This window comes from Miniopterus schreibersii, assembly GCF_964146895.1.
Source record: "Miniopterus schreibersii genome assembly, chromosome: 9".
Classification (NCBI taxonomy): domain Eukaryota; kingdom Metazoa; phylum Chordata; class Mammalia; order Chiroptera; family Miniopteridae; genus Miniopterus; species Miniopterus schreibersii.
The window spans coordinates 60174308-60246396 of NC_138118.1; the positions used below are offsets into that span (position 1 = coordinate 60174308).

The 72089-nt window shown below is 40.0% G+C and overlaps 1 protein-coding gene across 2 annotated transcripts; it reads left to right on the plus strand.

The window, feature by feature from the left end:
- The first annotated feature begins 21649 nt into the window (after positions 1-21649).
- Positions 21650-57387, plus strand: COL1A2 (collagen type I alpha 2 chain). 2 transcript variants are annotated; one of them, XM_081147792.1, is made up of 50 exons: positions 21650-21820; positions 25549-25584; positions 26726-26818; positions 28120-28173; positions 31052-31096; positions 31212-31265; positions 31357-31410; positions 31727-31780; positions 32187-32240; positions 32743-32796; positions 34545-34589; positions 34891-34944; positions 35045-35089; positions 35441-35494; positions 35987-36085; positions 36212-36256; positions 36403-36501; positions 36934-36987; positions 37144-37251; positions 37629-37682; positions 37782-37880; positions 38804-38857; positions 39309-39407; positions 39805-39858; positions 40310-40363; positions 40516-40569; positions 40814-40867; positions 41862-41906; positions 43202-43300; positions 44522-44629; positions 45272-45325; positions 46271-46324; positions 46974-47027; positions 47121-47174; positions 47268-47375; positions 47750-47803; positions 48687-48740; positions 49712-49873; positions 50601-50708; positions 51377-51484; positions 51869-51922; positions 52010-52117; positions 52260-52313; positions 52688-52795; positions 53544-53597; positions 53713-53820; positions 54143-54401; positions 54818-55002; positions 55605-55847; positions 56589-57387. In XM_081147792.1, exons 1-50 carry the CDS (start codon positions 21734-21736, stop codon positions 56733-56735), a joined length of 4092 nt encoding a protein of 1363 aa, XP_081003918.1. In that variant the 5' UTR covers positions 21650-21733; the 3' UTR covers positions 56736-57387. The 2 variants fall into 2 exon arrangements, with proteins under 2 accessions (XP_081003918.1, XP_081003917.1); XM_081147791.1 differs by lacking the exon at positions 21650-21820 and adding an exon at positions 24853-24911.
- Positions 57388-72089: the final 14702 nt, after the last annotated feature.

Below are 72089 nucleotides of genomic sequence, written 5' to 3' on the forward strand. Positions count from 1 at the left end.
GAGGTGCATATGGGAAGCAACCAATTGATGTTCGGATGTCTCTCTTTCTCTCTCTCTCTCTCTCCCCTTCCCTCTCTCTCTAAAATCAATAAACATATCCTCAAATGAGGATTTTTAAAAACGATTAAAAGCTGTTTGAATCTATTTTCTGAAACAATTTGCAGAAAATAGATGACTTTTGACTGCAAACAACTTTTAGGTAAGTTGTTGTTGGTTTTTTTGTATCATTATTACAAGAGTTCTAACAAACAACAAGTTAAGAGAAATGTATAAAGTCGAGCAAATGTTATACTGCAAAAATGTGGGAGAAATACACTTTGATGGAAACAAGCTGAAACCTCCAATAGTTCACAATACAACTGTCTTGCGTGACAAAATGACTTTGGAAAGTGAAGCATGCAAATGTTGTGTGGTGTATAGTGCTCAGAACACATCTGGCACCCTCAGCAGGATGCACTAGTCATAAAGGGCACAGAGCACTGGAAGAAGAAATGATCTGGTGGTCCCAGTTCTACCCTGACCTCGGACAATTGCCTCACCTCTCAAAAACGTGTGATACTCCAAAGCACAGGAGTTGAAATCAGAAGCCTGATCCGATCTGCGATGTGGACAAACCTCTTTCCAACACGGGCCCTTCTGTCAAAATGATGAGGTAAGACCAGAAGTTCTCAAAAAGACCACCATTAGGAAGGATGAAGTACTGCCATTTGCAGAAACATGGATGGAGCTTGAGGATATTGTGCTAAGTGAAATAAGTCAGATGTCAAAGGACAGCAACCATATGGTTTCATTCATGTGTGGGATATAAAACAGAAAGCAGCAAACGAACAAACGAAACAAACAAACGCATAGACCCACACAACAGAAGGGTAGTTATCAGAGGAGGGAGGGGTGGAGGAAAGATGAAGAGGGTCAAGGGGGTCAAACTTATGCTGATAGAGGGAGGCTAGACCTTGGGTGGTGAGCACACAATGCGATACACAGACGATGTCTTATAGAATTGTACACCTGAAACTTATGTAATGTTATTAACCAATGTCACCCCAATAAACTTAAGTTTTTTAAAAAAAGAGCCTCCATTGTTAGCATTCTTCATTTCTAGCACTAGAGTTAATACCAGAGGTGTTTCCCAAGTGGAAAATTTTTTAAAAAGTTCTGAATGGCACTTTGTCTCACTCACCACTCTCCACACCACTCCTTTAGAGGTCATTAAACTAGACCACCCAAGGACGAAGGAGTGGATAGTAACCTCCCACATTTGAATGTTGAATCCCAAGCCCCAGTATGTCAGGATGTGACCTTATTTGAAGGTAAGGTTTTTAAAGAGGCAATCAGTTAAAATGAAGTCATTAGGGTGGGTTTTAATCCAAGATGACTGATGTCTTTTTATAAAAGGGGGAGATTCAGACAAAGATATGCATACAGAGGAAAGATAATATGAAGACACATGGAGAAGATAGCCCTCTACAAGCCAAGGAAGGAGGTGTGGAATAGATCCTGCCCACGCAAGGAATCAGTCCAGTCAACACCTTGAACTCAGACATCCAGCCTTCAGAACTGTGAGACAACACACTTCTGTTATGTAAGTTGTGCAGTTTCTGATGCTTGTTACAGAAGCCCTAGCAAACTAATACACCCCATGAGCTAGTTCCAAGAAAATATAACTATCCCAAATGACACAAAACAGTAGGCTTGGATCCTAGAGTTCTTGCCTCTTCTAAACACACACCCAAGATTGGTGTTTCCCTTTCATGATATCTTCTTCTTCCGTATCCCCCCACTTCTCAAAACTGCTTATTTTAACCGGTTATAAATACACTGATCTGATATCATGGATTTATCATCTGATTTGCCCAGGCATCTGATTTGCTGGCCAAGAAGGGTCTCCTTTGTAAAACTAGTTGGTTAAATTTGATAGTGAGGACCTCTTTTTGCTTCTATATAAACGTATGTGGTGGGTAACGGGATCCAATGAGACACTTTGGCAAAGGAGTGAAATTAATAAAATGATGCTTTAGGAAGATAATTAGTGACAATGTGAAGGAAGTATTTCTAAGGAGGGAGAAGTAGAGGCTGAGAAACAATTGCCATTGCTATACAGGCAAATGACCAAATAGTCAACAGAATTAGACTAGGTCAGTTGTTCTCAAATTTGAGTGTGTGGCTGACAGAACCTCCTGGAAGGCTTGTTAAAACACACATTGCTGGGCCCCACCCCTAGAGACTCTGTGCTGTTTCAGGTCTGGGAAAGTGGACCAGAATTTCTCTTCCTAGCAGGTTTCCTAAGTGATGCTGATCCTAGTGATTTAGTGACCACACTTTGGGAATCACTGGGCTAGACTGTCACAGCTACAATGCTCTAGATATTTGAGCCACAAGTCCTACCTTCTAAACATTTTTTTCAAGTTTGGCTTTTAGCAAAAACAGGGTTTAATTTTGCTTTTGAATTTGTTTGGTCCTGAAATATTCAAGCTGTTAAATGCACAAGATTGCCAACTCACTGATAATTGATCATGAAAATTCTGTCTTATTTGGGGCCATATTAACCAGGAATTAGAAGTCTCAGAAATAAAACTGAGGAAAAGGATCATGAATTGGTGTCCTCAAATCTGGCTCCAGTGTCCTTTAACTTGAAAACCTAAGTTACTACCACTCCTGTTCCTCCAACTTCCCCACCCCAGTTAAGAATCACTGACTTATAATTTGCAAAGCCTTTCTACTTGATTGTCAGGAATAATTGGCTAATTCAAAAATAATTGTTCTGTTCATTGTTCTGTGTATGTAGGCTGGGGAAATATTACCCCCAATGTACAGATGGAAGAGTCTCGAAGAGAATCTTACCCTTGTCTCATTTCTGCTCTTGCCAAGATTTTAATAATTTGCCAGAAAAGATTAATGTTCCAGCTTCAGAAGTTTCCCTTAGTATATATGATAGGAACAATATTAGGCTGATCATTAAATTCATACAACCAATTTAAAGCAAATTGCCACATAATTAGAGTTTGTTAAAACCAGCCATTCAGCCCAGCTTCTCTATTGGTAAATTATGGATTCTGCTTGAATATTCATCCTATATGATTGATCAAATTTCTCTTTCTTTTATCTGTGTTCTTAGAATTAACTTTATATAAAGTGGCTTCCAGCTACAGAGTCAGCAAATGAGGGGAAAATACGCTTCATTTTTCTGGTTTCCTTCAAGAGCAAGGAGAGAAAATCCCAAGCACTGTACTTTCTATTGAATTGAGAAGAGTGATGTGTAATAAGGAAAGAATTTTGTTCAACAATAGCAGCAGTGCCACATAGCTGACCAGCTGGAGCCCAGCCCAGCTGCGCCCCACAGCCCTCCCTTCCAGAGAGAAGCCAGCGTGGCTGAACAGGGGAGCCCTGACGGAGCGTATCCACACAGCCTCCATCCCAGGAACCAGCCATCTCCTTCTCTAGCAGAATTTATGTATTTATAAAACTTTTGCTCTTTCTCTCTCCTCCCACCCAAATCCTATCTTTTAAATCAATTTTGTGGCTGTCACATGAACAAATTAGTGTGCCAGGTCCACCCAGACTATCTCTGGATTTACATGAAAAATAAGTTGCTTTTATTTCTTTGGGGACTTAATTTTACTCCAAAGATGAGGGTTATGCATTGGAACTTTATCTTCATGAGAAAGAGAGCAAGAGAGAGATGGAGACCAAAAGACCAAGAGACGGGGACAGACAGAGAAAGAGAAACAATAAGAGAGAGAGAGAGGCCATTCAAAGACCAACATTTTGACCTTTCCTTCGTGATTGCTATTTAAAGCACTTACTCTGACTCGGAGAAAATGTAATATATAGTTCCTTAATGTGTTTAAGTTAAGGACCTCATGAATCATGTGGATTTCTCCACAGCCTAAGTGGTTATTATGCTGACCCAAGGGTGTGCCGTTTTGTGGATGCTTCATCTTTGTGTCCCTGTTTACTCGCAGCGAGCAAGCTCAGTTCTGTAATACACTGATGAAAGGGACAATGGGAGTTGTTATCTACTGGAAGTTGCACACAGCCAAAAGCTCCAACTGGTGTTCACATAATTGAAGATGCCGAGCTTTCAGGCTTGATTGTGATTTGGGTTTGGAGCTTCCAATTCTAGCTCTGTAAGATCAAGACTGCGCCTCACCCTGAAATACTTCTTTCAGGAACAACATTCTGTGAATCTTGGACACTGCCTACCTGTTGTTGCATTTAAAACCTCCTTTGTAACTATACCAATCTCATTTTTACACACCCCCCCCAACTTGATAAACTAAATCTGCTTCCCTTGTTTACCACAGGATTTCAACTTTGCAAAGATTTTACTAAGTGGGGAGGCAGTGGGGGATGGTGCTGGCCGCAAGTTAGTCCAACTCTGAGCTGAGCCAGAGGGAAGCTGCTGTGCTTTCTTACCAGCTGTTCTACATCAACAAGAGTCGGGCTTCTGTAACCCTTTCCTGGAACGCTAGTGCAGAACAAAGCCAGAGACTCAGCGTTAATAAAGATTTTGCTATGAAAACATAACATAACACTTCTTTCCCACTGAGGTGCAGGTCAGGAAGCATCAATCTGAACTATACAAAGAAACAGGTGGGGTTGGACCTGCTCTTGGTCGGGTCTCAGAAGTCTATCCAGTCCTGCTGCCCTTAAGGGTTAAGTATAGGGCGCCTCCCAGGAAATGACAAATGGTTCCACAGCCCAAGTTGGGCTCATTCCCCTGCCCCCAATATCCAGACTTCCAGACTTCAAATAGTTAGAAAGAGTGTTTGGTTTGAAATAATTCCTGAGGCTTAGTTTGCCTCACAAACCACATTCTTTCTACCCTCCTCCCCCAGCTCAGTTTTTTAAAAAAAAAGAAACAGAAAAAATGAGGAAAAGGAAAATAGCCTGGAGCTCTAATGATAGACTGTTTAAAATTGTCCACGTTGCTTGCTAAGGCAAAAAAAAAAAAAAAATTATATCTAAAATATATGATTTCTTCTATAGCTGCTAAAATGTTTGTCTTCAATTAGAGATATTTGCCTTCTATATTTATACTTTATTACATCTTAAATTCTTACTGTAGTTTCTATTTTGCAATTTTTCATTGTAACAACTTAATCCCATTTTAGCCCTACCCACATGAAGACATCAACTATTTTGTGAAACCCAAGGTCCCCGGATGTTCCAAAACCCTTAAGTCAGTGTCCACAAGGAATTTTTTTATCCTGCAGATGCTTGGGGCCCACTGTTAAAAATTCTCATTCAATAAGTCTGGTTTGGGGCCTTAGAAAGTGTAATTAGTTATCCAGTGATTTTAACTCCAGGCTTGGCTTGGAAAACACTCCTACATAGTGTGTACACCCACCCACCCACACACACACACACAGATGCATACACTACTCCCACTTAATGACTACATCAGAGAAGAACAGTCATCATTAAGAGTTCTATTTGTAATTCTATTGCAGATGATATCCTATTTTTTCTCTACTGCTAAACTTCTTAAAAAAGTGGCCAGTCTGCCCTGAATACTCCTGCTTCCTAACCCTATCACCCACTTATGCTGGGCCCGATCTAGCTTACTTCCGAATAGTTCTTAGCTCAGTGGTCAATGACCTCTAAATCACAAAATTTCACCATCTTCATTAGTCCCCTGCTTCTTAAACGTATTTCCAGCCTTAATACTTGACCATCTTCACCTATTTGGAGCTCCTTCTTCCTTTAAATTAAGGAGCTCTGCACTACCTCAGGTCTTTTCCTAGTTCTTTCTTTGCTCTTTCTCTGGATCTTCATATTCTTTCTGATGCAATTCCCCTACATCTTCTCTTGGCTCTTTTGCTTTTCATCTCCACAAATTCTCCTCTGGCAAGCTTATCCAACTTACAACTCCAACTAGCATCCCCTCACCAGGAGATTCCCAGATCTATCTCTCTAATCCTGACCTCTCTCCCCATCTCCATTCCTCTCCTCTTACTGTTTTCAAGATTCCATCTGCCTTTCCCACTATATTTCCAAAGTAACATGTTCAAACAAAAATGAATCTTTCTTCCCAGACCCAATGCTCATCTGGTGTTTTATGATTCTGTAAATACTAGCTCAATGTTGATACTTCCACCCAAGTCAGTCTCCTCTTTGCTAGTCCTATTGTCAGACTATAAAATGCTATTGTCTTTTAAACATAGGAAAGAATTTTTGAGAACAAGAGTAGCCAGAGAAAGATGCAAAATGTTCAAGGTGAGACTTGAACAACCCTTGAAGGACAGGAAGGATTAGGTAAGTCAAAGGAAAGATGGAATGGAATCTGGTGAGATCAATATGTGTAATGGTCCAGATGCAGGAATAAGCATGGCATGTGCACTTACAATAAAAATGTGTTTAACTAAAATTGTGTGTTTATTAGTCTCCAAAAGTAACTCCCTGATCAGCAACACTTCTAGGTAACCATACTCTTGGGTAATCCCATCCTCCTGAATCTCAGTTGCCACTGGAGCCCTCTTTATGATTATAGAATGTCATGGAAGCAACACTGCATGACTTCCATGGCCAAGACACCAGAAGCCTTGCGGCTTCTGCTTCATTCTCTTAGAACACTCCGCAGGAGCCAAATAAGAAATCCGACTGCTGTGCTAGAGATGCCACATGGAGGCATTTCTGTCAAAAATCCCAGCTGAGCCCAGCCTTTTAGTCATCTCTGCTAAAGCAAGAGATACATGAATAAAGCCGTCTTGGGCCAGTTGGACAAGAGCAGCTGCCAGCTGAACCCTGAGTGACCTCAGTTGATACAAAGTAGAACAGAATAATCACCCAGTTAAGCCTTACTTGAATTCCTGATCCATAAATCAAAAATGTGTTGCTTCAAGCCACTAAGTAAGTTTTGGGCTAGTTTGTTAGGCAGCAATAGATAACCAAAGCACAAAGGCAAATTTGGTTGAGTAATAGAAAGTAAAATTAAATTGTGTGATGGTTCCAAATCATGTAGAGATTTGAAAATGTCAAGCACGGAGGCTCTTCTTAGTGAGATAGGATAATAGGAAGCTAATGAGAGTTTTTGAACAGTAGAACAATAATCATAGCATTGAATGAAAGACAGTTTGGAAGAAATACACAAAATGCATAGACCAATGCCAAGCTTTTGGCAATTTGATATAGATGATCTAGGCTCAAAACTTGACTTTGTTGATATTGAGAAAGATATTAACTTGAGCTTGCTACTAACTCAAAGGATTGTTTTGATGGCTAAATGGGTCATATATATGACAGTACTTTGAAAACTAATTCTAAATACCATATAAGATATGGTATTTAGACTAGAGGCACCAAAAAACAGCTAGAAAGCTGGAACAGCAGCCTGGGTGTGGTGTGATGCATTCCTTATTTAGGATAATTGATTTGGTCCCTCCCTACCCTATTTCCAACCACATTCTGCTACACAATTTGTACTCTAGCCCTATTAACTATGGAGGGTAGCCGCAACACGCCATACCTTTTCTAAGCTTTAACATTCTTGTTCTTGCTGTGCCCCTTACCTGTAAGTCTTTCTCTTCTTATCTAGCATGCCATTCCAATTCATCTTTCAAGATTCAGCTAGGGTTTTGCTTGTCTTGTAACCTTTTGTTGATTTTCATAGTTTGAATTAATTGCTTGCTTACTGGGGCCTCCACTATACACTGTACTCCATAATGATTCCACATGCTATTAAGTAGCATCTGTTGGTTTACATATTTCTCTCTCCAGTGGTGCTACATTCTCAGCAACTTTTATTACCTGGCACACAGAGGGTCTTAATAAAATAAATGTTTAATAAATAAATAACTTTATTCCACCATGCTGCTATGCTTTTGCATATTCTTGTGTATTTCCTACAGTCACAACCTAGCAAACCCTCAACCCTCAAGACTCATCTTCTTCTCTTGGGGACACACCTTAATATTCTCAGGCAAAGTTGGATACCTCTTTTCTATTTTCCCACAGAAAGACCTTTATCACATTGTTTTGTTCTCTCTCACACATCCCCACTAAATTATGAGCAACTTGAAGGCAATTATAATCTTAAGCATTTTTCTCTCCTCAATGCCCATGATTCAACACGTGCCTGCTGAATAAGTGGATAAATGATTCACTTGAGAAGGAGATAGGTTAAAGTAATATTTCTTCCAATATTGAGAAATGGAGCTATCCTAACTGTTCAATGATTTCAGTTGTTCATTACCATATTTGAAAGGAATTATAAATATACAAGAAACAATATTCCATTTTTAAAAAGAGGTATATAAAATAAGGCTGTAAATATATTAATTTTATATTTTACATTAGGAAAATACCTTCAGTTAATTACAGAACCATTCTGCCAATTCTTAAAATATGTTCACTACAGTATATATTTTAGCTTGTTCTTTATTTTTAAAAACAATTTTTGAGTAGTGCAGATTTCTTAATGCTCTTTGGAAAATCCATCTAAAACATTAAATGCCATACAACTTTAAGTTGTGTCATGAGTTTCCACTATTCTTTCTCAAACAATTATTTTTCTATTTGTAACTCTTTGAATTACCACTATCATCTCCTGACTGTAGTTTGTACAAATATTTTGGAGCTGAAGTCTATAGAAGGAAAATATTAAAGTTCCAAGAATCAGTGAATTGTACTATTTCAGATCTTTGCCATTGACTGGTCACAAGACATTGATGGGACCACTTTGTGTCTCTGGAATGACTCCATTATGCCTCATGTGAAGTGTAGCAATCAAGACTGTAAAAATAAATCAAGTGGTCTCTTAAATCTCTTCTTGTTCCCTGCTCCTGCTATGGGCTTTCATAGCTGCTGTGGCTTTATCCAGACAATTGCTTTGGCTTGAAGAACATTTTGTATTATTTGGGACCATTATAGATGGCTCACATTGACTTGCCATATTCTTTACTATTCCTTCTCACAAGACTGTGAGCTTCTTTAAAATATATATGTGTGTGTGTGTGTGTGTGTATGTATGTTTTTATTGACTTCAAAGAGAGGAAGGGAGATAGAAACCTCAATGATGAGAGAGTCACTGATCGGCTGCCTCGTGAATGCCCCCCACTGGAGTTGAGCCTGAAACACCAGACCTGTGCCCTGATGGGAACTGAACCGTGATTCCGGGTCAACACTCAGCTACTGAGTCTCTCTGGCTGGGCTGAGCTTCTTAAAAAAAATAATAAATTATTGAGTCAAATTCTCCCAATACAAAATTAAAGTATAATATTCAGTGTCAGTTAGTACATCTACAGTGTTGTGCAGCCATTAACTACAATAGAGTTCAGAACATTTTCATCGTCATCAAAGGAGACTCCACACACATTAAGAAGCTGTTCTCTGTTGCCCCTTCCCCCCAGTCCTTTGGCCACCGCTAATAAGTTTCCTGCCTCTATGAATTGATCTGTTTTAAGTATTTTAAATAAATGGAGTCATACATCAAGAGATCTTTTGTGTCTGGCTTCTTTCACTTAACATAATACTGTTGAAAGATGTATCAGTATCTAATGTCTTTCTATAGCTGAATAAAACTTCATCATATGGATATGCCAAATTTTGTTTACTCGTTCGCTCTTTGATGGATATTTGTATTATTTCCACCTTTTGGCTATTGTGAATAGTGCTGCTTTGAACATGTCAACTTCTTAAGGACTAAAGTTATATATCTTGATATCCTCAGTGCTTGAGTAATTGGCTATTGGTTAATCAAAAGTCTGTTGAATATCATGATGTAAGTTAATGTTTTAATGAACATACAAAGACAAGCTCACACACACACACACACACACTCAGGCTGGGACAATTGAGACACACCAGTTCATCTCACATGAACATCTTTGGGATGTGGGAGGAAACCGGAGCACCTGGAGAGAACACCCATAGAGATATGGGGAGAACAGCAAACTCCATACAGACAGCTGCAATGGCCAGGAATCAATATTTTTTCTCATTAACGATATAATAAAACGATATCAGATGAAAAGGCTTATTCAAGGACCTGCTGCATTTCCCCTTCTCTTTCATGTCTCCCTATTGACAGAGGTGAACAAGACAGGCAAGGCCCCAGCCCTCATGGGACATACCTTATTGAGCAGTGACAATATTGACATCTGAGGTTGATAATTATGTGTTACGGAATCTGTCCTGCGTATATAGGATATTTAGCAGCATCCCTGACCTCTATCCAGAAGCACACCATGCACCCTCCAGTTGTGACAGCAAAAACTCTCCCCAGATATTTCCAAATGTCTCCTAGGGGCAAAATCACTCTGGGTTGAGAACCACTACTTTAGAGGGAATTATAACAGAGATTATATTTCAATTAGAAATTATGATAAATGTTCACATGCTGTACCATCTCCCGAGAAAGCGTTTTCCTTTCCTTTCTGGCTGGTGGTGAATTCCTCCGAGATTCAGTGTCAATGGTCCCTTCTCCCACTCAACCTTGCAAGGGAAAGCAGGCACCCCCTGCTCTTTGATTTTTCTTGTGGACTCCCTTAGACTTTCTTACTACATTGTTGACTGAATAAACACAAAATATCTTTGTTTTATTTTATTTTGAGATCAAATATCTTTATTTTGCCTCTTTACTTGTCCATCAACCTGAAACCTGTTGTTCGTTTTTAATACTAACCTCGGAAACCCTGGGGAATTATCTCTATAACCTTAAAAGCATTATAATACTGTATTACCTTTTTAATTTTAGTTGGTATACAGTCTTATATTGGTTACGTTAGTTTCAGGTATACAATACAGTGATCTGACATTTTTATACCTTACAATATGATGATCTCACAAATTCTAGTAATCATCTGCCACCATGTGAACTTATCACAATATTATTGATTATATTCCCCTTTCCCTTTTTCACCCATCCTCCCACCCCCTCCCTTCTGGGTTGCACTTACGTGGAATCAAAACACACACACACAACAAAAACAGAATCATAGAAACAGAAATCAAAATACTTTAATTTTAGCCCCGGCCAGTGTTTCTCAATGGTTAGAGTGCTGGCCCAAGGTCCGGGTTCAATTTCCAGTCAAGGGCACGTACTTGGGTTGCAGGTTCAATCCCCAGCCCTGGTCCGGGCATGTGCAGGAGGCATCCTGTGTCTCTCTCACATCAATGTTCCTCTCCCTCTCCTCTCTCCTTTCCCCTCTCTCTAAAAATCAATGAAAAAAATAGCCTCCAGTGAGGGTTAACAAAACAACAACAAAAAATGCCTTTATTTTAATGAGTGAATGTACCATTTTTTCCTGTTAGGTAAAGTAACCCCTCCCCATTAGTGAATTGCTCCTACTTCAAATTTTAGTGAATGAGAGATTCCAGTATATACAGATTTAGTTTTGAAACATTTTTCCACCACAAGAATCTTAATTTCAGTATAGAGGAATTATGAGGCACTCCTATTGGGAATAATTAGGAAAAAGAATGGGTGTTAGGAATAAAAAAGTAAAGTAAAGCAGATGGCATGGCAATAAGAGGGGTTTGCCCTGAGGCTTTAGGAAATAAGGAAATTTGAGGAGACATAAACCAGGACCTTAAAATGGCACTCCCGCAGCTGCTAGGAAGGAGGGAAGTGATATTTGTGTGGAGGGGCCTGATGGCATGTGCTCTGGGGAGTATGTCTGAGGCTGAGGGTGCAGGAGTCAACAATTCCAAACTGTGAAATCAGAAAGGCATTGTGAATTTGTATGGAGAACCTGATGGGGGAAAGGGGGGATCCTTTCATATGTATATTACCTTCAGCAAAGCAAAGCAAATTTATGGGCATTTCATTGAAATGGCAGGGGAGAAAGACCCTGAGAAATTTCTATTGAGCAAAAGATGGCAAATGGAAAGCAATTGGACCATAACCATTATTAGTAATTTAAGACATGAAAAATGTCACTGATGCTCTCCTTATTTAGAATGCTGTCTTGAGGGCCCTACTTTATAGATTATACAGAGATTTATAAGGGTTTGCATTTACCCCCTCCATAACCTTATTTCCCCCCTCAAACTGAAATATCTCCTTAGCCTCAAAATTGGGAAGGAGCTCCTATATTTGTTATGTCTTCTGAGATTGGAGTCTATATATTATCCCTCCATCTGTCTCCCCATTTGCACCTGGCACATAATTGGAGAATCATCACCATTCACTGAGCATACAATCCAAAACAAGATGTGGTAGAGGAACTGGCAGAACCCGTCCTCTGCTCTCAGATGCAGATTCTGAGAGAAACATGGAGACTGGCAGCAGGCGCCAGAGAAATGGACTCAGCTGCAGGCAATAATAGCAGGAAATCGGAAGCAGGGAAGGCATGTAGATAAACCAGTATGTGCTGGGCCAGCCGCGACCACCATCGGTGAGGCCCTGCAAGAAGGAATGCAGGTGTTGCAACAGGTGCTGGAATATAGAGCCCCAGGGAAGCGCTATTGCAGATGGAAGCAGGCAGGTCTGCAACAGTAACGGACATGAACATGGAGACATGGTACTGAAGTTTAGGGGCAGGACTCAGGTCTCCAGGTTGTCGGGAAAGGGAGGTAAAGGGAAGGTGGCCGAGATCATGTTTCAGGCCTAGTTTCCAACATCGTATCTTGCGTAGACAGGAGTAGATCTGCTGAGTGAATGGATGAACAAATGATGAGTGAGTAAAATGAAGAAAGTCAATCATAGAGGAAACAGGCACATTATCAAAAGAGGAACTTAGGTGCAAGAAGACGGAAGGTATACTATAAGAATGGGCATAAAATTTAGATTGATTTTCAGATAGATGAAGCCCAGAAAAAGAACAGTGCCACAGAGTGAAATCCAATAAACGGCAACTAGAAAATGCTACCACTGGAGCTTTTTTTTTTTTTTTTTTTTTATAATATATTTTTATTGATTTCAGAGAGAAGGAGAGAGAGGTAGAAACATCAATGATGAAAGAGTCATTGATCGGCTGCCTCCTACATCCCCCTCCCTGGGGATCAAGCCTGCAACTTGGACATGCCAACTGGGCATCGAATCACGATCTCTGGGATCATAGGTCGATGCTCAACTGCTGATCCACGCCATCTGGGCTAGAGCCTCTTCAATTCATCATATATAAGGGCAGGACCTGTTTCCAGAGTCTGCTCGGGACTGGATCTGCAGGGGTGCCCAAGAAGCCACAGCTGTAAAATCAGGACCCCTTCAGAAAACCCAGCAGGGGCTGGCTCCCAGGCAGAAACAATGACTTGTCTGATGATTTTCAGCCCATCATCTTGCACATCCTGAAATAGGAAGATCTATTCTCTTACTTAGCCTCTTGGGTGCTTCAGAAGGAAAGTCCATTTTTTAAAGCTCCGGAATGTCATTTTTATTCCAGTATCAAAACGTGACGTGGGAACTACAGGGAATAGAAGCATATGTCTGTGATGTGAACATATAAATAAAATGTTTCAAAACGTCCTCTGAGCCTTGGAGGTGGGGGCATTTTCTAGAATGGGTAATGAATGGATTTGCAGTTAACCACGAATCTTTCCTGTCTCACCTGAATTGCCCAGTTACCTAAGGAATTCCATACCAGGTCCACAGAGTGGTGAAGTCCAAAGCACTGTAACAGGGAGAATTCACCGGTCCATAGAGGAGCTGAGGCTACGGCCCAGGCTTCAGCAGCACTGAGTTCCAACCACTGGGCCAGTCACACTTAGCTTCCTTGAAGAGTTCATGCATGTCCTTCAGAACACGTTTCCGCTGTAAATGTGTTACCCTCATAACCTTAGAGTTAGAACCAACAAAAAGGGATTAAAACTGTCTTCCTTTGCTATTAGAAATACTGTAAGTAAAGAGCAAGTAGTAGTCTTTCCAAATGTTCACCTACCTGTCCCCTTGAACCAAGGGGAATCAAGAAGAGCAGTAAGTCAACGTATATATTAGAGAAAGAGCAGAAATGGATTCCAAGGGGGCTTTTTGGACTGAAGAAGAATAAAGGAGGGAGTTAATATTTTCTTAACTGGCCTCTCCCACTTTTTCATCTTGTCCCACTCACGTCTATTCTCCATGAGGTTAAATCGAAATCTACCTCGAGTTTAACCATTTCTCAATACTCCATCACCTGGAGGACTGTTAAAACACAGATTGCTGCCAACCCACAGAGTTTCCGAGTTAGTAGGTCTGAGATGGGGCATGTGATCTGTTATTTTTAACAAGTTCTAAGGTGATACTAGCATTACTGGTCCTGGGACCACACCTTGAGAACCACTGATCTGGAGGAAACCTTTAACTTTTCTGAGCCTCCGTGATCTCCTCTGGAAATAATAACTAATCTTCAGTCTGTTATAAAGGTTAAATATTGCAAAGTATTCCAGACAAACGCTAGATGTTATTTTAATTTAAAGGAAAGAGCAAGAGACTGGGAATCAGGAGATCCCCTGGTTACAGGTCTACCATAGGCTAGTTCATCACCTCTCTAGGCATGTTTGCTCATTTATGAAATATATTAATTCGTGCAATTAGAACTTATTGAATGCCTGCTGTGTACCTGACTTGGCCAGACTTCAGAAATATGACAGGAAAACAAATTCTGATTCCACACGTTTATAATTATAATTTGGATGACATCTAAATAGTCTTCCAACTCTAAAATTTTGTGACTTTATAATTAATGAAATTAGCTTTTTCCTATTCTTCAATCACTTTGCTCTTTACAAATATGACTTAATTAAATAAAAGGTTTATGAGATATCAAGGAATAATTATGCTACTATTGGGTGAGTTGGCTAAAATACATTGACATATTATTCAAGTAAATTTCATGTGTTAATTGCCACTCTTATTAATAAAAAGAAAATTTTATATCTGTGGGTTAAGCTCTGGCCAGCATGGCTAAGGGGTTAAAGCATCGGCCTGCAGACCAAAGGGTTGCAGGTTCGATTCCAGGTCAAGGGCATGTACCTGAGTTGCAGGTTTGTTCCCTGGCCCCAGTTGGGGTGCGTGCTAGAGGCAACCAGTTGATGTGTCTCTCTCACATCTCTCTCTCCCCACCTTCCTTCCCTTCCTTCCACTCTCTCTTAAAAAAAAAAAAAAAAAAATCAATAGAAAAAATATCCTCCTGTGAGGACTTAAAAAAAAAAAATCTGTGGGTTAAGTGGTAAACCATCAATGAAAAAATAACCAGAATTTACATTTAAGTTCTACAGTCTCCAGTTATGTCATGCCAAATCAATCTTCATTTATTGAGTAAATACTTGTTAAGTATCTCTTATTCAGCAGGCACTATGCCCAGATCTAGAGTTGGAAGTGTGAATAAAATAGGCATTGTCTCTGCTATTAAAGACCTCACATTCAAGTGAAGTCAGTCAATGAACAATTAACTCCTTTAATTAACTCATCAATTATCATTGCGATAGGTAATAGATAGTAGGAGTACAAAGCACATTGAAAATGTACAATAGGTGAACTTGACCCATTCTAGGATACTTAGGAAGCTTTAGACAAGTCACTCCATCTCTCAAAGCCTCAGGATTTTGCTTGTAAAATTGGAAATAGTAAAACACACCCCACTAAAGTCTAGATGATTGCTGGAGGTTTGAGGTAATTTATGTAAAATTCCTGGCACAGTGCCTAGCATACTATATAATAGGTAGTTATGATGTCACATTAACTAACTGAAAGATTGCTCATGCAAGTAGAGGATGCCAAAGGTCAAAATCAAACTTTAAATTCTAAGGAGTTCATCAGTAATACCATTAACTTAATTTGCTAGTTTTTTAAAAAGATGAAATACAAATTATATAAATTCTAAATATGGTATCCCATACAATTAAGTCTTTATAATTCTTTTTCTATAGCAATGTAGGAACCAAAGAGAACGTATCTTGATTCAATTTAATTGGAGAACCAATCAATTACCAACACACGGAATCTTTTTTTGCAACTGAAGTAAAGTCTCCTGATTTCTTCCAGCCACTTGGAAAGAATTGAAAAATACGATCCTGGAAACCAACCAAACTTCTAATAAGCCAGAGTGGACTTTTGGAATGCATTCTAGTGCTCTACAACTTAAGGATGGATTTGGAACCAGCTGAAGAAATGCAATCAGCATCTTCTCAAAGAAAACGGTGGACTTAATTTAAAGCTGAAATTTGTGTGCCTTAATAGAGCCCTCTGAAATATGGACTATTGACTATGGGATAGTCAATAATAAGGTTCCACAAAAACAATTATATTCATACAATCAGTGTGAGTACAAGAATGTTATTTCACATTTCTGAACTTGAAAAATGGGACACTCAATCCCAGATTAATTCCCCAGATTGAACTGGGATTCATAAACTATGAGATAATTTGACTCTGTCTACACATTTTAAAGGGCCTCCAAAAAATTGATCATTCCTTACCAAGTTAAAAAAAAAAAAAAGTTGTAAGCACTTAAGTGCTCCTTACTTTAACACTTAAAGGCAAGTGAGGAGGGAGTGTATTGAAGGGAACCTCAAGAAGGAGAACATTTCACTGGAAGTCTTTTAAAATGCGGTAAGATTGAACATCTGCTCCAGATGGTCTCATCCTAACATGCAAAATTCTCTTCCATATTAATCCTAACATCATCCTTAAATTACACCCCAGCTTTCTCTAGACTTCTACCGTACATTCATGTGCCCAATAACAATGTTTTGGTCCACGACTGACCATATGCACAACAGTGGTCCCATACGATTATAATGGAAACTAGATTTGGGGTGGTGAACACACAACAGAGTATACAGATATCGAATTATATGGTTGAACACTTGACATTTATGTATTAGTAATCAATGGTACCTGAATAAATTTAATTTAAAAAGAATATTATAACTGGGCTAAAAATTCCTATCACCTAGTGATGTAGCAGTTGCACCGCTGTAGTGCAATGCGTTGTTTAATGTGTTTGTGGCGATGCTGGTGTAAGCAAACCTACCGAGCTGCAAGTTGTATAAAAGTATAGCACATGCAATTGAGTAGTAGCTACACCATCCAGGTGTGCAAGTGCACTCTATGATGTTCACATAACTACAAAGTCGCCTAATGCATTTCTCAGGTGTGCTTATGACCCCACTCTTCCACAGTCTCTCAGCTGGAATCCATGCCACTGAAACCCTCCTCACCCTGGTCACCAGTGACCTCCAAGTAGCTAATTTATGTAATCTTTTTAGCCTTTACTTGACCTCTCAGGAACACAAACTTTTCAGCACCCAAAAAATGATGCTCTCCTCCCCAAAACAACCTTTTCCTTGCCCTCTGTGATGGGGACACTATGGTTTACTTCCACCCCCTTGGGGCTGCTTTTTCTTAGTAGCCTTTATGGATTTTCCTCTTCTATTCATGGCTGACTTGATGGAGCTTTTCAGGGTTTTATCCTGAGTTTTATTTTTGTCTGTTTCCATACACACGTACAACCTTGAGGACTTCTTCCACTCCAGCGACTTCAGTTCTCTGAGGACGTCTTATCCATAAATCTAGGCCAAGTACAAGCTTTGGGCCTCAAGCTTACATATTCATCATCTACGAGACCCATCCACTTAATGGTCTACAATCACCCAAACCCAAGCATACCCAGATTTGACTACTTTTTCCTCCGTCCCTCACCCCAAACCTTCTCCTCCTCAAATGTTTCCTGACACAATGTTTCCTGGGACAATAATACCTGCGGGGGGGCCCGTTACTATGGCCAGAAACCTGGGGATGCTCCTCTAGTCTTCTTTCCCCCTCAGTAGCCACAACCAAACTTCAGAGTCTTTTTCTTCTATTTCTAAATATTTCTAAAGCCCACCCGCTTCCCTCCAACTCCCCTAGCCCTGCCCTAGTTCACACCACCATGCCATCAAAGTTTTCCTTCAGTTACTGCTTCGGTCTCCTAAGTGGTTTCTGTCTCTGCCGTGTTCCCCTTCTAAAAGCTCTCTCTCATTACATAATTTCTGTGCTTCAAATCGTCCAAACACTCCCCAAAACATAGTTAAGAAAACATGGGCACCAGAATACAGCTTAAAAGGTGCTGTTTGATCTGGTCCCTGCTAAATCCACCAATCTCATCTCTAATTCCCTCCTCTGTTCTCCCCTTCCCCCCACAATCTCACATGCTGAAAGACTTCCACTCCTCAGAACTGCCAAATCTTCTCATGCCTCTGTGCCTGGATCCATCCCCATCTCTTCTAAGTGCTGTTCACATGTAAGGCCTGAGCTTGTCGCATCCTCCAGGAAGCCCTCCTTGATTTCACCCACCTACATCTAGATTAGTTGGTCATCTTGAATCCTCCCATAAACACATAAGCTTCCTGCACTCCCCATCACAGTACTCCCCACACTCTATCTTCCAACAGACTAGAAGTCCCCTGAGGGCAATGACCATGTCATTCCGTTTCAGTCATTCACCTGCCAATCACTACAGTATTGGCACAACACTAAATATTATTCATATATATATATTCATTTAAATAATCAGCAAGATCTGAATAACCCAATTGGTATGATGTAAGGCAGGAATTTCCCTGTTTTTTTGGAAGAAATATCACACAGAGAGGTCAGCCCTCAAAATTTTTCAGCTATCATCTTAATTGTCAGCTAATACCTACTCAGTGATTGTCGGACAACCGACTCAGCTAGAGCTAGAACTAAAATGAGATAGTGTAGTATTAATGCTTTCCACAGAGTGGATCCTTAATCAGTGTTTGAAAGGAGACATCAGTCAGATGCTTACTTTGATCAAACAGAGGAGTAAAGGTGTGAGACAATACAGCCTTTTCCGGCTGCTCTGCATTCCTTTAGCAGTTGGGCCCCCAGCCATTGTCTTGCCCTGCTTTAAAGTGTGCCCCAGTTTGTCTTCTGTACTTCATAGGGAGCTGAGAGATCATCTTTTTTGCAACAGAGAATGATTTAGGAATAGGAACCCAGGTGTTAACTGTCTAGCAACAAAACGTAGGTCTTTGATCTCTGCCGCCCTTCTTCCATGCCCCACTCTCAAAGGCTACCCCCCTCCATCACCTCCCCTTACTTCTGGCTCCTTCCACTCGGTCTCCAACCTCCCCAGCCCCCCAACACCGCACCCCTGCCCTCAGTCACCTGGCTTTCCCTACACTCACACCATCCCAGCCACCACTCGGACACTCACTTTAGGCTTTGGGTCAGCTCTCTTCCCAGCCCCACCCCTATCCACACGAAAAGCCTCAGGCTGTTGGAGGTGCAAGATATTAAAGAGATCTTAATGTAAGCATTAAAGAATTCCTCCTATAGCACAAACACTTGATTATCCTTCCCATGGAGTGACGAAGAAGGGAAAGAGCAGGTTAAAATAACGTGTAAAAACCGCTGAGACTGGAATCTGTCTCCCACTTTAAAAAGAAAACTTCCCAGTCGGTTTTCCCCATTTCCATTGTTCCAGCTGGAGCCAGCGCCTCCCGCCCCGCGCCAGGGCCGCCTGCATCCAACCCGCCACATCAGCAGGGACGGAGCCGCAGCAGTTGGTATTTGCATCAGTTCCCAGGAATGCTTTTCAAGTTATCCGTTTACTGTGCGGAGACCTCACGTTTTCCCTTTCGGTTTATAAATATGTGCTTGAACTCACAGTTCTCTAATTCTCAAAATCTAGCTGAGCATTTTTATGCTAAAGGGGAAATCATAACTCCCCTTCCGAAAACTGTTCTAACAGTTTGTAGATGCCTCCCTCAAATGGACCCGACGCCCTCTCAAACCCCTTCACTCCGAATTATTTCAAAAAGTCTTCCGAAGTTGCCTCTCAAGTCAGTGCCCTTTCTTAGAATAAAAGAAGAGTTCATTCTAGTTTTTGGTTGTTCTGTTTTATTTCCATTAACCTTTGTTGCTTGCTTGTTTTTAAGGTTAGAGGAAGCAAACAGTTTAAGGCTATTCAGTCCCTTGGCTTATAGTAGCTGCTGATGAATTAGACTGAAATTCTTCCTTCAAGCACAGCACCAAAAAAAGTTGGGAGACGCAAGAGATGAGGGAAGAAAGGAAAAAGTTGAGTAAGGATAACTGACCTAAAGATGCCCCTTTTGTGTTGACTTCTGCGAGAGGATGGCACTTTAAGTAATCTGGGGTTGCCTCATTGGGGGTGCTGGACAAGCAGAGGGACAGCCCCAGACCCACCGCCTTTCCTCTGGGCCTGTGATAACACGTCAAGAGGGCTGGGAAAGGGGCCGTCAGCTGAAGTTGACTGCACTCAGTATTTCACAGTTCTCAGGGGTCAGGCCTCCCACTCCCAGTGAGTGTCTCAAGGTCAAGGCCCCAGCTCCTCTTCTCCCTGGTGGGGAGCAGAGAGTGGGATGGGGCCACATAGGGAGATGGAGTTTAAGTCTTGGGGAGAGGGTTGACATCTACGTTGAAGGGGCACTGCTTGGGGTGTTACCCTTATCCCAAGTATCCCAAACTGCAATTAGAAGCCCATTAGAAGATGGGCTAGGCGGTTTCCCCACGCTGTGGAAGGAGCTGGGGAGAAGGCAGAAAGGTGCTTGGGGTTAGTGAATGGGCAGCGAGGTCAAGAGGGATTGGGGGACTCACTGGAGGGTTATCTGAGTCCAGGCTCAGGATGGAGCTCGTAAATGCGGACAGGGAGTCTATGACGAAGAGGGGAGGCTGGAAACCTGAAGGGGAGGGGTGGGTTCTCCTCCGCAACCTCAGAAAGGAGACCGAGTAAGAGAGGTGTCCAGGTCCATCTGTTGCAGTCATTTTCCAGGCCAGATAATCCCCAAGGTCCAGTTTAAAATTAGCCTCAGCAGAGGGAATCGAGGTGGAAGGGCTTCCCCAGGGCTGGCTCTAGTCTAGTGTGCGCAAAGCATGTGCACAAAGCGCACCTAGACTGCTCCCCACCCCGCAACATAGGCGTCCTCGGACCCCAGCCCAACCCTCCACAGACAGAACCCCTCATCACCCTCTCCTGGAGTGAGGAGACAGGAGAGACAGAGAGAGAGAGAGACAGAGAGACAGAGAGACAGAGAGAGAGAGACTGCTGAAAAAGTGGGCGCGCACACTCTCCAAAGCCGGAGAAAAGTTGGAGAAAAGCTGGGCGGGGGCTGGGGAGGGGCGGGGGACGGGCTGGAGGGGGCGGGGGAGGACGGCCCTGGGCCGCGCCACGTAGTCGGGTCCCGGCTCCCTCCTCCCCTGCCCCCCACAGCTCGCCGGGCCCCCTCCGCTCCGCGGGTGGCCCGCAGGGCACAAGGTGAGGCCCGGCTGGACAGCTCCTGCTTTGATCGCCCGACTCCAGTCCCCTCTCCGGCCGCCCTGCTGCCCCGAGATCTGCAAAGTCTGCCCACGTCGGTGTCCGCAGAGCGCTCCGACGCGTCCAAAAGTGTTTCCAAACTTGGAAAGGGCGGGGAGGGCGGGGGGAGGAGAGGGGGAGGGCGGAGGCATGCAGACAGCGAGTCAGAGTTTCCCCTTGAAAGCCTCAAAAGTGTCCACGTCCTCAAAAGAATGGAACCAATTTAAGAAGCCAGCCCCGTGGCCACGTCCCTCCCCCCTCGCTCCCTCCTCTGCGCCCCCGCAGTCTCCTCCCAGCCGCGCCGCCCGGGCCCCCAGCCCCAGCCTTCCCATTGGTGGAAGCGCTTTTGGAGGCACCCTCGGGCTAGGGAAACTTTGGCCGTATAAATAGGGCAGATCCGGGCTTTATTATTTTAGCACCCAGGCTGCAGGAGGTTTGGGCTCAGTCGGAGGTGCCGGCCACGACTGCATGCCTGCGCCCGCCAGGTGATACCTCCGCCGGTGACCCAGGGGCTCTGCGACACAAGGAGTCTGCATGTCTAAGCGGTAGACATGCTCAGCTTTGTGGACACGCGGACTTTGTTGCTGCTTGCAGTAATTTCGTGCCTAGCAACATGCCAATGTAAGTGCCTTCGGCTTGTTTGGGGCAGGGGGGAGAGAGAGTTTCGACGGTTGGGCAGAAAGGAAAGAGCCGAAGCTGAGCTGGAGGCGCAGCTTGGAGGGAAGGCGCCCTGGCGTGTGAGAAACGTGTAACTTATCTTAGCAATGAAAACAGAAAAGGCCCCGCTCGCCAAAAGCCAGGGAGCTTTTCTCTGAACCCAGAGTGAGACTGTTCGCTGGATCTAGGGCCTGCGGTTGGTGAAGCTCTAAGGGAACAGGTCTCTTCCCTCCCACGGGCTGTTAACAATGATGTGATGAAGGCAGCCAAGGCCCGCACAGGCCCCATCACTGCGCTGGTGCCCGCCTTCTAAAACCTGAGGCCTGCTTTAGAAAACCCTCTGATTTACTGATATAAAACTCACCCCCTAAGGGCTTTTCTGGGTGTTTTAAGACTTGTCTGGATGGTGGTGGTGATGATGATGATGATGATGATGATGATGATGATGATGATGCGCCCTCTGGAGGGAGGACCGTGAAAGTGCAGGGGACCAGGCCTTAAGCTAATGGGAGACTCTCAGGCTCATACAGAGAGGTTATCTGCCTTTCCCAATAGCTAGTCGGTGTATTCTGGGGAGGAAAATAGATGCCACTTGGAATGGACACATTCTGAAAAGTAATATTAGCTTCTCAAGTCATCATCTGGTCATGGAAATGGTAACTTTATTTAGCCAAAATCTGCTGTGCCTTTTGTTGAGCCTCAGAGTTACCTCTTCAACCTATTTCCAACCACATGCAGACATTCTGAACACAGCAAGTTGGGAAACATCGACACTGATCTGAGATTCAAGAGACTAGGGTTTTTTTTCCCATGGATTTGCCACAAATTTACTATGTGACCTTGGGCAAATCAAACTGAGCCTTTTCTAAAATGCAGAGTAGAGATTAGATCACCCAAAGGCCACTTTCCGGCTGTAGGTTTTAGTTCAGACCTCCTGGTCAAGAGAGAGTGAAGAAAAGCAGTCCGCTTTTGTCTCGAAAATGGCTGCCTAATTACCAGACAAAGATAGTGACTTGATGGAGTTTGAGGGGTGCCTGGCCACACCCAACACTCTGAAAAGTTTGCTCCACCCACAGGCCACAACGTCTACAATTGCATCATTACCGATGCATTTCCTCTGTGTGTTTTCTCCCTTCATGCACTTTTAGTTTGCATACTATGGATACTAAGGAGTAATTGCGTTAACAAATTCACATTACCAAGTTCTTTCTTTTTTAATGAGATCTGAGAGTGGGAGGAAAGAGCTGGCTCCTAGAGAAAAGATGAAAACAGACCTAGGGAAGTTTGAAGGTACAAAAGGCAGCTCACCTTCTGATCCACAGCCAGCCTCGGTCTGGGGTGAATGTTACCAAATACACATTCTTTAAAATGGCTCAGTCTGAGTAATGAGAAGTCAAATTTCCAAAATCATGAGGAGTTCCGTTAATCAAGTCCAGGCATAATTATTCTTCCTGCTGATGGACCAAATGAAGTAAACATATCATTTTCCTAATTTAAAAGTAATTTTTATAAATTGCCCTTAAATGTCAATGCTGGATGGGGTCCACCCTCCTGAACTGTGACTATTGCAACAGATGTTTTCACTCCAAATGACACACTTCTTGGCCACCTAGTTAAAGCAATTTTTAGGGGAGATTCATCTTATTGCCAGCTTGGCCACACTTATATCCTGTGTTAACCTATAATTTTTCTACCATAGGAGAGGAATTCAGTCTTAAGGACTTACAGCAATTATGGCTAAGGAGGGCATATTACTTTAGTGTATTTGCCCTGTTATTTTTCAAGATTTTTAATCCACAGTTTTTTCCATTTCTAAGGGGAAAATGTAATACATATTGGTCAAATTAACTTACCTATTATTTAGGTGAACCAATTTAAAGCAAAATTTCAGATTCTGAGTGAATCCATTTTCATAGTGACTAATATGCCAGTTAGACTTTTTGAAAAAGAACATTAAGATTGGTACAAACTCAGCAAAGTACTAAGTGGCTTTAATGTTTTATAAAAACCAAAGTCCACTTTAGGTAACATACCTTCCTAAATTTTCCCTTTTTTATATTTTTACATGCCAAAAATTATCTAAACCATAAATTATTTCATCAACCTACTGGTCTTGCTACCTGTGAAATTTACCAGCTTAATTACTAAGCATTAGAAATATCTTTCAGACACACTAATATTTCACAGATGTATAAAATAGTAAATAATTAACTAATTCAAAATAGTTACATGTTAATATTGCATGCAAATCACCTTGCTGATCCCTGCCATACTTTTGATCTGCACAATTTCCAAGTCATTAGAATATCCTTAATAAAATATACAATTGGTTCTTCAATTAGGTAAGTTAATTTTATAGACTAATACATCTATTTGGTAATCATTGCTATTGGTCAATGAAATAATACTAATAATTCTTTCCTATTTTCCCCTTTCTTCTACAGCTTTAACAGAGGTAAGTAAAATTATTTTGAGAATTTGTTTTTTAATAGTTTGCTTCAGCCACAGTAATTTCCTCTTTGGAGAAGGAAGGGGAGGCCGCATTGGTATTGACCAAACTGGATTCCCAAAAAAATCATCAAGAGTTATGTAGTCAAACCTTTCTGGCTGCCTTAGAAAGTACCCACCCCAATTTCTAAAGTGGGTGGGGCTACTGAATAAGACCAATCTCTTAAGAACCCATAAGAAACAGAGAGTAAATAATCCAGTGGAAGTTTGGGTTTTAGCATCAGCTACTACAAGGCAGAAGATCTCACAGCTAGAGAATCTCTTCATTCCCCTGGAATAATTTGCAGGAATATTATGAACAAATTCATAAGAATTCAATTAGCTCGTGAATTGAATTTGAGGCATAATTACAGATAAGTATATATTTCAGTTCTGTACATATTTTATTTTATTTATTTATAAAATTTAAAGTTGTACTTTGAAATTTCAAAATAATAGTAATGCACAATATATATGTTCCATAACTATATTTGTATACCACAAGAAAATGAGACTCGTTTTAAAAGACATGTATACAATTTTTCTCATAATAATCTTCTTCTTTTCTAGGAAACTGCAAGAAAGGTAAGAGTCTACTACTTCTCTGTCATACCTGAAATGATCAGTGATAACTTTTAATTCTACTAAATTTATAGTAGACTATAGAAGAAAATACTTTGTCAAGATTTGCCCACATAAGTAAGCATTAGCTAAACCATAAGATTAAGTAACTTTGATGTTTAAGATAAAGTTTTATCTTCCAGAATCATCTCTAATTCCACTTATATTATACAAAGTGGTGATCTACATACTAAAGAAAAAAAAATCTCATTTTTATTCTGGAGGTGAAATGACTAGTATGTTAATTATAGGTAATAAATGAAAGTTTATTTTAAAGGGCTTTGACTATATAAATATGCTGTTAATGATGTAACAAAATGATAATTTTATCCATAGGCATCATCTTTCTAAAAATAGTAGTTACAATGTTAGCCTAATGACTGGAGACTATAGTCTCCAATCTCCCTATTTAAAATATTACCTGTAATTATAATAAAAACACTATATTCTTATCTATTGTACTGTGCTATTTGTATAGCTATTATATAATAACACTGTAGTTAGATCAGTCTCAGCGACTAATTTTTATCACAATGGCTTTTCTTGTTCACTGGACATTGCTTAGGCATTTAGACTTGTGCTGTTTGTATCTTTCTTGTAGGGCCCAAGTGGAGATAGAGGACCACGTGGAGAAAGGGTATGTAACTTTTGAACTATTAAAAGGCTTTGGCCCATAACTGAATAATTACATATTAGAAACTACCAGGGACTGACAATTTATAGGAATATTATATATCCAAATAATTGTATCACCTTTTAAGCAGATAATGCCCTGCAGAAGAGGCAAATGAGCATTATTATATATAATCAATATTCTTTTCAGGATAAGATTATCCTTCAGAAAAGCAAATCTATTACGGACAGCATGTTCCTTGCATAGTCTATCTGTCTGTGTTTTTAGTTGACCTGTGCAACACATACTTAATGGAAATGGATCTACCTGCCACCACAGCCCTTATCTCCTTAATGCATTAGTTTGCTTTTCAAGTGAGATGTCTTACGTAGCCTGTGGATCATAGTGAAGTAGAGTCAACCTGTCATAAATGTGCAAATTAAGCTTACATTTTATTCATAGTATGCTTAGCTCTCCCTGTTATGCTTATTTGGAATATGTGGCTTTACATTATATGACGCCTTTGCCAATACATAAATACCTGTATCTTATATCTACTGGAAAGTGCAGACAAATGTATTCCACTCAAATGATCAATTAGGGGTAGCATTATGCCAGTAAATTACTTTAATGATGTAAGTAGTGTTAATAGTAGGAAATCTGCAGGATTTTCTACCCTGTGATAAAATTTCTTTAATTATCATATTGATTAATCTACTATTCACATATAACCTACCAAAAGAATGGAACAAGTTCATCGCAGTCAGAAACTGACCATCAATATACATAGCTCATCATATGTGCACTGTTACCCATATGAAGTTTATAGAATCATACATTTTAGCTATAATCTCTATCTTTATTCAAATACTAGAGCTCCATTATGAATTAATATTCAATGGCCAAACTATTCCTTTTCATGAAAGAACTACCCTGTCTTGTGTCTTCTTCATATGTCAGTTATTAAACCTCCTTCTAAAGTAGACGCATGTCCTAAGTCGATTTTAATCAGTGACAAATATGGCATATTAAATTTCCACACCACTTGCACATTGAATTGTCTGAACAACTGATCTTACCACATGGATTCTTAGGTATCCTTTTTTATGTATAAGTTCCGATGGGGTCTGTCTAATCCCAACCTAATTCACTTTTTACATAACAGGGTCCACCAGGCCCACCAGGCAAAGATGGTGACAATGGTATCCCAGGCCCTCCTGGGCCCCCTGGCCCTCCTGGGCCCCCTGGTCTTGGCGGGGTAAGGTGTCTTAAGTATTGTTAACTTTTAACTAACTTCAGTTTCTTATACCTCTATTGGAGGGAGGCTTATTGTGGAACTTATTTTTAGCAGTTAAGTTTGCTATGTGGATATTAGTAGATTTTATTTCATTTCTTTGGTTTCTTCATTCAAGACTCTGCTTTGCCCGTTCTCTTTGTGAGCTCTTGCCGACTACAGGACTGTTCTTTGTGTGCACGGAAGGTAGCTGCAGCCCTCACGACCATTATTTAATTTGAGAATTTAATATCTTTTATCAGTAGGGCACAAATAAGAGGTGTTGCATTATTAAAGAGTTTGATTAGGTTGAATTATAACTGAGATCCTTGCTCTTCAGCAATTTCACAAACATTCTACTCTTTTTGTTCTCCTTGGCTTGAAGTCTGCTGAACCAACATTCAGGCAGTTTAGTTTTAATTTGCTTGAAACTAATTTGAGAAAAGTACATTTCCCTTTTTCATTAATATCTTCTTTTAGCTTTATGTCTTTAACAATGGCATGAGTGCCAAATGGCCTCACTGCAGGAAAGAAAACATATTTGCTTAATTGGTTAGCACCATGAATCAGAAACCTGATTCCAATACTCAACTGTATGCCAGTAAAATAAGACCTTTCTCCCCCAAAGATCTTATTATGATGTCTTATCTACCTAGTGCATTCAAAAGCACCTTCGTTAATAGATCTACCACTATAAGAGAGATCTTTAACAGTAAAGTTATTACTGTGAACTATTTTTAAAGAGTATAATCTTCTAAAGGGCATTTTAATTTAATTTTCTTCTAAACTTGAAAACTCTTTATATCTTTTTTGAAACTCCAGCAAGAAAAAGGTCTCATAGTCATTTCGTGTAGTTTTGGAGGAGTGGGGCAACAGGTGGAAATGCAAAGTTGATCTCTGTTTAATTTATCGGGGGCCTTCAGTGACTTTGAAAGTTTAGAAAATTCCCCTTCCTCAGTGTAGAGGCTGATGGTGGGAGTGGAGAGCAAGGATTAACAGGGCAGAAAAGGCTTAGAGAAACAAGGTAGGGAAGCTCCCCACTTCACGCTAGCTATGGACTAAATTTTTAACTTCTATTTCCCTGACTTTTTAGGAGCTTAGCTTGATATGGAATTCTAAACTAATAATTATATCCAAAACATTGCACTCTTTTAAAGAACAACAGAAAAACCTTTACAAGTAGAATAAGAAAGTGAACTACATGCTGGTAATTATTATATATATATACATATATATATATATGTGCTTATGTTTAATATATATTTATGTTTTTTCCCCCCCTCTAGAACTTTGCTGCCCAATATGATGGAAAAGGAGTTGGACTTGGCCCTGGACCAATGGTATGCTTATCTCTTTGTATCTTAGCCAAAAAAATTACTGAATAGAGAATTTCTTTTATGTTAAATTTCACATTACCATTTATTTAGCTACTTAGATTAGAACTCAATCCTTAGATCAGATAAAAGCAGCAACTTTTTTGTATTCAAATTTATAAAAATCTAATCCTAGTTTAAGGGGGTTCAATTTTCTCTACTAACATGCCTCCTTAGGATAAATCAGGTATGTACACCCAAGAAATAATCTGTGGACACAGTAATCAAAACTCAAGTAAAGCAATTTAATTCAAAAGAGTGATCACTCTGATTAATTTTTTTATATCTTCTAACATTGTTTAGAATTTTAAGCAACCCTTAAAGACACAGAAGTATTAAGTTCTGTAAACTTGTTGGAAAGGATCAGCAAGTTCTAGTCCAGACCATTTGTTTTATAACTAAAGAGTTAAGCCATTTCCCAAGGTCATGAATATGGCTAATGATAGACTAGGACTAACAGCCAGACAGGATGCCTGATATTGGATGGCCTCTTGCCTCTAGCACTTGAATAAAACATTAATTTATTCAACAAATATTTATCAGGCCTTCGATGAATCCCAAACTGTAGTATGCATTGGGGATATAATAGTAAATATGATAGATTCTCACCCTCCCTCAAGGAGTTGGAAATGTAGGAAATGTTTTTTTTCAGTGTGATAATTATTTTTTCACTCTATTAATTACAAATAGATATAAGAGAGAATGTGAGTAAAATTTAGCACTTACATCACTCAGCACAAATATTCATCAATATATCCTATAATTTGAGTGATATTTAGAAAATTTTCCTATATGATTATTTCAACGATGGCCTATCTTTAACAAGTGAACTTTTAACAAGCATTAGTGAGAAGAGTTAAGGGGGAAAAAACTGATATAAGCATGCAAATATATACTAGTATGTATAAAATAGAGGGAAAATATGTTGGAGTAAAAACATTAAGTTGATTAAACACTACAGTTTAATGCACACATACAGTTTAGTGATTTTAATTAATTGTTTCCAAACAAAGGTATTTATCTGCCCAGAGCTAACATGGTCTTTGAAAAATAAATTTTACCTGGACAATGTATTCAGTGCTCTATCTTCAAAAGAAGATGTTTGGTTGGAGTTAATGGTCCACAATAAATTAATACACTATAAGGGCAAGATAATATTTTCTGTAAATTAAAACTCTCACTTGAAAGTAATGTGCCTTTAATTGATGATTTGCAATTTCCTGACTTTTCCTGGTAATTTAAAACATTCATGTAGTAAATGAAGAATTAGAGATTTTCTTTTGGCTTTGTTTATATTAGATGTTTGAAATTAGCCATTTCAGCTAGTGCTGGACATTAGTCAGTTTTAAAGTAGTACCTATATTTCAAGAGGGGAGCAGGGGTGAAATAAAGCACTAAAAAAAAAAAAAAAAACTACATAAGCTCAGAAAATTAATATGGATTTCAGGTTCTTCTGACTTTGGAACACCTCTCTGGGGGCATAAAGCAGAGTGTTTTACTTTTAAATATCAATAAAATATAATTTCAGCTTGCACATCCACACCCATTCACAGACATATGTAATCAACAGATATGTGTTTCACAAATAGGAAATATAGGCAGCAATAAAGTATTAAAATAATTTTCCATGTTGGGAAATCAATAACTATAAAACCCCACAGGGTTCTTCCCCGAATTAATGAGTAATCATTGTCTGTCCCACAGCCTCCACAAAATAAACTCCTTTTTATGTAAATGAAATTGTTGCAAATACACGGAAAAATGAATAAATATAATTAAAAATTCATGCCGTCAAAGAAAATTATTTTTTAATGTCTACCTAAACAGATATTTGGATTGAAAAGTGACAGTTTCTTTTAATGTCGACACAATTTCCAGAACCAAATAAATAATTCTTATAATTAAGATGATGTGCCTTTTCATAAAATTCATATTATTTCACTCTGGGCCTTAATACAGCGGGGCCGACATGACAGCCGAGTCCCCATGTGTCATGAACAAATTACCTGAGACTTGTCTGTGTGATATTTTCAGCACTAGAGGAATGGGCCCCTACAGAAGAGCTCGCGCAGGCATTGATTACCGCCAAGGGGAGTCAGGAATGGAGATGGGGCCTGCACGCTAGTAACACTCTGTTTCACTCTACTTCTGTGCTGCAGAATAAAGAACGAACGGGAGAACCATCAGCTTTCATTCGGGCCATATTTTCAACAATAATATTATACAATAGATGCTTCCAGTAGGATGCTGCAATAATATTTTACTTTTCCTTTACTCCTCATTACAGCCACTCTTGTTTGGCATTTTCATCTGTCACCAGCAGCCCTTCAAGGCGCTCTGAGGTTGTAGCAAACCTCCCTCTCATCGTTAAGAAGGATTTTTTTATGCTTTTCAATTTATGCCCCTGGGGCAGTAAGAATATCTCTCTTAGCTGAGGATGACATGGGGAGGTGACATACGATCAAAGGAACCCAGAAGGAAATGCTTTCTCAGCCGCACGGGAGGCGGTCGTGCATTCTGCACCGTGCAAGACTGACGCCTTGCATGCATTCCCGCAGTCTCCGTGTGGCCGCCGTGCACAGCTTTAAGGGCCCTGTGGCCACCCCATCGGATCCGCACTGGGTTCGGCTGGCTTGGGTTAGTAAGAAAGGAAAGGCAGAAGAGAGTAACGGTGGAGGAGACTTGGGCCCTTAGATGCTTCCTTTGGGAAGGACAACTGTGAAATAAAACCAGGACAGTTCTGTTCCGCGCCCGCCGCAGAACGCGTGCGGCGCTGCTGAGCTGGGTCTACCCCAGCCAAGGCCGCGACAACTGTCAGCGCTGACTGCCTCTGCCTTATTTACAGGGTTTGATGGGACCCAGAGGCCCTCCTGGTGCAGCTGGAGCTCCTGTAAGTACCAAAGGCTTGCGTAAAAAGAAAAAAAGAAAGCTCTTCTGTCAAAAGCTCTGTGTAAAGAGAGAGAGTTCAATCCAGGCTTGGAGCATGACGTGTCGTTTTCTCTTAGGGCCCTCAAGGTTTCCAAGGACCTGCTGGCGAGCCTGGTGAACCTGGTCAGACTGTGAGTACATTCTCCCCCTTTGCGATAAATAATTTTTTCAAGAAACGTTTTAATATGTCCTTAACACAGCGACGGCCCTCCCATTCTCTAGGGTCCTGCGGGTGCTCGTGGTCCCCCTGGCCCCCCTGGCAAGGCTGGCGAGGACGTAAGTATTTACCATTAAGCGTTTCCAAGTGCCATTGAAACCCTCCCGCCTCAACGACAATGTCTAGATTCAAATTAAGTATTCTGCCAAGAGCCGAATACGCCCGACATAGCCGGCCCCATATGGAAAATGGTATTTTAATGCAATATTAATTAATTGAGTTGTATCTAAGATCATATAATTGTTAATTGAATATATATTTGGATGCACGTTTATCTGTGATGCCATTTTCCCCTACTGTGAAAACCAAGATGCCCCACTTTCATCTGGTAGTTTACCAAGGAAAGGTTAACCCTACGAGGCTTTCGTGTTTTAGGGTCACCCTGGAAAACCCGGACGACCTGGTGAGAGAGGAGTTGTTGGACCACAGGTAAGACTTTTTGTAACAGTATATAGTCCAAACATCAGAGGCATCTCACATATAAGAGAGTTGCTAAAACTAAAATCAGTCTAAGTGACAACACAGATATCTGCATACTTATAACACTTATTGAAGGCATCTGACAAATAAGAATATGTAGTTTTTTATTAATACAAAAATGTAATATCTATCACCACAAGCTTACTATAAACAACTAGATGGTATTTTCTACAAATAGCACAGTATTAGTTACTCAGATATAGCAAGTTAATTTACTGCTCTGTGCTTAAAAACATATTAGTCTTTGAATCCAAGTTTGAATTTTGATAAGAAATATTTTGGAAGGAAGAAATAATTGTCTCTTTATTTGGAACAAAAACGTTACTTGTCGTCTTCTGCGTGTGTGTTTTTCAAGGGTGCTCGTGGTTTCCCTGGAACTCCTGGGCTTCCTGGCTTCAAGGGCATCAGGGTGAGCATATTATCTTCCCTAAGAGAGAAATGTTGATTATTTTTAGGAAAAATCTCACCTATACTTAAACTCCTGGGTGACACATATTTGTATCCAAAGTCCTAGAGCTTGCCAGAGTGAAGACAGTCAGAGTTAAGGACCCCTGGAAAGTAATGTAGCACGAAGTTTCTTTCCTTCTGTTCATAGCTCCCAAGAAGCAGGGATCCCTACAGAGAAAATTGTATAAAATGGCTTAAGAGGTATTTACAACCATCTGAGGATCATACAATTATTAAAGATGGAAAGGACAAAAGAGAGGATCTAGTCCTAGATCCTTCCCTTTGGGACACAGGGAGCTTTCCTAGGGTGGTGGAGGGAGTTTGCCGGGGACGTGGAGCCCTGGGACCGCATTCTACCAAAGTGGTCACAAGATTCACCCAGGAGATAGTCAACCCAGAAGAGGTTTGATTTGGCCAAGCACTCTCATGGAACAACATTTTAAAAATGAAGATTTGCCTTTCAGGGACACAATGGTCTGGATGGATTGAAGGGACAACCCGGTGCCCCAGGTATTAAGGTAAATACTAAATCAGAAATGGTTTTTTGGTTTTTGGGGTTTTTTTCATCTTCATTGATTTCAGAGAGAGGAAAAAAGGGAGAGGGAGAGAGAGAAACATCAATGATGAGAGAGTCATTGACCGGCTGCCTCCTGCACGCCCCCGACTGGGGATCGAGCCCGCAACCCGGGCACATGCCCTTGACCGGGAATCAAACCTCAATCTCTTGGATCCTAGGTCAATGCTCAACCGCTGGCCATGCCGGCCAGTCAGAAATGTTCTTTTTAAAACAATTGATTGTAATTTCCCATTGCCACCAGAAAGTATATTTTGACTGAAAGCTACTCATAGTCTAGAGAGTATCTTATGCTCTCTTCTATATTTCAGTTCCCTCCATGGTGGGGACTAGGGGATTCTGTAACAAAGGGCCAGTTCTTAGTAATATTTATTTAACTCAATATCTATTATACAATTGAGATTAAATGTCAATTATGTTTTTCCTCCATCTCCTTTTTTCCTATAATTTCAGCTGATCTCTGCAGCCAAAATAAAAGTAAATAAACACATAGTTAGCCATTAGGACACTATGTGTTAGTTTAAACTGTCAGTTCTCCTTCGCCTTGCTCTAATTAGATAGGTACATTCATGTCACAATACACTTTTCAACCTCTTTCCTGCGATTTATCTATGCACACTCAAAATTTTTTTAATTAGGTAATTAAAGTCTCAGAAGTGTGTTATCTCTTGGCTAGGCTCTTCTCTGACAGCGTTTTCAACTATAAAATGTTCTCTCTTCTATTAAGGAGCTAATGTGATATTAAAGTGAACACCAACGTAATTACAAATTAATGAGTAACGAATACTAGCGGGACCAGGAAGGAGCATGAATATGGAGAATCTGTTCTAACGTTCCAGCTGCCACACAAATGGATAAGGTCACACTCATTCTCTCTAGAGCCTAATATAATAGCTCAGACTGCTAATCACAGCATCAGCAAGTGTTAAGGCCTTCGAGAAGCTCTGGGGATTTTCTCCTTTGGCAGATGAGGGAAACTGAGGTTTAAGGAGAGTGAGTGACTTGCCCAAGGTCACAGCGAGTGGTTAGAAGCACGAGGCTGGAATTCCTGAGTCCCACTCTAGTTCCTGCTGCCAAAGAAGGCACGTCACACAGAATCCTGGGAGCGAAGGGCCCTTTGCTGATCTCTCAAACCTCATTCCTTCTCTAAGTCAGATCATCTTGAAGGAAAGTTTTTGTACCTGTGCCACGATATCACATTAAACCACCACTATCATCGCCACCGTGCTTTTTACTTAAGAATGTGGGTTGGAAGTAAATGACAGCTCCAAAGAATGTTATGAAGTTCAAATTGTCATGTATATTTTACAAAAATAAAGATACTGAGTGTTAAAATAAAGAAGGTAAATGTGGTAATATTGAAAGCAAATTTATCTTCCGCCGTCTCTTTTTATAACATCATTTCTAACATATAAGCCTAGTCTAAATAATATCCAAAATCCAAGGGGAAAATTAGGCAGTGGGGTAACACTCAACCACATCTCCCTAGTACTGTGATAGATGGTATTATCCAAACAAAAACCCATATTTTAGAAAAGTTTTAAGTTTATGTGTTAAGGTACAGTCTATATGTGTAAGAAATGTTGCAAAATATGTGAATGGTTGAAGTGGAAATAATAGGGTAAAAATTAACCAATCAGAAAAAATTATTTGTGTGTGTGTGTAACAAAACCTTAATTGTTTTCCATGTAGGGTGAACCTGGTGCCCCTGGTGAAAATGGAACTCCAGGTCAAACAGTAAGTAATAACTACTTTATTGTCAATTTAAATGTGTTCCCTCTTTGCAAGCTGGAACTTCATTAATGTTTTTGCTAATTAATATTTCCCTCAGCATTGTATTCTTTGATATTTTCCCAATAGCCTTGATAGCCTTCTGCATACTTAATTGAAATCTATTACCTTTTAGTTGCAATGAGAATAAGACCTATTTATTTCTAGTGGATGTTTGCACATGTTGGAAATTGGGCAAAGCAAATGATTCCTGTGACTTCTTAAAAATTAGCATTCTGGATTTCATTGAAAATATTTTTGCTTTTAGGGAGCCCGTGGGCTGCCTGGTGAGCGAGGACGAGTTGGTGCCCCTGGCCCAGCTGTGAGTGCTTCCGTTTTTGTTCATTTTAATCCTTTTTAAAGATCTTCTATAACTGCTATTTAACTTTCCACTTGACTTTTTCTCTTTATTTTCTTCCTAGGGTGCCCGTGGAAGTGATGGAAGTGTGGGTCCTGTGGGTCCTGCTGTAAGTTTGACACTGAAGAGTGTGTGATGGGAGCTATCTTCTTTGTTAAATTCCTATGGAATAACACCATTTTAGATATCTTACCAAGTGTTCAGTGGGGTCTTTTGAAGGTTCTAATTATATGTACTACCCCTGGGGCTTTTGAATGATATATAAAGTAAAATCTACTCTACTTTGGGTACCTTGAATGTCTTTCCTTTGCTAAGATATTAATGATGACAGACTAGCTGTCAGTCTTTTCTTTGCCAATATTAAATAAGATCAAACCTCTTTAAGCTCTTCAATATTCCACTGTTCTTGTGTTGATAATTTAAGGAAGAAGTTTCTTACCATGTTCTACTTTGATTTCAGGGTCCCCTTGGGTCTGCTGGCCCTCCAGGCTTCCCAGGTGCCCCTGGCCCCAAGGTAAAAACCTGGTGACCACTGTCATTATCTTGATAAATTTTTATTGTGATGAGAAAGACAGAGACTGTGTCTTCCAATAGATAATTTCAGAACAGGTAGCTTAGTGGATACAGAATGACCAGTTTTCCCTCTCCAACTTTGAAATACATCAGCTCTCTGTACTTGAGCACTATGAGCATAGATAGAGATGGCAACGCAGAAACTGATTCCATGGGGCTCCTCTGGGGTATACTCCCAAACTAGTTGGGATTGACTAGCTGAGAACCAGAGTCCCTACCATAGAGAGACAGATAGGTAAAGATAGCAATGGTAGCCAGGATGGCAGAACCAGGCCAGGAAAATAAGAACCCAAACCCAAATCTTGTGGTACCAGACAGGATAAGGGAAATGATTGCAATTCCGAAGAAATGTCATAAACTTGGTGTCCTAAAAATGGAGACATGCTATTTCATTACTTGCTCACTAATGCCCCAGTGTCACTCCCTCTTTTAGGGTGAAATTGGACCTGTTGGTAACCCTGGTCCTTCTGGTCCTGCTGGTCCCCGTGGTGAAGTGGGTCTTCCAGGTCTTTCTGGCCCCGTTGGACCTCCTGTAAGTAACCACTGTCATTAACCTCACTGAGTAGAAAGAGGGGGAAAAGACTGAATGTGGAGTCAAAGCAGATGAGATATATTTCTCTCAACTGATATCTTTCTCCCTTCCTTTTTTTTTTTGTAGGGTAACCCTGGAGCCAATGGCCTTGCTGGTGCTAAGGGTGCTGCTGTGAGTATATGGTGGGGATGAAGGTGGGGAGGGTGGTGGGAAGGGCAATAGATAAAATTTGCTGTTGTGGTTTTAAAGGTATTAAATTAGTGCTGCCTCTCCTGTCAGTGGCCTCATGATTGACCACTCTGCATTTTCCTTCATAGGGCCTGCCCGGTGTTGCTGGGGCCCCTGGCCTCCCAGGACCCCGTGGTATTCCCGGCCCTCCTGGTGCTGCTGGTGCTACCGGTCCCAGAGGACTTGTTGTAAGTGGTCAAGACTGCAGCTTTCATCATCCTGAAATACCATCTCTATCATCATTTCATCACCATCTAGACTTCCTCTTGTAGCTTCATGAGTCTTATGTTTTCCTTCCTATGCATTTTTAGTTTGTATTTCTTCTATAAGTGCATGTGCATGTATGTACAGTCTCCCCCCCTCACACAAACACATACAGACACACCCCTCCTGCTCTGCTAGAATATCACCCAGGGGTCAGCGAGGCACATTTTAACACTATCAGTTCTGTCCATTCCACCAGGACTATTACTCTGCAAGCTGTTTAAATGTGCACTGGACACATTTCTTAGAGAATTGAGTTTCTCTTTACCTCAATCCATAAACATCCAAGGTGTTTGTCTGCAAGAAAGTTGTGACAACTGTTCGTCATTTGACCACTGTTTTGTATTCAACCCTAGGGTGAGCCTGGTCCAGCTGGTTCCAAAGGAGAAACTGGTAACAAGGGTGAGCCCGTAAGTAGTTCTATAATCATAATTTTATGAAGTTATTACTTTTTCAATCCAAAAAGTAATACTTCAACTATTTTTAAAAAGTTACCACTTTCTCTCCACCTGGATATGATATAAAAATTATTTTTCCTATTTCCTCCTATTCTTTTTATTAAACAGGGCTCTGCTGGGGCCCAGGGTCCCCCTGGTCCCAGTGGTGAAGAAGGAAAGAGAGGCACCGCTGGTGAAGCTGGACCCGCTGGACCCCCAGGACCTGCTGGGCTGAGAGTAGGTTTCAAATGCTCTTGATCCAGATACACCAGAGACAGATGATGACACTCTTTCAATGAGAATGGGTCAGAATTATTGAGTGCATTTTCTAGACGGAAGAGGCATCTGCTTTCCATCTGCTTTATTAAATCAGTGACTCTCATTTCGGTATGTTATAAAATTGGTCTGGAAGCAATGTTGACCTACTTTTGCAAAATGCTTCCTCCACACATTCCTTTGGTGTTTGGGTGAAAGCTTTTGACTTGGTTTGTGTTCATATCTCCCCCTCAAGGAAATCCAGATTTCTTGCATCATGTGACGTTTCAGTAAACTCTGCCCCTGTCTGATGCAAGGATTGTCTCCAATTCTCCTCTGTTTCATGTACTTTCTTACAGGGAAATCCTGGTTCTCGTGGTCTCCCTGGAGCTGATGGCAGAGCTGGTGTCATGGTAGGTTGTCTATTACTCATTTCCTGGGAAGGAGCTTGAGGCTTCTGGTGGTAGGTGTGTCATCCACTTCGGCCCCACCCCTCCTCTTCTTTTTAACAGGGCCCTGCTGGTCCACGTGGTGCAACTGGTCCTGCTGGTGCTCGAGGTCCCAATGGAGATGCTGGTCGCCCTGGAGAGCCTGGCCTCATGGGACCCCGAGTAAGTTTCAGATGGATTCTGAGCAAGTCACACATGGCACTGTTTCCTTTTATAAAGAGATGAATAATATTTGAAGGAAACAATTAAAAAAAGAAAGTAAATTTGTTAGTAGGCTTGCTGATTGGTTACCTTTTTAATTTAACTTCATCAAAGCCTAGTAGAGATTTTTACAAATTTGGTTAGTTCATAAATTTCCTATTTATTACTTGATACAATGGCTATGAGATTTGGGGAAGAATATATTTATTTTCATATATCCAAATTAGGTTGGCTGTCCTATCAGCATGAATCTTTTATCTCAATTTGTGAGTTTTATATAAGGTGTTCATGAAACATATTAGGACTATACATTATCAGTTTATTAGCTTCGTAGTGAAATCATTTTTCTAGCAATCACAAAGTGCTGTAATGTATTCGGCATCACACTTGCTATGGAGAAATGACCTTGAGATCCGTAGATCCTCTAATCCATAGCAATAGAGTGATTTTTTGCCTCCATTATCTCTTATGGATGAATATCAACTGTAATTGTACCATAAACAAGTAATAAAGACATCAAACATAGCAATAAAAAGTCCACTTTGAAAACTGCTTACTAAAAGTATTTGTTTTCCTATTAGGAGTCAATAACATGATATATTTTGCCCATACAGTATGTTGCTTAAATAATTTCTTGAGATGTCTACAAACAGATCAGTTATACTAAAATTCAGTAAAAGGAGAGGCACCAAAAAAATAGAAAGAAAAAGATTTCAGGGTTCTTTTCATATTTCCTAGCTAGTGGCTAATACTCCCCAGGCAACAAACAAAAAGTGGGGGGAAAGTGCTTTTGTGAGATTTCCATTAATCGGAGCCTCATGCACATAATAATTGGAGTATGTGGGTGAAGGTGCCATATGAAAGCACCCTCATTTGCTTTATAGGGTTTTCCCGGCTCCCCTGGAAATGTTGGCCCAGCTGGTAAAGAAGGTCCCGTGGTAAGTATTGTTCATTTTCCATTATATTTTCAAGGACACTTCTTGCACTCTGTTCAAGTCTATTTTGTGGCTTATTTATACCTGCACACGTTGGAAGTAAAATATCAGCCACATACATCATCTGGGAGTGCAAAGTAATGGGTTGCAATTACGGAGTCCAAACGCACGCGGGAATGAAGGAGGGAAGGAAGAAGAATGAAACATGGCAGGGAAAATTGAAGAGGGTGGCAAGGGCACGGAAGGAGGGAGTTGTGTACATAGGAAATGGCCTGGCTGTGTGTGCCCCGACATCCTGCCTAGGAAAGGAAAATGGATTCATAACTCATCCACACTATATACAGGACGCTCTGTGCAGTCAGAAAATGATAGTTTCATTCCATGCATCACCACAAGCTTGAGGTCGTGAGCCCCTGTTGATGCTGAGTAACGTTTCCATAACCTCTGGTTTCAGGGTCTCCCTGGTATTGATGGCAGGCCCGGACCCATTGGCCCAGCTGGAGCAAGAGGAGAGCCTGGCAACATCGGATTCCCTGGGCCCAAAGGCCCCACTGTAAGAATCCCCCCAACCTCCTCTCCCCTGGCACTTTTTATTGGCTACATTTCACCAAAACTCTAGAATGTCTCTCTTGCCTCCATTTATTCTACTTCAAGGGAGTTCCTTTCAACATGGGAAAATTGTGAGCCACTTACCACATTAAAAGTGGGGCTCCAGTGTACACCTGCTAAAGCATTACTTGGTATCACTGTACATCTCCTGAGTCACACTTCTGCTGACGCAGGTGGACCTTGTTGTATATGGAGCTGCAGGATGGTGGATCAGACCGTAGATAACAGAATTCAAGGACTAAGAATCTTTAAAAAAAAAAAAAAAAAGGCAAATTAACATTTCAAAATTGTCATGGTTAATTTAGCATTAAATGTGTAATTTTTTTAAATGTTTATTCTAGGGAGAAGCTGGTAAAAGTGGTGAAAAGGGCCATGCCGGTCTTGCTGGTGCTCGGGTAGGTGCTCACTTCTGTACATATCTGTCTGGGTAACACTCACCTAGGAAGCACTTCCTGTGGGGCCACCTGATAGTGTTCCATCGCTTTCTTTCCAAGACCACATCCCTTGGGGTTCTTTTACCATTGAGAAATGTTTTTTTTAAACCACGCTTATAAGGAAGTGAACTATAACAAAACAGAATATATTAAGTCAGAAATATTTATGCATGCATTCAGGTTTTATTTAATTCATTCTCTGACCTTCATTAATTGCCCTCCATCCATGGACTTCCCATGAACCATATCAAAAGTTACTAGGTGGTATTTGGGCCCTGTCAGGGAACCCATAATGAATTTAATTCATGCTAAAATAACAAGCTTTATTTTGAGCAAGTAAAGCCTGAGGCTTCGAGGCATCTTAAATTGCCTGACTCGCTATGACCCTGAGCCTTTCTGTTAAACATTTTAGGGCGCCCCAGGTCCTGATGGAAACAATGGTGCTCAGGGGCCTCCTGGACCACAAGTGAGTATTTCTCCCACTCTCATTCTTTTCTGCCCTAAAATAAATCTAGTCCTGCAAAACGACCATCTCCTTTTTCCAATCCCAAAGCGATGTCACTAGATAGTAATGGTGGCACATACCATCATTTATGCTGTCTTTCCTGTCGCTTTCAGGGTGTCCAAGGTGGGAAAGGTGAACAGGGTCCCGCTGGTCCTCCAGGGTTCCAGGTGAGTCATGGAAAACATACAGAACACTGCCTTTGGTCAGACTACCCAGTTGTCAATCACCATGCTTCACCGCTACAGAGAATGCAGCTTCAGAACATTTTTTTCAAGGCGAACTTTTGTGTAATGCTTTAATAACACACAATAGTTAGTGGGCATGTTGGTATTAGATAGTTCCCCCAACCCAGCTATTAGCAAATCCCCTGAAGACAGCCATACGATTGAGATTGGTGTTTCTTTCCTCTAGGGACTGCCTGGCCCCGCAGGTACAACCGGTGAACTTGGCAAACCAGGAGAAAGGGTGAGTAAAACAAGTTATAGTAAATTCACCTAAACTTGAGACTTTCTCCTGTTTAATACCCTACTGCAGTGTAATTATAATATGCAAAAGGAAACTTCATATTTTAGTATATGTGCTGCCGAAGCAAGCACAGAAACTTCATATTTTATACGTTAATGATAGTGTTCTTCATATGTTGGTACTGATGGAGACAGTGAGCCAAGTTACCCAATTTTGCTTAAATTACTTTGGTTTAAGGATTGGAAATAAAATAAATCAGTAAACATTGCACTCAACAGCCTTATTTTTTGTATTGCTCTTGGTAATGTGGAAATATAAATTATGTCTTTCTCTGAAGTGAAAAAGTAAAAGCACTGATATTTCATCAAACTAGACCATGAAAAATCGCAGTTAATGTTTTTCTTGGCATTCATACATGATACTGCGATTCACAATCAGAGCATGAGTTCAGAGTCATTTTCTCTGTAATTGTGATGAATGTTTCTCAATTCAGTTCCATTATGTGGCCTGGTCTCCTCTGTCAACAGTGGGGCACATTTAGGAGACAGCTGGTCAGTAATAAAGGAAATACACTTGGGTATACAATTTACCTAGGTAATGTGCATAATACGATCATGTCTATTAAAAAAAGCAGTCTGTTATACAACTAAAAAGAGGGAATGTCTGATATTGTTCATCATTATTTATCATATTATCAAAGGAGATAGTCTGTCTGATCACTTTTTTAAAAGCAATAAACTAAATAACAGGAAAGTTAAATTCCCTAATTCGAGGTTCTAAGATAGATAAAAGCTTTGATCAAAGTGATTCTCACTTTTTTTGTATCTTTCCATACACAATTAAGAGTTCTCTTCTTTCCATGTACTTATATACTCATGTAGGTAGGGCTTACCTGGTTTTATTTAACTCTTTTAAAACTTTCTATATATCATATTCATAAGTAGACTTATAGAACATACATAAATTTCATGCTTTATTTTCATGTTTTGCCTAGGGTCTCCCTGGTGAATTTGGTCTCCCCGGCCCTGCTGGTCCAAGAGTAAGTGCTATTTAACTAACTTTCATGAACTTCTGGGTATGTGTTTTTAAAACAAGTACTGTTTTCACCTAAAAACTCTTGATGACCTTGCAACAAGTTCCTGACACTCTTCTGTAGCCAAACGTAATCTGTAGAGAGCATTTGATCTCTTAATTGATAGTAGACTTTTTTATTTAATTGCTCATATTTCTTACTCAAAATTACATGGTTATATGAAACATAAGTGAACTAATAAACATTATATTCAGTGATTTATATAGACAAGCATGATATATTTATGACAGTGTCTCAATCTTAGCCAAGGAAAAGTAATATCTTACTAAGATTTACAGTCAATTTTTACAATGTGTGCTAATGTTCAAAGTCTAAAGCTGCAATCATGAGTCTACCCTTACAAACTATATATATATATATATATATATATATATATATATATATATATATACACACACACACACACACACACACACACACACACACACTAACTTATATAGTTTGTCTTGGTTATTAGAATAACTGGGATGATTAGCTTGCCCCCAAAGTGTCCTGTTATGTGGCTAGTTACTTTATATCTAGGATTCCCAAATAAATTTAGTATCATAGAGCCATAGTACCATAGAACCAAGTTAGAACAAGGGACATTGAAACAGTTGCAATGTGGACTTACTTGTTAAATATTCTGGGCCATAGAATGTTATGACATAATGATATTTACAGGCAAATTAGGAGATATTTAGATAGATAGATAAATGATAGATAGATAGATGATAGACAAATATATGTGTGTGTGTGTGTATATATATATATATATCTCCTCTGTTAAATATTATAACTATTGCATCATTATTACATGCAATTGTAAAAAGGGAGCATAGACATTATAATATCTACTCTTATTTATACCTGGCATTGCTATTCACTAAAAATGACACAATATTTCCCTTTCAATATTATGCATAACTGGCATCTCTTTTTACCTGTGGTTCTATCACCAAGTAAAAGCAAACAAACAGAAAAAGGAAGAAAATGAATTCCAAAGGTTGAATATTATACTCTAAGAGCAACAAATTTTGGATTTGTAGCCATAGAATATTAGCACTGAATGAGACTTTAGAGCTCATCTCATCCCATGCCTTCATTTTACTAGTAGAGAAATTAAGGAACAATAATTGTAATTTGCTAATCAGTGGCAGAACCAGGATTCAAAAGCTAAACATGTGTGAACTCTGAAATCTAAAATAGCACCTCTGAAAATCATGAACAGTGCAACACTTCTTCAAATCCCTTTCTTACAGGGGGAGCGTGGTCCCCCAGGTGAAAGTGGTGCTGTTGGTCCTTCTGGTCCTTCTGGAAGCCGAGGTCCTTCTGGACCCCCAGGGCCTGATGGAAACAAGGTAAAATTTCATGTTACATATTGCTGGTTTGGCTACTATACTCCAGAATAAGTAGATTCTTTACAATAGTGAGTTCATTGCTTTTCAGATTATTTATTTCCAGTTCTGTGATGATGTCCATCCCAGTTAATAACAATCCAATCCCAATGGACCCGAATTATTCCCAAAAAAGGGAAACCCCAGTGAAGAACATGAATTCCATGAATTCCATGAACACATAAATGAATTAGTATGGGTTTTCACTGTTTTCTCATCACACTGTTTATACTTCTGTTTTAATCTAGAAACATCAAGATACATTTGGACACTATTTTTAGAGAACAAACTTTAAATCTATGAAGTAGGATATCTTCTCAATACTCTACTTCATAGATTAAAATTTCAAAAAGTAGTCTAAATTTTAATAAGAGAACTTTTAATGATAAAAATTAACTGTACAGTACATTCACCCCAAAGACATAAGCCTGAAAATTTTGTTTCAAAATAGAATCTGTGGTTTAGATTTTTAAATGAGTGAAATTATACATTTCTGAAAACAGATCACTTTAACTACAATAAAGAGATGGCAGCTGATTCTACTTTTGATTCTTACCTTTAAGGAAAAAAATTTAAAGATTAGCTGCAAACAGCTATTTTGGTATGTGGAAGGATATTGGAAAAATAAAAATAAAGACAGGTTAAGAGAGACAGTGGAAATCAGAAAGCAAATACGGTTATATAAGGTAGTACTTTCAGAGAGTTTCATCTCAGAAGCTAGTCAACAGGTTTTAAGTATGTGGAACTGTAGAGCTTGATATAAAAATGGAAGCTTTAATCCCCACTCTTAAGGAGATTAAAATGTAAACATCTCCTCAACTGGTAAGGCCTCCTTCATTCCTGTCTGGGCTAAGTGTCTTATTATTGAAAAATGTTGGTTGGCAAGCATTTTTCACTCTTTGCCTCCCATTATCCTATCCTTTCTTTTCTTTCCCTGTCTGCTTCCCTTAGGAAGATTGAGGGCAGGTTATAGAAAAATCACAGCACCCACTCCCACCACCCTCTTCTCTTTAGTCGCCATGTCATAATAGCATTTTCCTCCATTACACTCCCTGCTTTCATAGCCCTCCTTTGTGTCTCTGAGTAGACAATGATGCTATTAAATGTTTCAACTGGAATCCTTCAAGAGTTTGTTTTCTTTCTTTCGTCACTGAAATAATTGATTTCACGTGTGTTTGACTCAAGGGTGAGCCTGGTGCCGTTGGTGCCCCGGGCAGTGCTGGTGCACCTGGTCCGGGTGGACTCCCAGGAGAGAGGGGTGCTGCTGGCATCCCTGGAGGCAAGGGAGAAAAGGTACGTGGCCTCCATCGCCGCTGGACTTGAATACGTATTGCTGAGAACTCTAGAGAGAAGGCTGCATGCACAAGGTTGCCCAATTTTTTACCATTCTTGGCAGGTGGTCTGGTAGCATTTTGATATCTACGCATGTATGTTTCCCTCTGCCCCCCAGCACCTACGCGTTTCTAAACTCACTAATCTGGCAGAATTCCTTGCTACCATGGAATTTCACACACACAGATGGTGTTGAGTAATACATGAGGCTCATTTTAATGCCACTAACAATAATGCCTCATCCTGCCCTAATTAATGGCAAGAAGCTATATTGAACAGCTGTCAACCGTGCTGCCGCATTAGTTATGCCATAGGAGTGATCGGGCACCGGAGCCCATTGTGACGTTGCCTTATCATTCTGGCCACGTGAATTTGTACGTCGCTTCATTGTGCTTCAGGAGGGTTATGAAAATTAGAAAAGAATATTGAGCAATAATCTGGAAAGGTCCTTGGTTATTTTTCCTATTTTTTTTTGTAATTCCTCCCTCAGCATCCTGTAGAATGGTAGGGCGTCCAGGCATTTCTAAGATTTTAAGCTACTGAGGTATTAGGATTCAAAATTTGGTCAGAAAACAAAAGGTTGCTCCTGCTTTCTATTTTCAGGGTGAAACTGGCCTCAGAGGTGAAGTTGGCAGCACAGGCAGAGATGGTGCTCGTGTGAGTAAAGTTTTGTTTTTGTTTGTTTGTACTTAGATTAGCTTTATTTGCCTCACCCGGTTTGAGTTGAGAAGCTTTCCAAAACAGAACCGACAAAAGGAGGACCCGAGTTTAGTAAAAGAGTATCCCATTCCTTCCTGGGTCCATGACTGATGGTCTCATTTGACATGTTCCCAAAGAAAAAGTCAACAGGACTCGCCCCTTTGAAAATCATAGCCTGAATTTTCTACCTTCCGCACTGTGAACTGTACCGAAGTAAAAACTACAAACCTGAAACTCTGCAGTTCAGGGAGCTTTACGGGATTGTCGAAGTTATTGCAGGGCTTTAGAAAAAACAGTAACTCTGACATTTTAAGAAGCCAGATCCTCTAACAAGATCCTGTTTATTTAAATGTATGCCTTAAAAATGTATCACTCAAAGAGCAGCCCCAAAGAGTAGCTGTTAATGCCATGGAGATGCCAAAGATAATCCCATACGTATATAACCACCATTCCTAGAGTGACGGCATCACGGCTCTTATAGGCCATGAGCTGCCTGGGTTCCTTCTTGTCGTCTCTCTCTTGGAGCTGATAACTCGCTGGGGCTCAGTCATAATAGTCCTGTCTCTGAATCACAGAGTCCAAGCAGCTCCGAGCAAGGCTACTCATTTGCTGCTCTCCAGGGAATTTGACAAGAGCAGAGAGTTGAGATCTCCCCAGTTCCTGCCCTGCCCTTGCCTTGCCCATTTCCATAACCTTTACCACTGGAGCACTCTCCCCCTGAGAGTAACTTCTAATAGTCTTGACAATTAGAGCTGAAATGCACCAAAGGCTTCCTTGATGTCCACCCAGAGTGTGCAGTCAAAGTTATCAGTCACTGTACAGGCACAGCAGGGGGAATAGCTAGGGTCACTTTTAATGATATGGGAGTGTTATTAGTGAGACTTGTTTCCTTTTTGGTACTAGGGTGCTCCTGGTGCCGTGGGTGCCCCTGGTCCTGCTGGAGCCTCTGGTGACCGGGTAAGCATGCATTTTCACTGAGTTGCAACTTTCTGAGCCAGTAGCAGTACCTAAAATTCCTGCCCGCCTTAGCCCCCCAAAGCCCCAGCAATTCATTTTTACAGCTTGGTTTTAAACCGACTTATTTAAAAACCGATGTGTTGTGATGGGGCAGCAGGAAACAAACACTCTGTGTTTCAAGCTCTCTTCCCCTTCCTGTACATATGCCAGCTATCTGATCTACCCTTCGATCCCTATAGTATGTTTTGAAGCCTTACTCTGTTGCCCATTAAAAAATACCCTAAATGCACTGAGCCTTCAGTTGTGAAACAATAAAAAATAAATCAATAAAATACATAGTGCGCTCATTTCACATTGAACACTTAACATATACCTTATTTATGGTATTGCACAGATTGCAGCAAATAGATCAGCCCTGTGTTCATCTAAAAATGTATAACCAACACCACTTCAGCCCCTAAAATGAACACAAACATTAAGCAGAGTAAGAACCACTTCATCTTACTCTGTGAGATGTGCATTAGTTATCTCTCCAGATGCAACTGCAAACTCTAACAAGGGACAACTGTCTAGCATGTTGCCTCTCCTTCCACCTCTGTGAGCATCTGTGTGCAGCACATTAACAAGCTCATCTTTGGTCCCGTTATAGGGTGAAGCCGGTGCTGCTGGTCCTGCTGGTCCCACTGGTCCTCGTGGTAGCCCTGTAAGTAGAAACCTGGGTCATTTCGGACACTCATAACTTTTAGACATTGATGAACCTAAGATGCTAAGACATAAAATCCTTTCTCCCACCCAGGGTGAACGTGGTGAGGTTGGTCCCGCTGGTCCCAATGGATTTGCTGGTCCTGCTGTGAGTATCATATAATGAAAGTTAATCTGAAAACATCACAAGTTGGCGAGTGAGTTAGAATACCTGAACTATAACACTCTTCCTTTCCAACAGGGTGCTGCTGGTCAACCTGGTGCTAAAGGAGAGAGAGGAACCAAAGGGCCCAAGGGTGAAAATGGTGTTGTTGGCCCCTCAGGCCCTGTTGGAGCTGCTGGACCATCTGTAAGTTGAATTCACTGGTGGTCAACACAACCTGTGTAGTTGCCTATGAAGTTTTATAATTCCACATACATCAATCAAGTTCCTACTATACACACCAGGGAATATGCCAGATAGAAGATGATTTTAAAAGTAAGAATTAACATTTGCATACTGCTTTACAATTTGTAAAAGTCTCATTTATATTACCTTTTCAATATTCCCATAGGGTGGTAATATTGAAGTAAAAACATTTATTTTATTTTATATGACACAGATCATTATTTTTCTTTATTTGCTTCTAACAGACATGGCAATAGTCCCTTTGAAGAAAATAATGACATTTGTAAAAACTGTTTTGTGACTTGACCCTATCTTTTCTTTTTGCTTCCATTCAGGGTCCAAATGGTCCCCCTGGTCCTGCTGGAAGTCGTGGTGATGGTGGCCCCCCTGTGAGTATTTAAAATGGACTCTGATGACTTTTCTTTCTTCAAAATCTAATAGGGACAACTTGAAAGTTTGGAAATTTTTGGTAAATTTGGACTAAAATAAGGAGATGCTTGAGATTCAAGTTAACTCTGTTCAAAGAAATTCTGATATTGAAGTTAAGGTCAGGATATTAACTTAATCCCAGGTATAACTCAGCGGCATGCATGTTGCTACCACCTCACTTGAGGTAATAACCCAAATTAACCCCTGGTAGTCTAATTGTGAAATGGGTGAAACATTTGTTTGGTACCCTTTACCCTCTTCTTGATTCTCCCCGCCTTCCGCCTGACCAAGTCCTTTCCTTTCCTTTGGCATCCAGTGCTATCACACCAACTCCCTAGAGCCCTAGAGCACCCCAAGAAGGAACTCCATTGGCTCCTTCCTTCTTTCATTGGACAACAATTAATACTCGGTCTTTTGCTGTATCTTCCTCTATAAACAAAATGACTTATTCAGTGTCCATTCCCTTAGCACCCAGCCAGGTGGTTAAGATAGTTATTAATATATACACAGCAATGTGTAATAATGGCATAGTGTCTTCTCTTCTTGCTTTTACAACCATTAAGTAATATGTTAACATTTTGAAAAGGACCATCAGAGCTTTAATGCAAATTATGGGTGTTGCAAGTGGAGACATGCTGGTGAGGAAGATGGTAGTGATGGAGGGTCTTGGGGTCCTGATTAAATAATACCCTATATGAGGCTGCCGCCACCTACTCCTTGGTCCATCCCTTGTTACATGTATTGAGGATTTGTCAGAGGAGAATTTTCCATGTTACCCAAATCTTTGAAGTTGGTGTTGACTGTAGAAATTTAATGTGGAATTTTAATGTGCTTGGTTCTTAGGGCATGACTGGTTTCCCTGGTGCTGCTGGACGTACTGGTCCTCCTGGACCCAGCGTAAGTAAATTACTTCAGAATGTGTCTTCACTTACTCTAGCCAAAATACCTGGCCCCTGGTGGGAAACTGATAAGAAATTCTCTGTAAAAATATGCTAGTAATATTTAGCTATTACTTTCCTAGTTTGAAATCAGTTTTTCAGAACCATTAAGGCAAAATCACCACAAATTATATTTTATAATACCAGTTTAAGAGGATTTTATTTATGTGAGCACAAGTTCCCTTTTAGGGGCATGGTCTTTTTGTTAAAAATAAAAAGCAGGACAGTTTTAGTCACACATCAGATATTTCTATATCTAATTACCCTTTATGGCCAACATTCTGCCTCCATTGTTAAGGTGTAATTGTTCCTGAATTTAAAGGTGGTTTGGCCTCTAATTTAATTCTGATTCTGACTCTTCTGTCAGGACTCAAGAGAATTTAATTAATTACCAAGGATTAAGTCTTCCAGTTAAGGTTTCAGGGGGAAAAAATAGCAAAGATGTTGATTTCTTGGAATCCTTTTACAGGTTCATAACAGAAAAATCTTCATTCCCTGTAGGCATTTAATTAAAGCTAGTTGAGAGCATATGTGATTCCTCACTTATGAACAAAATGCCAGTATTGGCTTTCTTCAAAAAGAAATGACTAGAGTCCTCCAAAACCCAAAGTCCCGTTCATTTACAACCAACTTTTATAACTTTGCATAGTTCCAATATGCCAGGTTAGTGGTGCTATGCATAGCTTTCCCTCACAAACATTTGCAGTAGCTTCTGCCTCGGTTCACTTTATTATGGCCTCAGGAGAAGGAAGATGGGAGTTGCTTCTTTCTATAAAAAAAGAATGTAAAAGAGTCTAAACATTTCCCCCAAATGGCCAGGATATTATTTTGTTGCTTTACCCTGCATCTTAATTTCAAGAATCTCAGCTGCTCTCTTCCAGGTCCATGATGATTAATAAAAAGTAAATGACCTTGTACATTTGCCCACAGGGTATCACTGGCCCTCCCGGCCCCCCTGGTGCTGCTGGTAAAGAAGGAATTCGTGGGCCTCGGGGTGACCAGGGTCCAGTTGGCCGAACTGGAGAAACAGGTGCAAGTGGCCCTCCTGGCTTTGTTGGTGAGAAGGGTCCTTCTGGAGAGCCTGGTGCTGCTGTAAGTGATTTTAAACTCCTCTTTCCTAGTACCTCATGTTGAATCAAAATCAAGCCCTTACACAAATCTTCAAATGGTGTATATTTGTTGATGAGCATTGCAGGCTCTCAAGTAGAACTCAATTGAGCCAGGAAATCTGTCTAACAGATCATTGAGGAGTCAGCTTCAACAGATACTCAGAAGGCACTAGATGGGTATGACAGTAAATGAGGAAATTCATTGCTTTACCAAAACAGCCCTTTACGCTGTTGAGGGCACCTTACAGATACTGGGATTCGAACAGAATCCCATTGCCGTGGTCATCCTACTGTACATTAGTCAATCTCAGTAAGCTACCAATTCTTTAAACATGCATTGTCCAGTATTATTGCTGCTCTGAAATGTGCCTTTATTAAACCTGGTTCAGTTAGAGGCCAAGGTCAAAATTTGCTTCCTGGCATAGATTCTATAAAAACTCTATTCCATAACCCCAGATGGCTTCATCAATTTCAACCACATATTTTTTTAATGTTGTTCCATTGGTCTCAAGAAGGAACCAGGTACAAAAATATACATGCCAAGATGGAAACTCACTGTCATCACTAGAGAAAAGACATCCAAGGATATTCCTAGTAAGAGGAGGGCTTTTTCTAAACTGAGGATAGCTCATTGTCACAGTCCTCAAGCCAACCTGTGTTATCAGCTATGGTCTTTACCAGTAACACTCAGTCTCCTTCATTTTGTTCAGGGGCCTCCTGGCACCCCAGGTCCTCAGGGTCTTCTTGGTGCTCCTGGTATTCTGGGTCTCCCAGGCTCTAGAGGTGAACGTGGTCTACCAGGTGTTTACGGATCTACGGTGAGTGTTTGACACCATTCTTATTCTCATTAACATAATAAAAGATTTTAAAAGCCGCCACTTCAAATGTGACAGATTGATCACTGAATAACTCCACTTAAGATTTTTTATTCATGGCATTTTCTTTATACAGATCACATGTCACTTCCCTAAGAAGCTTTAATACCACCTTACTTAGACACACGCGATAAAGACACAGCTTAACGTTATGCAGAATGATTTTTGTTTCTTTTACATGCTTAAGAATGATATAAGCTCTAATTGCATTTACTCCTCTGCAATATGAAATGCTGGCATCATTTATCCTGTAGGAAGAATGAAACTCGGGAAGTTCTGAATCATTCATTCCATTAAACCTTATATGTGACAACTAGGAACCATCTCATCTCCATAAACCCTCTCAGCTTTATGAATCCCTTTCATTTGGGCTATCGGATGAAACTAGGCTCACCTTATACAAAGAGCATTCCAAAACTACATAGAGCTGACCATCTTAAGTGTGTAGGGGGAGGGCAAGGATGACACTAATGACAGTTCTTATCATTTCGTAGCCTATTCATTCTCTTTCTTTCTTCAAGCTGAAAACTCCTGGCTAGGGTTGTTCTGGGAAGGTGCTACTGACACTCAGTTCAATGAGAGAAATGCTGTTTTGCCTTCTGCCTTTTTAGGGTGAGCCTGGTCCTCTCGGCATTGCTGGCCCACCCGGGGCCCGTGGTCCCCCTGGTGCTGTGGGTAATCCTGGAGTCAACGGTGCTCCTGGTGAAGCTGGTCGTGATGTGAGTCCAACACTTGGTTTGTGAAATAAAACCTGGCACTCTTTCTTTGTGTGCAACTTGATATCCTGAGCTGAGGTTAACTTGTTCCAAGTTTCTAAACATAGAGTCTGTTTCTCCATAATATCTATGCATACTGACCACTCCTAGTATTGGAAATAAGAAAAATTAATTGGGCTGGGGGATAGGTCTTTAAATAGCATACTTCAAAGCTGGCCAACATATTAAAAAGCACCTCTAAAAAAAATCTAGGTTAGCAAGTTCTTGTTCCTATTTTTAGCAGTCTGTTGAGCCCTGGAAGTGATGGAGGCAAAACCAGCTGCACTATAGGGGCTGGTGGGCCACAGAGCCTCACTAAGCACCTTTATCGGTGTGGTGTCTTCACAGGGCAACCCTGGGAACGACGGTCCCCCTGGCCGCGACGGTCAACCTGGACACAAGGTTGGTATACCTCTTCATCTTCCTCTAATTTAAAAGTAACTAAACTATAGGCCAGATTAATGCTAAGCTTCATTTTGCCTTTGGTAGGGAGAGCGTGGTTACCCTGGCAACGCTGGTCCCGTTGGTTCCGCGGGGGCACCAGGTCCTCATGGCCCTGTGGGTCCCGCTGGCAAACATGGAAACCGTGGTGAACCTGTAAGTTGAAAATACCAGTCCCTTAATGCTGCCATCCTCATAGGCTTCCCTTCTGACGTCCCCACTCTTGGGAACCTGTGAGGGCCTGGGAGGACGATCTTGGGCTTGCTGATGACCTGTGTTTTCCTTTTCCAATTCACAGGGTCCTGCTGGTGCTGTTGGTCCCACTGGTGCCGTTGGTCCAAGAGGCCCTAGTGTATGTACATGGTGAAGATTTCTTTACAAATTAACATTTAGGAGCAGTCTAGACTGACCATTAAGAAAAATAAATAATATATAAGCTAGACTTTGTTTTTTTTAATGTAGTTCATGTTGAGAATTGCTATACATAGCTTTTAAATTTCTCCTATTTCAAACCTCTTCTGCTTGTTTGTATTAAATAATCACGAAGATCTAGCCAACATTACAGACAGCTCAACTAAAGCAGATTGAGAGGGGAGTAGCAGCCACATGGCTTTTAGATCATTGCATGTCTTGAGTTACCTCTGTAAATAGATTAAGCAATATTTTTGAGGAGTGTCATTTTTCTAAGAAGATAAACATCCTATATGTCCTTCTCTTTCTTTACAGGGAGCACAAGGTATTCGAGGTGATAAGGGAGAGCCTGGTGACAAGGGGCCCAGAGGTCTTCCTGGCTTAAAGGGACACAATGGATTACAAGGTCTTCCTGGTCTTGCTGTAAGTAAAATGTGGACATCCAGCATATATGCAGATTTTAAAGGCCTTCAACTCAAAATGGTCTTCCTCAGATTTTCACTGCTATTATTCTAAAATATCCTAAGCATACTCATTTCCCATTCTCTGGCTAACGTCATCTCTTGGAGATAATGCTATTTCATTCCAACGTGAAAAGGTGAGGGTTAAGGGAGATAAAAATATACATATATTAAAATCTTCTGGCAACAATGCCCTTCAACCCCACTTAAAATAAATATAATTAGAGGAATGACTAATATCGCACTGCTGAAATAGCTTGCAGGAGAAAAAAAATAATTGAATATAATAGACAAAATGGGAGAAAAGAGCCCCATTTTATATTTTCAATTTTCTCCTTCCAGAGTTTATTGAAACTAAAGTTTTCCATTCAATTTTTTAAAATCTATTTACTTGATGAACAAAATAGACCCAGAGACACAGAAGCATGGGACGACTGAGGGATCTCAGTGGGAAGGAGGGAGTGGGGGAGTGTGTGGGGAGAGATTAATCAAAGAATTTATATGCTCTTATGCATAACCTATGGACACAGACATTGATATGGGGAAGGCCTGGAGGTAGGGGTGGAGGGGATCAATGGGGGGGAAAGGGGGACATCTATAATACTTTCAACAATAAAGATAAGTTTTTAAAAATAAGGGGGAAAAATAAAATAAAAACTACTTACTGACATGTGTTCTGAAAATGTGATTTTTCTGTTCTCACTTTAAAGGGTCATCATGGTGATCAAGGTGCTCCTGGCTCTGTGGGTCCTGCTGGTCCTAGGGTAGGTCAACCTGAGAGAAGTTTCTCTCTGAGATAGAGCCTACAGCAGGAAGTGAGCCCCAGGCCCCTGCTCTCTTGTGGGGTTTTCACTGGCTCACCCTGTCCTTCTTCCCTAGGGCCCTGCTGGTCCTTCTGGCCCTCCTGGCAAAGATGGTCGCAATGGACATCCTGGTGTAGTTGGACCTGCTGGCCTTCGTGGCTCTCAGGGTAGCCAAGGTCCTGCTGTAAGTATTATTTGGGGAAAGAATAAAAGCATTGCTGACCTAAGGAATGTTTTCTTCAGACTAAATCGAGAGAATTATGTCAACACATTAGAGTAGTCCCTGATTTTCTAAAAAACCTAAAAGTGCTCTGTATGTAATACGTTGCTTAAGCCCATCCCTGCAAGTATGCCTGGGAGCAAGTTGTTTATTTTCATAAAGAATCAGGTTTATGATTCTTTGTTACTTATTAAAATATGCTTTTGTGTGACGCCCATCTGAAAACCTGCTGTCATTAATGACTCTCAATGACAAAGCCTCCTCTCTCTCACTTTCACCTTTGCAGGGCCCTCCTGGTCCCCCTGGCCCCCCTGGGCCCCCTGGCATAAGTGGTGGTGGTTATGACTTTGGTTTTGATGGAGACTTCTACAGGGCTGACCAGCCTCGCTCACCACCTTCTCTCAGACCCAAGGATTATGAAGTTGATGCTACTCTAAAATCTCTCAACAACCAGATTGAGACCCTTCTTACTCCCGAAGGCTCTAGGAAGAACCCAGCTCGCACATGCCGTGACTTGAGACTCAGCCACCCAGAGTGGAGCAGTGGTAGGTCAAGATGTCCAAGCCAGACTGACCCCTCTCACGAGCTGGGCTTTTCAAAATTAGTTCCCACTGACACTTAGAATGAAAAGCATTTGAGTAAAAATTGCATTATGTGAAACCATACTCAATTAATGAAGCATTTTTTTCTCCCAGCCATCACCCATTCTAAAGCAAATATATATATATTTCCCTTTTCATGTTAATATGTACCCTGATTTGATTTTTCATGGAGGAGAGGGGAGAAGGAACTGTCTAATCTTCAAAATACCATCCTTCTTCCTATTAAATATGAGGTAGATAATATAATAGTACAATCAAAAATGTTACTTATGAGAATCAAAATCTTTGACTAGTTATTATTAGAACTTATGCTCCGCTCAATGAGAGGTTTTATCAACCGGGTCTTATTTTCTTAAAAGGTTACTACTGGATTGACCCTAACCAAGGATGCACTATGGATGCTATCAAAGTATACTGTGATTTCTCTACTGGCGAAACCTGCATCCGGGCTCAGCCTGAAAACATCCCAGCCAAGAACTGGTACAGAAGTTCCAAGGCCAAGAAGCACATCTGGTTAGGAGAAACTATCAATGGTGGTACCCAGGTGAGGAATCCTACAAACATTCCTTCCCTTGCTAAACAATATCTTGTTAGGATTGTTTGGTTTTTAACCCTTTACCAAAATGGGCTCATTAAAAGAACCTGCCCTTTTGGGGTTCCAGTTCTATCTATCTCTTTGCTCTCTTTTTTGTTGTTGTTGTTTTGTTTTGTTTTAAAATATGTTTTTGTTGATTTCAGAGAGAGGAAGGGAGAGGGAAAGGGAGGGAGAGATAGAAAACAGCATTGATCAGCTGCCTCCTGCAGGTCCCCCACTGGAGATCGTGCCCTGACCAGAATCGAACCATGACCTCCTGGTTCATAGGTCAACGCTCAACCACTGAGCCACGTCGGGCCGGCTATCTCCTTGCTCTCTTGTTCTAAATAAGAAACACAAAAAAAGACTTGTCTGAAAGAGGCACCTTTTTGAGATGACCTTATCTCAGCCTGGTTGCTCTAAGACAAGGGGATTTTGTTTTCTTTAAAAGTACCTTCTTCTTAAGGTTCAGATCTGGCTCAGTATTTTTCCCTATACCTATGTTTTTTCAAATTTGACTCTTAGCATCTGAGTCCTCCACTTAACTGGGATTTCCATCTTGCTCTCTGTAGTTTGAATATAATGTTGAAGGAGTAACTACCAAGGAAATGGCTACCCAACTTGCCTTCATGCGCCTGCTGGCCAACCATGCCTCTCAAAATATCACCTACCACTGCAAGAACAGCATTGCATACATGGATGATGAAACTGGCAACCTGAAGAAGTCTGTCATTCTGCAAGGCTCCAACGACGTCGAACTTGTTTCCGAGGGCAACAGCAGGTTCACTTACACTGTTCTTGTAGACGGCTGCTCTGTAAGTAATCGTGGAATGTGGGAATAGCGAATTGCACTTAGTGGGAGGGTGGGGGGACGGAGTCCTAGTTTACACCAGGAAATTAACAGATAAATGAGTCACCTAATTTATTCAATTGCTTTTCTTGAGTGTATTTATTTAAACTCATGGTAAATCCAGAGTATTATCAGATCTTGCCTTCTGAAATACTGAAATATATACTGTGCCCATATATTAGTTGTTTTTCTTTCGTATTAGCTCCTTTTCTTTCCTTAAATGATAATATATGCCCATAGTTTAAAATTACTTGAGGTTAAAAGGACCCAAGCTATAATTTATACTTCTGTGTATTTTATTTTACTTACCAGTATGGCCTACATATTATTTTTTTTTCATGCTTTTTTAACAATATGCTATAAATGGAAGAAAACTTTAAATGCACTAATAGCAATACTGCATGCCCCCCAACTCTCCCTCTGCCCCCCCAGACATGCACATATCCTGAAAATGATAACGTAGATCTAAATCACTTAGAATATGTCTTGCAATGTTGTTGTTTTTTAAATTAGACTGGTAGGAAGCCTCTCCCCCTAAACACACCTCTGATGCTTCTGTTTCAAAGATTTACTTGTTGATCTGGGACACAGGTCTTCAGAATGACGCAGGCCAAAGAGTGGTTCTTATAATATCTAAGGTTCAGAAGATATTAGATTCCAAAATATTGTTGCTTTATGTGTATTTTTCCTTCTCTTTTTTAAACAGAAAAAGACAAATGAATGGGGAAAGACAATCATTGAATATAAAACAAATAAGCCATCTCGCCTGCCTTTCCTTGATATTGCACTTTTGGACATCGGCGGCGCTGACCAAGAATTCGGTTTGGACATTGGCCCAGTCTGTTTCAAATAAATGAACTCAACCTAAATTAAAAGAAAGGAAATCTAAACACACAACTTTCTCTCCTTGCCATTTCTTTTTCTTCTTTTTAACTAAAAGCTGAATCCTTCCATTTCTTCTGCACACCTCCTTGCTTAAATTGCGGGCAAAAGAGAAGGCGAAGGATTGATCAGAGCATTGTGCAATACGATTTAATTCACTCCCTCTCCCTCCCCCACTCCCCAAAAGATTTGGAATTTTTTTTCAACACTCTTACACCTGTTGTGGAAAATGTCAACCTTTGTAAGAAAACCAAAATAAAAATTGAAAAATAAAAACCATGAACATCTGCACCACTTGTGGCTTTTGAATATCTTCCACAGAGGGAAGTTTAAAACCCAAACTTCCAATGGTTTAAACTACCTCAAAACACTTTCCTGTGAGTGTGATACATACCATTAGGTGCTGACCCAGACCAAGCTGAGTGAGGTACTTGTTCTGTTTTGTTCAAAACACAAAGGTGCTAATGAATAGTATTTCAGATACTTGAAGAATGTCGATGGTGCTAGAAGAATTTGAGAACATACTCCTCTGTATTGAGTTGTATTGTTTTTTCCCCCGTTTGATTTTGCATCAGAAATGTACATCTTACCCCTGAATAAAAGTATGCAGGTCATTTGCCCAATGTTGTCCTCTTCTTTAAATCAAGCGTTTGTTCTTTGCCAGTCTCAATATCATCCTCTCCCATCGTTCCCAAGAAGCCTTGTTTCTCAGACAAGCAGAAAAATTAAATTGTACCTATTTTGTATATGTGAGATGTTTAAATAAATTGTGAAAAAAATGAAATAAAGCATGTTTGGTTTTCCAAAAGAAAATATTGAGTAAAATTCCTTGCTTCAATGCTCTTAGCAATATAAATATGGATTATGGCATCTCTACCAGCCATTAGTGCTTCTCATTAGATAGAAACTATGCAAAAGGGCAGTTTGGTGAGGTAGAAAGAGCAGAGAACAAGGGCCCAGGAGGTCTGAGCACCAAGTATGGCTCTGCTCCTTTTGGCTGTTTGACCTTCAGCACTTAACCTTTCTGAATTTCAGTTTCTATATCTATAACGTGGGGAAAATTCCTTCTCTGAACTATTAAACATTTGCCCTACTCAAAATAACATAATACCTAAGCAACATGGTATTGTTGGCCTAAGTTTATTCTAAGCAGAGGGCCATAGAACCTTTTGGTTTATTACCCATTAAGCACTTTGAAACAGTGGCTGAAAGTTGGTCTATGCACAATTAATACTATTAACTAAAACAGTTTCAAATATTCAGTAAAAATGCCATACACTTAAACCTGATGCAACTGAGTACAATGCCTGTTAAGAGGTAATGTGTGTGCCGTCAATCAGCTTAGACAATTGTGGATAATAGTACCATGAACACCTACCTGCCAAATCAACTTCATTTTCCTTCCCTGTACCTTTCAATGACATCTTTAATACACTTAAACATAGTAATGTGTCAAGGAAAATGTTAAGATTCGTTTAGAGCTTATTTCCTGTTGCAGAATATAATTGTGATTGTAATATTTGCCTCCTGTTATAAGTCATCTCAAGATTCAATTAGTTTTTAAAGCAAATGACTGAACATGAAGAAAATCTAACATTAAGTCTGAAAAGTTAGCAAGGTCTACTGACCAAACTGCAACTTCAAATTATGGTCCTCCTGCTACCCGAATCAAACACTGGGATGTTTATTAAAATGCAGATTCTCAGTTCTCACCCACTAAATTAAGACTTGTAAGGAATCAGTATTCTACAAACACCTTGCAAAAGTCTGATGTGCACTAATTGGGAAACCACTGGTTAAAGGATTTCCAAAATCCTTTATAGCTGTAATATTCGATGTCTAGCAAGAATGAATCAATATACCTGACCAGACAATATAAAGAAAGCTAAACCTTTGCGTTCACAATACTAGTAACTCCCCACAAGTTAGTAATTGAAAATAGCCAAGACAAACTTGCATGATAACCAGTTAGAAATATCTGGATTAAACATATGCTATGCCCCCAGGCTCACAGTACAAGATACAACCACAAGAATAGTAAAAACAGTGGAGAAAAATAAGGAAAAAAAAACAACATTTACTGAGTACCAAACACTATGCTAGATGGTGATAATGACATTTGTCAAACTGAATCCAAATAGGTAGATTTCTTAAGCCAACAGTCAATAATCATTTAATCACTGGTGTGAGACTATAGGAAAATAGTTAAATAAACAATGGTATATCTGATAGATAACAAAGAAGAAACAAGTGATGGTGTAGCCAATAAATATAACAATGATGAATAAATAATGGTATATCTAATAGATAATAATAGGAAAATAATGAAATACACTTTGGTGTCCCAATAACATTTATGAGGATGATTAAACAAAAGAAAAATGCTTATAATGGAATGTTACAATCTCTAAAATAAAATATCCAAGTGCACTTTCAGAACTATATTAAAAACACATAAAAAATGCTAAAGAGAGGTGCATTCAACTAGTAATGATAAGAATATTGTTCATGCCTAAATTTTCCAAATATGCTATAATGTAGTTATATTATTTTAATCATTTACAACAAATCTACTCTTAAAATATTATGAAAAGAAATAAGCAGTCAACAAGTTAAGGAGTAGCAGCTCCAGGAAATGGCTCATCAACCTCCTGCTCAACTATTTTCTAAAAGAAGGAAAACCTTAGCTTAAGAGTCATCATTCACCGTGTCCCAGCCACTCTGGAGACCCTGGGGAGGGGTGTACAAAGCCGTACCTCTTCAGGGGCAGCAGCATCCTCAGGGATCTCGCAGTTCAGTTGCAGAGAGAGAATAAAATAATGTGTGAACACAATTTTAAACACAGCGTCTCCTGAAGATAGCAAAGGACACTGTTACTTAATGAGAGGGAATCTCAGGAATTTAACACGAGCTTCATGCAGTAGTAGTGATACTTGGATTGAGCTGGCCAGCTCTTTCCAAAGATCTCATTTCACCTTCAAACCCTCTGTCTGGCTAACTGCTTTTTCTCTGGAAGCCACATATTAGAAGTCTGGTGCTTACCAAGCCAGGAGTCCACTATGGGTGTTCCCAGGCCTGGGCAATGTACCAAAGTCTCAACCCCTGCATGGCCAGCCCCCTATTTAGAGGCTAATCACGGGGCCCAAGAGATCCTCCTCACAACATATCCTGACCTTGGTCATGTGAAAGTCAACCGTCTCAAACTTGTGCCAGTGTGAGATGGAAGAACACTGCACATGAGAGAGGGAAGAAGCAAGGTAGCCAAGATGAAAGGAGGAGATATTAATCAAGTCTGGTAAAAGGGTCATTTAAAATTCTAAAATCAATACAGCTAATGCACTGGCAAAGAGCAAAGACACCTGAGCAGTGCTGAACAGATTTATAATCTTTAATGCCAAACGTCTTTTTTATGCTATTCCACTTAATATCACTGAAAAGGAAGTTCAGAAATTGGATTATATATAAGAAAAGTTGGAAATGTCATTTTGGGTCAGAACAACAATTCATCTAGATGAGTACTTCGCCTTTGACAGTGGCACCAGGGGAAATTTGGGAGAAAGAGTGGTTGGCACTTCCCATGAAGCCAGCCTCAAAACTCCCATTTAATAACCCATTATAAATCTTTTCTGTACATAGATGTATCTAAACCCTTCCAGAGCCCTCTATCTGTTTTGAAATATGTTGGTATTACAGTACCAACAGGAGGGAGCAAATGCTGAATTGTTAGCTCAGCTTCCTGGCCCTCTGATCAAGTAGCTAAAATATGTTTTCTATCCTTGAGCCTGGATCAGCCAGGGATTCAACAACTCGGTGTCCTCCGGGAGCACCAGTAACTGCAGCAAAGGGGCCATAGACAGCCCATAATGATTGACTTATCCCTGCGGTTCAGTGGAACAAGCACATAACTTGTGGTCAGCAGCCAAGATTATGAGCACCAGCTCCACCAGTGGGTAGCCAAGGGCCCTTGGGAAAGTGTCTTAAGTTACCTGAGAATTTGGTTACCATAGCTGCTCTCAGAGATTGCCATCAGCTTACCTACTCTACCTATCCCACAGCGGGAAGATCAAATGGGGCCGGTGTGAAAGTTCTTAGTGAAGTGTGGGCGAATACTACTTGTCATCATTAAGTCAAAAACTCCCAGTCACGGGTAGTCAGTCACCTCTTCATTAACTCTCCTATTCCCAATCCTCCAATTTAGGAAGAGAAGAGACAATAATTTAAAATTAATTAGCATCACTCTCTAAATTGGTAGTCTATCAATTTGGAGTCATGCTGCCTTATCAGTAAAAATGTGAGCTCTTCCAACTAATTTTGTTGATCTATTTACATATAACTGTTAATATGTGTACTGTGGCACTAATATACCATGTGCAATATAAAGCCTACAAGGAATAAAAACTTTACAAGGCAGGAAGTAAATACGAATAGAAAATTCCATGCTCCACTGGGTCATTTTGCACGCACCCCGGGGTACATGCACTTTCCCACCCCCCCATTTTAGAGACCACTGCTTTAAACGAGGATTTGTGAGGAACTTCTGGGGAGAATGGAACATCAACGAAGACTTGAAATAGGATGCTAAATTTTGTGTATGTGCGCATTCTTCTTGGAAAAGGGCCCACAAGTTTCTTTGGATGCTCCCAGGGGTCTATGACCAAAAAAATATGTTATGAACTACTAACCTAAAGAAGTATCGCTCGCTTCATTAAACTCTGGACTTTTCTGAACTATGACTTTCATATCTCATCTGAACATGCTGTTTCTCCTACTCTAAGACCTCAGAGAACCAACCAGCACCTACCCAAATTCAAATAGATGTTTGTCTTTCATTCTTTCACTTCCCTGCTGTGGGTCATCTGTCCCATCCTTTAAAAAGGCTTGGCAGATGCTTTCTAAACCAGCCTTCACTCTGCAAAATCAAAATGCACCTGTCCGCAGAACCTTTCCAAGTAAGAACAAACTCAATAATGGAGATCAATTAATGAGTTGGTCCTTTTAGGTAAAAATGCATATTTTAGCTATATATTTTCTTTAAAAAGAAGCTTTAACCTATGAGAATTCCAACTCTTGGTACCGTAAAAGGTTCTAAGGACAAAAATTGGAACATGTTTTTCAGGGACCCTCAAATCACCTCATAGAGCCAAATGTCTCCTCATATGACTGCCCCTAAGCAGAGCTATTATTCTGAGCCCAAGGTATAAGAGTAATTTTGGCCAGAATTAACAATCCTAATGGATTCTAGAAAAGTATCCTTAAAATTGCAATTCACTACATATTTAAATAAATTCATAAACAAAGAATGCATTTTACCACTAAATTGAATATTTTTCTCAGTGCAGAATTGCTCTTGGTGCCCAATGTCTTAATTAGCCATAAACAGCACGGGGGGAGGGGGGGGGACAACCAGAAACATTTTTTAATGGAATCTATTAATGCCAGGCAAGATAAGAACACCCGCTCATAAGCCACTGAGCTGAGTGGATGCCCTTTCTCTCCCTACCGGATGTCACTTCAAGTTCACTGCTCCCCCTGCTGACTGCATAATAGAACAAACACCCCAGTCCTTGAACACGGCCACATGGCACCATCAGGGGATGAAAATTCAATCTTAGAAGAAAATAGAACAACAGCTCCCTGTGCTTATTTCCTGCCTGTTCCGGACACACAGCCTTCCCTTCGGCTTCCACAGTGGTCCACCTTCCTGTCGCTGATGCTCCCTTCTGCTCTTACCTGCTCTAATCTAACCTTGATGGCTCTCTAGTAAGTAGAAGCCTCAAGTAGGCAAACATAAGTTCAAAAGGAGAATGGGCTTTTGAGTGAGAACTGTCCAATGCTATAAATGTCACAAAAGGCAGTGGGTGACCTTCCAGGATTTAAGCAAGGGGTTTAGGGATTATATGAAACAGAGATAAAAGGATGGTGACAGGAAGAACGGAGGCCTGGGAAGCAGAGCTATCTGGATTTGAATCCTGTCTCCACCATTTCCTCATCTATAAAATGGGGACTGTGGTGACATGACCCACAGGACTGTTAGGATCAGAAACAGAAATGCACAAGAGCTTGTAAATTTGGCAGAGAGTAGGTACCGGGAACCATTGCTATCATTATCCCACAAGGCCGGATCTTCCCTAAAAACCATTAACTCCATAGCTAAGAAAAGTAATCACTTTTCCACAAGAACTATCTTCTCGGACAGCAGTGGCCTAAAATGATAGCACATCTACAATTCAATTACACTTCAATTTCTCCTACCACAAATAGATTCCAGCAAAGGTCCAAACCCCTACAATTTTAGTGAGTCCTTCACAATCCAATAAAGAGACACTAAGCTTTTATTAAAAGCTTGAAAACTTTTTCATTATTTTTTTTTATAAAAAGAAAAAAATCCAACAATTCCACCTTAACAGTTTAAAAAAAAAAAGTAAAGTTTCTGACAAAAAGAACTAATTTGCATTCAACCGGTCTCTGTGCCATTAGGTGCATCCAATTTTGGAGAGAAAGCTTTCTGAGCTTAGAAATGGTCCTTTTGTTTATTTGGAAGCCAGCTCTACACAAACAGACTGTAACTCACACATGTTAAATTAGCCAAACTTCTGACACTTAATTTTCACAATTTGACTTTCTAAAACTTTGTCTCTGGTAGTGGAAATCCTCAGTCAAGAGTTATCAGCACAAGAAATGATCATAATTGTTAAATTCATGTCATCAGGGAAATTTCTTGGCCTATTACATTTATTCAAGGGCTTTAAACATCATTAACTCACCTATTATTGCCCATGCTTTGAATGTCTATATGAATAATATTATAAGTGGATCCACTTCAAAGAAACATGGAAGAAGCTTTGATTACCATTATTCCCAACATGGTTTTTCTGTCACTTGATTATAGGTTTCCTTCTCCCTATAATACAAAAGCCTAAAATAATTTCAAGAACTCCTATCCATATAACTAAATTAAAGTTTCCATCTTCTAGTTTGCTCATCATGACATATATGTTCCTAATCAAAAGATTTTTTAAAAAGCCTTCATCAGATAACATCTATAAAATTGCCCACGTAACCCTTTCTCTGGGTTATTCATAATGAATATTTACTTTTAGTTATTGTTGGACATGCTATTAAAATACAGGGAACTTGTGGTCAATTTGAAGCTCCACATGTTTTCTTAGATTTTCTTCAAAGAAAATGTCACAATAAATGCTCACCTTGCCACAATAAATTATAAAGAGAGTGTTGGTTTTCTTCTCTCAAGCTTGGGAGAGCTATCTATCAAGCAGAGTACAAAGTCCACTAAATCCTTTGAACCTTTGAAGAGAGAAAGACAAATCAATGCCAAAAATGATGTGCCTTCTCACCAATACACAAATTAAACTGTGTGTTTTATATGACTTATAGGGTAACTGGGCTTCTTTTTTATTATCACTTTTGCTAGGTTTCTGTCAAGTGAGTCTAATTTAGTGAAATGGATTGATACATTGGGAAAAAATCTCTAGTCTCCATTCTGGGGAGGGGAAAATAACATGCAGACAGATTACTCGCCCTGTATCATTCATATTATGGTTTAATTGGTTTGCAATATTGTTTTAAAACTCCCTTGGTGATTGTAATATGCAGTCAGTCTTGAGAAAAATTGTACCAGAATAAAGCCATAGGATTCTGAAACCCTCCCTTAAAGTCACTGGTAAAGTTGGCAGTATGTGCATAGGTGTCTTTTTCTAGGAAGACAGAGTACAATACTTTTCAAAGTTTCCAAGTCCCTACACAATAGCTACCTAACCAGAGTTGCTGGGGGTGGAGCCAAGGTATCTGTCTCTTCAATGAATACACTGAAGTGATTCTCATGTACTCCCAAAGTTTGGGAGCCACTCCTTTATTTCGGTGGTCATCTTATTGACATATTCTTGGATGATTGATTCTGTATCCAAAATGTTTAGGACCACAGCTTTAAAATCATGGGCTTTCTAAGCTGCTTAAGTGAAAACATGTAATGGCTCATTGAACACGTAAGCAATTAATTTGGGAACAGTTGCAGTATTATAAATGTGATTACTTATTGCAAACCTAATTAATCCAGTCAGGAGGAATGTTAATTACAAAGGAATATGAAAATTAGCATGAGTGCGTAACTAAATGCCTAAATTCTGACCTATTATATTATCTTTCTGGTAATTTACTTTTAAAATACTTACACGGGAAGTCTCATGTATATATGTGTATGTGGGTAATAAGGTAACATTAGTCCACACTTCAGGGCTGATTAAGTAACCTTGGAAATAGCCTCATTAGGAAAATCTACACCTTGGAGGTGGCTACTCTGGTATTTCAAGTAGCATTATTGAAATCTATACCAAAAGATATATTAATTAGAATAAAAGATGTTAAAAATAAATTTTCATTGTTGAAATCATGGTCTTGAAGATATGTGACTAGCTAACAAATATTTAATATTAACAAAATTTGGGCTAAGCCTTGCTCTACTTGTAGCAAAATCAACTATAAAAAACACATATAATGCAATCTATTTTCAATCACCAGAGACTAGCTATATTTACCTAAAACTCTTGACTCACTAAATTGGCTTAGATCAGTTCACAAAATGACTCCAAAAAAAATTTGAGAAATGGCAGAAGATGGCATATATATATATGACACACAAAGCAAAACTGTATTTAATTGATTTTTAAAAATAAATGGAATAATGCTCAAAACTATAACTGCATTTCTCTTATGGGTAATGGACTATCAATCAAACAAATCCAGATACAGTAGAAAGCAATTGGGAAGGCTTCCAAAGCTCCTAAGAACCTCCCCTAATTTGGGAACAGCCAAGATTTACAAAGTCTGTGCATTCATGGGCATGCTGTAAAGGTAAAGGCTGAGCCTTAGCCAAGCTGGGCCATTCTACTCCTCTCTTCTAAGAATTTAAAACTTGGAGTAGAGAATGACAGAGACTGGGAGCCACTGGAGCTGCAGCCTGCTAACAGTGACACTCTAGAGACAACTTTGATAAGGTACCAGAACAGTACTTACTATGTTTTTGGTGGTTGTTCTTTGAATTATGAAATAGTCCAATATTCTTCCATTAACTTTTTTTTTTTTATTTTTAGTTAGAGAAACTTGGTTTCTGTTACACAAAACAAAAATTTTTAACTAATACATCTGTAAACAGGAGATGGCAAAAATGAAGGAATATAGGACAGTCTTAGAGTAAGTCAATATTTAGATTTAGTAGAAATAAGAACCAAAAGTCTGAATGGTTTAAAAAAAGTATCCAGAGAAAAAACATTGTCGGGACACAATTCTCCATGGGTCTTTGGTGTTTCTGCAAAATGTCTTGTAAGCAAAGGCACTGAAGACCTTTGTTTAGGACTATCTTTTTGAGGATGTCTGTACTGATCGTGAACAGCAGCCTTGGGAGAGAGAGTGTGTCTCCCTGCAGAGTGAAGGGCAGGTTACTGCCCAGTATAATGAAGACAGTGCTTCCCTACAGGGCAAACGTCAGGCAGGTTTTCCTGCAGCCCATTATAAAAGACCTGGGTTCCCTTTGCTTGGGGTTCCTCAGTTGTGACACATCCACCTGGGATGCTCTGCATTGCCACATGGGCAAGGGGACCAGAAGCAAACATAAAACTTGCGTCGCCTGCCCTGCTGTGAGTAATAAAGTCCTTTGTCTCTGACTCAGAAGTCACATGTCTTCTGCCAGCATCTATTCAATTTTGACAGGCTAACAGCTTTAAAGTAGAGAGAATTTCAGACCCTTCACAGTTCTTGACAAACATTTCAAAGAATTCATATCGGAATGAAGCTGCATCCGTTCTGTACTCTTGTCTTTCAAGTTGCCTAGCAACTAGTTGGTCACCATTGATCTGACAATCTGCAGTAATGAAAGACCACGCTATGTAGAAAAGTGTGATTGAACTATATGCTTCTGGATGACAGAGACTGTCTGATTCATCACCGATTTCCTTTACCACCTAACCCAGTTCCTAATATAGACTGTTCGCTCAGTGATTTTAGTTGAAGAAATTGCTAAAAGAAAGAGCTCACTATAAAAATGACTGTTGGGAAATGTGTAGAGTCATAGTAACTAAGATAGTTTTAAATCTTTATCATAAGTACTTTTCCTCAGAATCATTCTGATTCTTCAAGTTCACTTACATATGAACAATAGAGATCTGCTCAAGGAAGCTCAAAAAACAGAGACATACACAGAAGAAGATGGGGAAAGGTAATCAGCCTTGCTGACAGGGAGCTGGAGGTGGTTTTAGAAGTTGAAGGTGGTTTTAGAGTTCTCAGGAGCAGGAATTTGGGGCACTTTTTACTCTACACTTCCACCATGAATCTGGTTCATTCATATTCTGCATGTTTGTCCCTTCAGATCGGCTATTAATTGGCAATCTTTTTTTTTCTACTTGCTATTCTAATTCCTTAGGGAGAGATTCCGGTGCAGTTCATAAATCCCTTGGCAGCCTATTAACTGGTGACCTTTGAGTAGACATCCCATCAACTATGATCATTAAAGTCATATGGGATACCACGTGGCCACCTAGGCACCACAAGCCATAGGTGGGGCGATTTTAAAGGGGAGAGGGTGTGAAAGGCCATGAGTAACATCTTTACTTGAATGTCTGCCACCTATCCACCCTTCTCACACTCTTCCTATCCCTACTTGCTCCTAAAAAACATGCATCTTATTACACATGGTTTGAGTATATTGTCTTTAGATAAAAACATAAAATACAAAGAGTTCTTAGGCATTAATTAAAACAAAAGTGCTTACACCAAAAATTGTAGGAAGTGGGGACAAAGAACCTGAATAAAAATACAAAAGACAAAAGGTCATTAAACATGCAAAAAATGTTTGATTTCCCTAGTAACTAAAAAAATACAAAGTAAAACCTCACCTGGTCTATGGCTGTTTCTTTTCAAAAGAATAGTGGTTCAGCCAAAAGATCAGTCTCATATGTGGTTGGCATGAGTATAAACCGATACAAAATTTCCCAAGAGTAATTTATCAGTATGTATCGAGAGCCTTAAAAATGTTTACACTGTTAACTTACTGCTCCACACCTAGCATTGTATCCTCAGAAATGAATCCTTGATTTTTCTAAAGACTTTTGCACAAGGAGAGTCTACATGAGGAGTTTCTCATAAAGCTGTGCGACTCTGATTTTCTCTCCACCGCCCAAGTGAGAACCACACAGAGCTATCCCCCAGTGCAGCTGCCCAGAGCAGCCCAAGCATGTGGGTCTGGAGGACAAGCACATGAATCACAGGCCTGATAACTCTGAGAAATGCCATGCCTATTTGCAACATGGAGCCGACAGAGGGAACCAGAACACTATGTACGCCTCTCAAAAAAGCCACAGCAAATACACTCTTTGAACTGGTTCACATGAATAAGTGCCAATCCAACCCTCTGATCAGGCGGTGTCATGGCAAGAAGTTTCCACAAAAAGAATAGATGTTTTATTGCTTCTTCTTCCATTGCAGTCCAGTTCTCCCTCCCTCCTGTCCCTCATCAGCATGAAATAAGTGGTAGGTCTTAAGATCAGCACATGATGACAAAAATCTCATATAGTTAGCATTACCCTTGGATATCTCCACGTTGGTTACCAAATACCATAACTTCAACATAGTTTGTCTTTTTAGTATTAGAGTAGACAACTGTTTCTGTGGTTGAGCAGGAAAGTCATTGACTTGAGTTTTGATCATGTTGTAGGAAAATTATGTACTTTTACCATTAGAATCATAGTCACTACAACAAGGTGTACATAAGAGACGTGCAAAATTGAGACTGATGGGGGAAACAGCAAATTTCTATCCCCTATCTCATGCTTATTGCAGGGCATACCCTCATGAACAAATTGCAGGGGAGATTTTAAAAATCTATTTAAATTGTTGCCTCTCTCACACATACAGAGTAAATTCACATAGGTTAAATGTGTGTATTGATTAGCTATATAAATCATTATATACAATATAAATCCAAGTTTATTTAAAGTTTTTCATTTTATACAGATACAAATTTAAAAAATCCAGAAAGGATGTGTGCAAAAATTTTCATAGCCTCCATCTCTAATGAGATTATGGGTATTGCTGGGGTGTGTTTTTTTCTTTTATCTCTGTAATTTTCAAAATTTTTAAATGAACTTTTATTGTTTTCATTATCAGAAAAAAATAGTGGCTATCTTAAAATGGCATTCGCAAAACATAGACAACATCTCTAAAATGAAGCCTTATTTGATTACAAATTCTTAACAATATATAGTTTTTGGTGTGTAATTTCTGTATCAAAAAAATATAAGCATTTGGTTAAACTACCAGTAAACAAGACAGAAACGTGAGAACACATCTGTGATGCAGGAAGCTTCAATCAACAGAAATCCATTACTCCCTCTTGCTAAAGCAGTGCTATTAGGACTATCGAACAGGACATGGAAACAGCCTCATTCTACTGAACTGAACATTAAAAAGTACTTGTCAAAAGAAAATAAAAGGTTCTGTCTAGATGTGTATTATACATACATGCAAAGTCAATAGTGAATTACCTTAGAAGGTGCCTTCTGAGCTTCCATGAATTCCTAGCCTGTAACCACTTCCCTAAAATATCATTAAAATACCTATTACGGCAATACTTCTCCACTTCATTCATAAAAGATGTGTGGACGCGTTCACGTAATAAAGGCAATTTCTTACTGAAGCATATATATCACTCCACTAAGTCTGTTTTAGTGATTGAAAAAAAGAAATGTCTCATATGAGAAGGATTTACAAGACAGGTCAGTTAAAATAGTTCTTTGATTATGTAAAATTACTGGTGGTTGATCCATTGTGTCATATGTGAAATGAGATCAAACTGTCAGAGCGAGTTTTAAATTCTCGGCATTAAACTGAATTAATAAATCGGGCAAAGACATGGTTCAAGTAGGATTGAAAGGCTCTGCGAAAACCAGAGTGTTTAGATCCATTAGCAACACAGCTACAAAGAAAGACTATCTTATCAGAAAGCAGGATAGGCTGTGGAAAATTAATAAAGAGTGCTAGACCCAATCTTGGTGTAGAATTACATGGAAGGGATTAGGAAGTGAGGGGAAGGTAATTAAGTAGAAAGAACAGCCGGAAAGAACTGAAAAGCAAAAGATCAGATGGTCTGAGGTTGAGCCCCTCACCATCTGCTGGCAATCGTCAAAATTTATTTGATCTTATTGTGTATTTACTTTGTAATAGGAAAGAAAAAAAGCAAAACCTCATTCTGATGAATGAATAGGTAAGATGCAAGGTGAATGCCCATTATAACAGAGTTCATTACTACGGCAAGTAAAACCATTCCCCGTGCGACGTAACAAATACAATTAACGCAATCTAATTGTTCCATCTTCGTAAAAAGGTTCTTATGTTGTCCTGGCCTTTTGTGATTTAGTTGGAGGGTTTTGTCTGTAATTTTCCTGTCATTGTTTATTGTATGTCTGTCCATATAATTCGCTCTTGTAAAATTTCTGAGTGACAAAACAGAAACAGACTCACAGAGAACAGACTGACAGCTGTTGGAGGGGCAGAGGGTTGGGGAGGGGGCTGGGTGAAAAAGGTGAAGGGATTAAGAAAAAAATAAGTAAAATAAAACAAAACCCATAGACACCAACAACAGTATGGTGATTACCAGAAGGAAAGGGGGTGGGCGGAGGTGGAAGAGGCTAGAGGGGGGAATAAACGACTTGGGGTGGTGAACACGCAACGCGATATACAGATGATGTGTTATAGGATTGTATGCCTGAAACCTATATAAGTCTGTGAACTAATGTCACCCCCAAAAATTCAATAAAAATTAAAAATAAATTCTGAGCGACTGCATGCATCCATTAAGAAAGTAGGTCAGCCCGCCTCTTATGTTTCCCCCTCTAAAGGCCTCAGCACCTGTGATTTCAGGGTCAGTTAAGGATGCTCCTATCTACCCAGAAGAAAACTCAGTTCTTTCTTCTGCTTTACCTCTGGCACCAATATTCACTCAACCACCAAGTCCTTCTAGATGCTTTTCCTACCTGCTTTACCTTTTAAATGCTTTTGTGATTCCTCCCCTTCTTTTCACTTGTCCTGAACTTTTCACATCAGGCTTTCACAGTCTTTCACCTTAAGTACTACCTGCCCCCCTCAAATCCATCTTCCGTCACGCAGGGAAAATACAAATCTGACCTTTCAATCTCCTGCTAAAAGATTTCTGTTTCCACAGCCCTTACAGGATAAAGCCGAATGGCATCTGTGTAGTATATGAGACCCTTCACCACCCTGTCCCCTGACAGTTTCGCCTCTCTAGCTCTTCTCTCCCATCTCACAGTTTATGTCCTTCAGCAAAGCCAGAGTAATTTATAAAGCAACTATTAATAAATAATTGAGCAATTTTTATTACAATCAACTCAAAACATGCCTCGGGGATGAGTATTTTCATTCATCCTTTAGGCCTGTGCCATGCATTACTATTTTTAAATTAGCTGCTTGGGTTTGAGAGTACGGCCGAACCGACTGCGCAGCCAGCTGTCACCCAGGAGCCGGCTCGGCAAGACTAGCGGATACATCATCCCATCTCTGGATACGTATTAGCATTGCCCGCCAGTCAGGCAATGTGCAGCTACACAGGAGAGCTATATATTTTTCTTTATTAAAAAATGATTAAGACAGTGTCATTCTATGTCTCCTACCATCTTTCACATAGCCAGCAACACGCTTTTAACGTGCCGAATATTTGAAAGCTTTATCAGAAAAGGCTGGCTGCCTCAAATCAAGGGTTTTATTTAATTTAGTTCTAAAGTTGCTTGAGGAAAATAAATGGATGTCAGGTTTTTCATTTTAAAGTTATATTTGCATTGCAGATGGACTATTTAACAGTTCACATAATCAATAAAATTACTGCTGAAGCCAAGGATGTGTTAATGAGAGACTCCATTATCTGACTAAGTGGTTTCCTTCTGAAAAGTTGGATCATGCTTGCTGGCCTGTTTAAGTTTGTTATCATAAGAAATCATCTTTTTTTGATGAAAAAATAGCTGAATGCTTCCACAAAGTAGTAAGCTCCTTGTACTGGATGTTCATTCCCTTTTACGAACTAACATATCTTGATAAATGGAAATATTTTCCAGCATTTCTTCCACCGTCCCCCTCTGCGAAAGAATGTGTAGATCCAAACTCGTGTAAACTGGTTTAAAATGCTGGTTCATTTCTGTGCCAAATGCCAGTGACGAAATATCTGTAAATGTCTTGGGTGTTCTACCTATCTACAAGTGGAACGAAGTAACACTGAGCTAGCAGAAAGTTCATGCTGCGTTTTTTTTCA

What these genes read in the sequence shown, in the direction of transcription:
- COL1A2 (XM_081147792.1), top strand. Translation starts at nt 21,734, where the DNA reads ATGCTCAGCTTTGTGGACACGCGGACTTTGTTGCTGCTTGCAGTAATT. An exon ending in AAGGTCTTCCTGGTCTTGCT is followed by an intron (nt 52,796 to 53,543) that starts GTAAGTAAAATG and finishes CTCACTTTAAAG; the next exon opens with GGTCATCATGGTGATCAAGG. An exon ending in CTATCAATGGTGGTACCCAG is followed by an intron (nt 55,003 to 55,604) that starts GTGAGGAATCCT and finishes TGCTCTCTGTAG; the next exon opens with TTTGAATATAATGTTGAAGG.